The sequence below is a fragment of the Sebastes fasciatus genome, chromosome 4 (assembly GCF_043250625.1).
Source record: "Sebastes fasciatus isolate fSebFas1 chromosome 4, fSebFas1.pri, whole genome shotgun sequence".
NCBI classification, from domain to species: domain Eukaryota; kingdom Metazoa; phylum Chordata; class Actinopteri; order Perciformes; family Sebastidae; genus Sebastes; species Sebastes fasciatus.
In genome coordinates, this window is record NC_133798.1 from 16132961 (window position 1) to 16205049 (window position 72089).

At 40.6% G+C, this 72089-nt stretch overlaps 2 protein-coding genes across 4 annotated transcripts; both read right to left on the bottom strand.

The window, feature by feature from the left end:
- Window positions 1-864: 864 nt before the first annotated feature.
- pdhx (pyruvate dehydrogenase complex component X) lies at window positions 865-34509 on the bottom strand. The gene is made up of 11 exons (XM_074632272.1): window positions 34324-34509; window positions 29287-29370; window positions 26462-26562; window positions 20417-20613; window positions 19230-19328; window positions 12583-12748; window positions 12014-12161; window positions 10229-10287; window positions 7750-7908; window positions 2711-2775; window positions 865-1797 (listed from the first exon to the last, which is right to left on the bottom strand). Exons 1-11 carry the CDS (start codon window positions 34457-34459, stop codon window positions 1542-1544), a joined length of 1470 nt encoding a protein of 489 aa, XP_074488373.1. The 5' UTR covers window positions 34460-34509; the 3' UTR covers window positions 865-1541.
- A 6510-nt stretch (window positions 34510-41019) lies between these two features.
- On the bottom strand, window positions 41020-50192 carry ehf (ets homologous factor). Of its 3 annotated transcripts, none has more exons than XM_074632282.1 (9): window positions 50033-50192; window positions 46340-46478; window positions 45569-45826; window positions 44463-44507; window positions 44304-44345; window positions 44136-44201; window positions 43997-44035; window positions 43708-43903; window positions 41020-41784 (listed from the first exon to the last, which is right to left on the bottom strand). In XM_074632282.1, the coding sequence occupies exons 2-9, from the start codon at window positions 46413-46415 to the stop codon at window positions 41688-41690; spliced, it is 819 nt and encodes a 272-aa protein (XP_074488383.1). In that variant the 5' UTR covers window positions 46416-46478; window positions 50033-50192; the 3' UTR covers window positions 41020-41687. The 3 variants fall into 3 exon arrangements, with proteins under 3 accessions (XP_074488383.1, XP_074488381.1, XP_074488382.1); XM_074632280.1 differs by having other exon boundaries at window positions 44304-44348; window positions 50033-50187; XM_074632281.1 differs by having other exon boundaries at window positions 44304-44348; window positions 46340-46454; window positions 50033-50164.
- Between the last annotated feature and the right edge of the window lie 21897 nt (window positions 50193-72089).

Consider the following 72089-nt stretch of genomic DNA (forward strand, 5'->3'; position numbering starts at 1 on the left):
TGAGAAGGCCTTCAATGATGACAAGCCTTGTTTTGCCAGTGACATCATTGAGGGAACACACAACCACGCTGGCTGACCTGCAACGAATCCTGGTTGAGGAATGGAACGCCATCCCACAGCAACGTGTGACCAGGTTGGTGACCAGCATGAGGAGGAGGTGCCAGGCTGTTGTGGCTGCGTATGGATCTTCCACCCACTACTGAGGCTCCTGACGGTGTATTAAATGCATGATCCTTACAAGTTGGACATCATTGTGAAGGTAAATAAACAGGCTTTCCAACGATGTAAAATACAATGTCGAATAGCATTGTAACAACAGAGAAATAATCCAAAAAAACACAATTTCCAAACTTTTTTTTCCGAGTTCACATTGCTTTTCCCTTTACATGCTCCAATTCTACCTACTTCAGCTTTAAGAGCAAGGTCTTTGCCTTGTCAAACTACATCAACATCACTCATAATCTCATCGCTGCAGCTTGTAGCACTGTGTGGTGTGTAAAATTTTAATTTAAACTGGAAACATGAGAAACAACTTTCCCCATTTCACCAGCTTCAAAAAGAAACAACACCAAACACCCTGCTTACGCCTATCTAGGATAAGCTCTGCCCGGCCGGTGCTGATACATATGTAAACAGCTGTTCAGCCCACGCTTACAGCGAAGATAAACATCTGCCAGCAGAGACTGACCTGTATACTAAGCCCAGCAAATTATCCTAATTGGCTTCTATGAAATAATTGTGTAATCTCTTTAGATTCTAATTAAATAGAAGCAGAAACACACACACTCACACACATCTGTGGTTTCCCTGGTAGCTGTGTGCATGACGGTGGGGAGAAACGTGTTTTAATGAGGCTCACAGACATTTCAAGGTGGAACAGTGTGTTTTATTGGCATCTAAGGTAACCAAATTGTTGTATTTATTTTTTAAAGATAAGTTTACAGGGACGTCACAACTGTTTTTAAATAAGTTACAATGTATTAACATGAATGCTTGATTAAGTTCTTGAGTTCTGTAACAACAGGAAATGGCTCATGTGGGTTTGCCCTCATCGGATACCGCATTGCCACGGATGTTCAGTGATAAAAATCTTTTTTTTCTTAGTGTACCACTTGCACGAATATTAATAGTGACGCAGATTAGATGCACAGGAACTGAAAAATAGAACTTGAACTGGAATAACCACTTCATATTTATAAATATATACACATGTCTCACTGGTGTGACAGAACAACCACACCTATTCCATTATGTGGGATGCACCCCGCTATGCAACTTCTGTCTTATGTGTAATACTTGGTACCGCTGCTACAATCCTTTAGCACTCTAGCAGAAGCCCAGTTTAACTCCTCCATCACAAAGCCTGCTGATTACCTGGCAGAAGCAAAACCACAAACACAAGTTTACACAACCCTACTTTAAGCCTTAATCCAAGCACGAACAGGAGTCAACTTTTTAAGAGCTCTCTCCCGAGTCAGGCTTTGTCATGCAGGTGTATCTTGCTTTGTCCCTTTTTTTATACAGCTATCTCACTTTCACTTTCAGGCTAGCGCCATGCGTTGCGGTTGTTCTAGGTTGCTGCGGAATTTATCTAGAAACCGTGAGGCTAACTCGTCATCCACTAGTCGTCCGTCGCTGGACAGTGTAACCGTCATCAGCTGCTGGGTGCGCAGCGTCTGGTTGTCCTCGCACAGCCGTAGCTCGGACCTGGAGGTCCCGACGGCGAGGATGCACGCCTGGGGAGGGTTGATCACGGCGCTGAAGCCGGTGATGCCGAACATCCCCAGGTTAGATATACTGCCAGCGAGAGAAAAAGAGAAAACAGGGAGGGGAAGGGATGAGAGAAGAGACACATATTACATCATTAGTCTAGCTCAGCAGGGGAGAAAATGCATAAAAATCAACTAAGCGGGCGTAATGGAGACTCTAAAACCGGCTCCTTGATGCAAAAGAGAACATTACCTCGTAGAGTGAGTGAATAAAAATGAGAGGGCAAATTAAGTTTATCAATATAATTGGCTGTGAACATCTTATTTTACCAAATAGAACACCGATTGGTAAAGATTAACACAGCAGCACCGCCCTCCAAGTCTCTCCCTAAATGTTGTGAGCAAGACTGACCCGAGGGCAGTTTGCTGTTTGCCTTTAATGAGAATTGTAGCTCAGGGGGATGGGAAAAAAACGAACGGAGTAACGGCGTACACATATATCCTCAGGAGGACAATGAGGGCTGCATCTCCATAGGAATCCATCGCTCCTGCCTGACACAGAAACCCCATTTATGTCTAAATGACACCATTAATTCTAATGAGTTAAAAAGCCTTCCTTCCTCTTTTCTGCAATTGATGGCACCGTAACTGATGGTACTTGTCGCCCAAGACCACGTTCAGTTCAGGCCCCCGTATGAAATGTAGAATATGCATAATATATTGACTATCTGTCACACCAGATTTAAGTCATAATAGCGGAAATTTATGATGGCTATCTCACCGCTGAGCTACAGAGGAAATTGCGAAATAGAATGAGGTGTTAGAGATGAAAGGGCCAATGTTCCCACATATAAAAAGGTCAGTTTATTGAATTGAGAAAATTGACAGAGTTATACTAATGATTGAAGTGGAAAATAACATTAGGTTTTAATAATGTTATGACTCTTCCATACGCCTCTTCTTTACCCAATAGATGATGTGTGTCTTCCTGTAGGTTTTACCTGAATGAGCCTCCCATGTACTCCTCTGGTAGAAGTTTCCCATCTCGAGCCTTCTGGGCCAGCGCCTGTGGAAACATTACATGTCACTCCAAAAACTCTTAAGCTTAGTGTCAGAGAAGACAAAGATCCGAGCAGATTCTTGGACAGGATGCAGGATAAATACAGTGATGAAGAAAAGCACACATGATATGTGACATAGAAAACAAAGATAGTATCCAAATCATTAAAAAAATACACGTTAGATGTCACCAGAGCTCCTGATTTGTCCACGGGAATAAATACATGAGCACGCAGTATTGGCTAGTTAGTTTGTCGGGAAGGAGGCTAAATAATGCTCCAAACCTATAGGCTACATTTTAGAGAGGAAAAACTGGTATATCGATTTTCACAGGTGTCCCTTGATCTCCGACCTCAAGATATCAGAATGAAAATGGGTTGTATGGGTACCCAAGAGTCTCCCCTTTACAGACATGCCCACTTTATGATAATCTCATGCAGATTTGAGCTAAAACCCATGCAGTACCATTGCATGCAGTACTAATGTGTTATTTTCGCCTATTCTAAAAATGGTATATTTGAATATTTCTGCATACTGGGGCCCTAAACAGTCTTGGAAATGCATAAATTAGGTATCACTGGAAATGAACCCAATTGTATTCAGCAGGTGGGTTTAAGGGGTTAACTATATAAAAGCTAAAATAATATTCAACTAGGAGAACTGGGGATCCTAGTACCATTTTGCATCTTAGCAATACCGTTTACTTTTGGCCCGTGGCTTACCATTGAATTCCAGTTTTGGCCCTCCAAGGGAAAAGGTTTGGGCACCCCTGTCACCAAAGACAGCAGGATTCATCCTCTAAATACCATGAGTATCTGTACAATAATCTGCACCTGTCCATCAAGTACATGTTCAGATATTTCACAGGATAAGTGAAAACTTTGACCTGCTGGTGGCGCTACAAGAAAACTCAGGGAATCACCAAATTCATCATCTAGGGGACCATGGACATCTGTACAGTATTGCATGGCAATCCATCCAATAGTTGTTGAGATTAGAACTGCAACAAATAATCGATTAGTTGTCAACTATTAATTTATCGGCAACTATGTTGATAATCGAGTTTGAGTAATCTTTTAAGAAAAAAAAAAGTAAAAATGATCTGATTCCAGATTCTCAAATGTGAGTATTTTCTGGTTTCTTTCCTCTTCTATGACAGTAAACTGAATATCTTTGAGTTGTGGACAAAACAATACATTTGAGAACATCATTTTGGGCTCTGGGCAACACTGACTGACATGTTGTTTCTGACATTTTATAGACCAAACAACTAGAAAATAATCAACAGATTAATTGACAATGAAAATAATTGTCAGTTGCAGACCTAGTTGAGATTTTTCAATCTGCTCCAGAGTGGTGGGCCAACCAAGCCACAGACCATCCGACAACACCATCCATAGAGCCATGCCACTATCATAGTTAAACAACTACAAAAGACCAAATGGCCTATATACGAGTAAAGCTAGTGGACACCAATAAATATTCAAATGAATGCCATGTTCTGTTGTACTGAGAGTAGACTATGCCTTGTCTATCCAAACTAGTCAACAAGCCACAACAGACATTCTCCTAAAGTGTTGCAAGCCTCTTCGGTCACAGTTTGAAACCATTCAGACCTTTCAGGTGAAAGGCCACAGGGTACATCTTTCAAATATCATGTTCAAGAAAATGATTGAATGTCCAACAGCAAAGCACTGAGATAAATGGAAACTATCAGACTTGCTAAAAATGAAGAAAGGGAATTGATAACTCCCAGAAGGGAAGAAGACACATCTGGCGAAGAACACAGCAGCTAGTTCCCTCTGTGCAGTCTTGTTCTATCAGGGCATGAATGAGAGTGACAACCTTGGGGAAAACACAATGTATTTGTCAATGAAGAACGCTGATGGTATTGTCTCTGGTGTAGGAATGTGTGCATGAATGTGATCCACTACACGTGATTCTCTCAACAATACACAACTCTACAACAGATCAAGTATGAGCTTTTAAATCTGTTAAAAAGACAAGCTACATTATACCACAGACCTTGGTGAAATACCAAGGCTGAAAAGCTATCGTTGAACTTCTCTTTTTCCCAGGTCCTTCCTCTCAGTCGGGACTGCTGGATGGCCAACCGCATCTTTATTCAACATGAACTTTATTCAAATGGAAATGTACTTAAAGGTTAATGCGGGGACACAACCAACACAGAAAGTGGAGAATGACTCAGAGCTTCGTGAGACACAGTGGGACATGGTGGGCAAATTTTGAGATAAGAGCTCTCAGTGCAAAAAAAACACGCTGATGTTCCACTCCGTCACATCAATAGCCAGCGGCGACCTCTCGATGCTTCACTCAAAACCACATGTTGGTTTTAATTTGAGACCAATAAGAAGACAAATGTAGATCCAACTTAAGGCGGCAGCAGCAGCGTGACTAGACTGAGCAGCAGTGGGTGGCGAGGCTCATTTTGAAGCCTTAAGTGGACTGAAATGTCTGCAGTGTTAGTGCCCATGCTTTATAGCAGCTATTGTGTGTGTGTGTGTGTGCACTAATGATGTAATGCAGATATTTGATCGCCTAACAGACATTACAGTGTTTGACTTGAAGTCATCAAAATACTTTAATAAATCAACATAGATAACAAAAATGCAGCACACTATCTTTTGCTCTGGGACTCGCCACAGGGACAAACTAATGTTACTAAGGGTGCATTTCAAAAGTATGAATACAAAGATAAAGACCATATGCAGTTTTGGCTTCTCAAAGGCCATTAGACAGTTTGATTCAAAACTTGAATGCTATTCTGGAAGCAAAAAATAAACATAGACTCATTGGAAAAACATATAAAGAATGTTTTAAGCAACATTATTTTTCACAAATTAACATCACAGATTTACATAACTTGCTGCTTGGACTGTTGGAAAACAACAAAAGTGTAAACAGTAACTGACAAGTTATGCACTATCTATTATAAAACAATACTTCTTAATTTGAGGGACAATAAAAAATCATGTTAAAGAGCCAGGCTCTCAGTGATACTGTACATCAACACCAAAATGCATAATATGCGTAAACAGGCTGCTCCACCCAAAGTGTGTGAAGGAGCGCTATCGCAGGTCCTTCCTTCCTGCAGCTGTCAGACTCCACAACCAGCACTGTTCCCAGTAGACCACAACCAGCACTGCTCCCAGTAGACCACAACCAGCACTGCTCCCAGTAGACCACATACACACCAACTGACAATAATCAGATATTTTCAGGTGGAATTTCATTTCATTTTCACTGTGCAATATCATTTTTCACTAGTACAATTTTGTTAATAGTCTGTTTATTGTCAATACTGTATATACTGCTCCTATTTTTATACTTCCTTCTATTTAAATGGTTCATATATTGTTACACTTTATTTAGCTCTTTTTTACTGTTAGCTGATGCATCTTGTTTTTTACACTATCCCCTTTGCTGCTGTACACTGCAAGTTTCCCCACTGTGGGACTAATAAAGGAATATCTTATCTTATCTTATCTTAATATAGGACACTTTCAATCAAAATACCTATTAAACTGGATAGTACTACTATCATCTAACTTATTATCATGCAACCTGGGGGTCGCAAGATCATTTCTGGGGGTCGCCAGATGGTTGTGGACAAAAAAAATAAAGATATTAAAAATAAAATAACATTCTGTAGACTGGAGAATGTTTTTTTTTTTTTACATTACATTGCCTGTACCAGTGATACAATTTGCCTCAGAATAAATTTTACTGAGTGTGTTCGTGAGAGTCAAAGTGTGCCTGCACATGACTTTCTGACGGGGGATTTCCGGCGGGTTAGGGGGAGAAAAAAAAAGTCACGGAGCGCATCAATAATCCACAGTGCCTGGAGCACATTGGACAACGCCTAGCTGTTCAAACTGAGAACCACTGATCTAACTAATTACATTGAAAAACACCTGAACACATAAATGCTGGAATCTAATTAGAAGTATATCTAAAATCTAATTACACACCCACTCACTCCCTCCCTCCCTCAACAGCCCTCACTGACACTGAATTACTGTGTCTTTTCCCAAAAACTACCACACATATTCTCACCACTGCCAAGTTGAAATTGCTACTGTCACTACTACAAATATACTAATATATCTTCTGCCACGGCAACTACGGTTATTGCGTCATTAGGTAGAGAAGCAGTCTGCCAGTTCGACAACACTTTTTTTTTTTTTATGTTTTATGGAAACAGTCTTTCATGTTTTGTTGCCAACAGCTGTCGAATCAGACATCATATTTACACATCATAATGGCCGTAAATATGGGCCCTGATCATTTAGGAATATTACATCCGGTCACTGCTGGTGAGAGACATTATGATTATTACCCTCATCATGAGAATTTCATCTATTTCATCTGTGTGTGTGTTTTTAATGAGAAAGAGAGTGAGACGAAATAATCAAGTCTGTATCTGTACATGCATATCAGATTCTGAGAGCTGCGCATTTATGTGTTTGTGAATAAACGCCTGAACCCAGCTGCTGACTGTGAGCAGGAGAAAGAGCTGACCATTGTTGCTTTGCGCTCCATCTGTGGCCAGTGACAGCTGAGACTTGCAGCGTAACAACCCCAAAAATCTAACTCTCTAACTAAATCTAATCAGATATTTCCAGCTGATCTGAGATATATATATATAATAAGACAACTGTGTATACAAAAAAGCCAGAAGAGGAGCACAACTCTACAGATGCCCACAGTTTGTTTCCCCATACAGTTGGGCTGCACTCAAGTCTAAACTCCCTTATCTATTCCCACGAACAAACAGCAAAACTCCATGTCCTCAAGTCACCTCAAGCCACCTCAAGTGATGCACTGAACACCCCCGCCTCTTGAAGTTATGATTTCCCGACAGCAGAGAAAGTATGAGAAAAAATGCCCCTGGTAGAAGGCTCACTCTCACACTAAGGTCACCTTGTAACACATCATAACATAACGGTTTATCTTTTACCTTTATGTTAGCCGAGATCTCCTGGACTCCCTTGTCTGCAGCGTCCTTGATGATGGGGGTAATGAGGCCTCTGTCGGTCGCCACTGCGATTGAAATGTGGACTGAATCGAGTGCACAGGGTCCATCGCCAGACCAGGTCACATTCACTTCTGGCATTTCCTAAAATACAAAGTCAGAGGTCAGATATTGAATTATAACTAGACAAAAAGAGATAAAAAGCCTTCCTGCTTTGGTTACACTGTGCTACCGTGCAGTTAATGAGTGTGGAGAAACAAATCAAAGCCTGACACAACACCAAAAATATGTAATTTTCTTTAATATGTAGGTGGTATGCATATGATTCAATTATGATGACATACAGTAAATGTGGGAAAATCATTAATCAATTTGGTGGTGAGTGTATACACTTGCTACCAGGCCGGCAAATCTAATAACAGCTTCAGGTTATATATGCAGTATATGAAGCATATATAAACTGTAGATTATCTACAGTTTATATATGCTTCACTGCATATATAAACTGTAGATTATCTACAGTTTATATATGCTTCACTGCATATATAAAATGTCGATAATCTGATCAATCTGAATAATCTTGATCTTAATAAATCTGCTGTGGTGAAGCCTCAATAATGATATATCTATGTTGAATGCATGGGGAGTGAACACAGAAAGGTTACATCAGCTTACGAAACGTACAGCAGAACACATGCATTGCAAACCAGTTTGTTAAAGAGTAAAACATTGGCCTCAAATGCAGCTTCCTGATGTACTTAGGTCAACTCGGGGGAAAAGTACAGTCGCTTTTGGCAATTTTCTGATGTTACACAAGTGAATCCCATGTCTCAGTTTCATGCAGAAGCTGATCCAAAGAGGTGTTCTGACCGTGTGGGGGACATCGTGTGTCCGGACTATGAGAGAGCCATGTGGTGATTCGGTATTTTACATTAACATTACCTCGGAAATGTACGCATTCATGTTCCACATTCCTCATATTTTACTGTAACACATACACCAAACAGGTATGAAATGCTGCTGCATTAAGGTCAAGCAGCAGCTGAGAAACCTATCTTCCTACAGTGTGTGCATGGTACAATGTCCCGAACCCATGACATCTGGCACATGTTAATGCTTAAGGCCAACACGAATTCAGTAAAGCAGATACGATCTTCCATGATCGATAGGTGATAAGAATAAGCGGATGATATGCCGTTCTTATCGGATGCTGCCGGGACGTCTCTGGCTGGAATAACGAAATTACCACACTTTCCTCAAATCAAACAGCAGCATCTTTATTTACATCATTTATTTTGTGGTTTTTTTCGCTTAGGGAAATGGATGGTTTGAGAGTTTCCTAAGAATTTCCATCAACTGACAGAAAGGAGAACAAAACCGAACACATCTCTGAGTAAATATTTAGTCTTGTTTCATAATAGCAAGGCTACCAGTTGATTCACTGTCTAAATAAGCTAGCAACGAGGACAACATGGAGATCTTGTCGCAGAAGTGATACAGAATTTAGAGTTTAAATGATGAAACCTTGGAAAACTTCATCGCTGTGTGTGTTCAGCAGTGGTTCTCAAACTTTTTCCTTCACCTCTTTGGAGGAAGAAATACTTTTGTATATATATATATTTTTTTTTTTAATCACCCACTTTTTTTAATGACATGACTGGGATGTAATGTTTCTAAATGCTTTCTTAATTTGTTGTGTCTCAATTTATCAGCTGCCGGAGTTTTCAGACATAAAATACACACTGGTCTCTCCTCATCTCCCGTCACATTCAGTATTATTTACATTTTAATCGTGATAAATGTGATTTATGATGCTGTTCGATTAGTGCTAAACTGCCCCAAGAAAAACATTTTTAACCACAGTGAAAATGTTGTTTTTGAAAGGCTAAACAACAAAAAATATGAACTGAAGCAGAATATTTCATGAGATAAAAACACATAGAGAATTTGGGAAATATAATTTGAATGTCAACGTTATGAATGAAGCTTCAAACCACTCAGTGCAGTCCTACATCGTCATATTTTCTTTCGATTACCGTCAGATGAGCGCGTTGTCTTGTTCGTCTCTGAAGCATCGTGCTGTTTTTCTATTTGTCCCTGTCAAACATCTGTCCATTCTGTAAACATACTGACTACCTGTCTGAAAGAACACCATTGCTATAAGATAAAAAATGAGTTTACTGTTCGGCCGTGAAAAAAATTAACTGCGTACCACATTTCCCTCCGGTCACCCGCGCGTCATGTTCCCACTAGTGGGACGCGCCCCACAGTTTGAGAACCACTGGTGTGCAGGCTGTGTTAAGCACTGAAATACGTAAATGACCAAATACTTGTAGGCATAAAAGTTTAATAACCATGTGTATCATAAATATACACATGGTTAGGGGGTGAATACACAAAGATAAACAGGTTAAATTAACACATGACAACAAAAGAAAGAGAAGTGATTGTGAACAATACTTACTTTAAGTGTAACAGCAGCTGCCTTGATAATGAAATCATTAACCGACACTTTGATTTGTTCTGGAAAGACACAGAAGAAACAGTCTGTGAGCCGGATTCAAGCAACAAGTCGACATAATGGTCATGTATTCTGTACAGGAACTGTGAAGTGTGACACATTCCCTCAGTGGGGAGAAAAAACCTCCTATATCTTGCTGACCTATACCCCAACTGATCATTTGCTCCACTCCCCTCTCTCTCCCGTGTGTGTGACACCAGCGGGCCAGGCGGGCTTGGCTTGGCCTGGCATTGCTGCCAACGTGTACTCGTGTCCATTAGTGTGCTACCAGACGGTTATGAATGCTGCGAGCGGGATGATTAACGAGCTAACCGTGAAATCGCGCTGCTCCTGAACAATGAGAGTCCGCAAAAACAACCGGGGGTTGAGAATCCCTCAGTACACACACAACCTCGCTAATAGGTCTGGAATGGCCGCCCCCATTTCCTCCATCACAGAGAGACAGAGACCCAGAGAGATTTACTGTGGGGTTTGACAAGCTAGGCAAAGTTTAAGCTAAATAAAGCCAATTACGTGATAGCGTGTTGAGCTCAATGTTTAAAAATAGGAAATTGGCAAAGCACTCTTGCTATATCAACAAAAAGAATGTCCCAAAGTAAGCACGGGTTACATTTTAGGAATCTATGAAAAGCAGCCGTTAGGGATAAATATGTTCTTGGCTGAGTATAGCAAAAAAAATGCTGGAAAGTGACTGTTATGAGTGACGCATGGAACAAATGTTCCCTTTCTCTGGTTGTGGTGTAAACCTCCTTCCACCTTAAACACACATATCCTGAAGGCGGTTGCACAAGAAGCTGCGATTTGCTCAACGACAGTTGCTAGGGAAGTCCGTGAAGCTGAGAAAGTAAAAGAAACCGCTAGGTCCTGCTTGTATTCTATTTATTCTCCAAATAATCAAGCTCTCATCCATACAGTACCTACCTTACTGATACTATATGGATGGATCAAACTCTTTTCTACTACGTCACATCGACCTCACAGCCTCACAGAGGCCTTTAATGCTTTTCTTCATCTTGAATACTGACGTTACATAACACAGGATGCACCGAACACTCTGACGAATCGATTGGAAACACTCCTTCAAGCACAAAGGAACAACTATATGTATAAACATTCTCACCTAATGTTTTGTCACTGAGTTTGTTTGCTTATATAATTTGCTTTATGAACTAGTGTGAGCCACTTCAAGCTAGCAGAGGCAGCCAAGCAGTGAGTAAAAAAGTAGATTGGAAATTATAGATTGGAGCTATATGCGCTCTGTGTATGACTAACTGTGGGTGTCTTATCAGCCGTTCAATGTGATGTGTGGTAAGTGAAGGAAGAGCAGATCTGATCGGTGTCAAATATGGATGTTTTTAAGATCCCATAAACACACTATTTAAACCTCTGGAGGTGAAGCGCTTCGGGGTCTGATTCAGCCACTTACGCCCCGTTTGTACTCTCTTCATAACCCGTACAACATGTGAACTCTCACGCACTCACACCACGCCGGGTCAACGCAACCTGAGAGACAACATGTACAGAACGAGAGCTTCCTTCGATGCAAAAGACTGTCCTCTTTGTGAAAGATGCAGTCATGTGAAAAAGCCTGAAATCCACATCTTCATGGAAACGTTTCCTTCCAAATGTTACTGACAAGACATTCACAGAAGGACATGACACTAAACATGTGCATGTAAAGAGCTAATGTGTACACGCTTCCTCAAAGCAGCGTGTTTTTTTTTTTACCTTTGGCCAAGTCTTTGCGGAGGTGCATGACGGCGGCCATGTCGCAGTCGACCGAGGCGTACGCGTGGGGGATGGTGGTCTTCGATTGCGTTAGTCTCTGAGCGATCACACGGCGGACGTTTGAGGCTGGGATCTCTGTGAAAGTGCCCTGAGGGGGACAAGCGGAGGGAGGGTGGAGGTAAATAATTGAATGAGGGGAAAAGGGCATTTTGAGGTGGACAACAAGGAAAGACAGGGGAAAAGGAAAAAGAATGATAGTCGGACATATCTCAGCTGAACATCAATCACTCAAAAAAATGCATGGGGTTAACAATGTAAAGGTGCTATTGACAAGCTTGTTACAATGAGTTAATGATTGGTTAGGGGTGATTAAATGGCTGCATCTGGCTGTTCATAGACCCAGTCTTTGACATCAATAGGTCATATTTTACAGCATACACGACTAAAATTGGATACGGTGCAAAACAACAACAATAGAATTCAGAAATAAAGATACAAATCTGTTTGTCATTTTTCTAATAGAGGACTACAGGTCTGAACACCAACAACTATCAATGAGGAGTGCTCACCGGTGCTCCTGGTTTCCCTGGTACAGAGAGAGGAGGTATGTTGGGTCTGCTGCCTGGGGGCGGAGGGGGAGCTGCCGGGACGGGGACGGGACTCGGAGCAGCCGGGGCAGCCATGGCTGGGGTTGCTTTGGGCGCAGGAGATGTCTTCAACAGATTCAATGCATCTCTGTGAAAGTACAAAAAAAAAAAGATATATGCGGGCATCGTTTTATATAGTAATTTGAATATTTTTATACAAAGAAATGTATACGATCATTTTTCATCACTATAACATTACATATCATTATAAGGGCTGTCAATCGATTATATTTGGATTTATAGCACGATTGTCCATAGTTAATCACGATTATTCGCAAATTAATCACACATTTTTTTGTCTGTTCAAAATGAACCTTAAAGAAAGATTTTTCAAGTATTTAATACTCTTATCAACATGGGAGTGGACAAATATGCTTTCTTTGTGCAAATGTATGTATATATTTATTACTGGAAATCAATTAACAACACAAATCAATGACAAATATTGACCAGAAACCCTCACAGGTACTGCATTTAGCATAAAAAATATGCTCAAATTAGAACATGGCAAACTCAAGCCCAACAGGAAACAACAGCTGTCAGTGTGCTGACTTGACTCTGACTTGCCCCAAACTGCATGTGGTTATCATAAAGTGGGTCATCACTCGTGGGTACCCATAGAACCCATTTTCATTCACATATCTTGAGGTCAGAGGTCAAGGGACCCCTTTGAAAATGACCATAACCGTATTTCCTCGCCTAAATTTAGCATCAGTTTGGAGCTTTATTTAGCTTCTTTCGCGACAAGCTAGTATGAGATGGCTGGTACCAATGGATTCCTTAGGTTTTTTAGTTTCACATGTATCTTCACAAGCTTTAAAACTGAGCCTGCTACAACCTCCAAAAGATTGACAGCGGCCCGTCGGCTTTTTAAGAGGTTAATTAAAATTCGCAAGTAATTAATGCATCAAAGCTGTTAGTGGCGTTAAAATGAATTTGCGTATAAGTGTTATTATCGTCTTAACTTTAACAGCCCTACATATTATTATTCTCTGACAAGACTGACCAGAAAACCCACATATAACTGCCCACATTGGTGATAATCACAGAAATAGGAATTCCTGTGTATAGTCTTCACTTTTTGTTGGTATTAATGTACATCTAGGTTCACACTTTATACACTGTTTTATCACGTAGTAAACAGGAGTAACTCTGGAGTGAGTGGGCCACTTGCTATTTTCCATTAAGGAGATAGAGGAGTGGTGAGGGTGGAAATAAAGAGGCAACAATCTGTAAATCTACCTAAACCACTCTGGCAGTCAACACAAACTGGAGCATTGGCTCAGAAAAAAAACATGATGTCTGGATGAGATTAAATATTCAGGAGATGTTAACACATGTTCATTCACAAACATTTACATGAGAACAAATAACTTCCCAGCCTCTGCTGAAATATTTTGCAGACTGCAGTAATACCTTTGTGTCAATGTTATTTGGGTCCATCTTTGTTGAAGCACGCATGTGAACTGGCTGATTCCCACCCAGTATGCCCCTGTTAAACTGATGAACTATGCTATTTCAAGCCTCCGGCAAACTTTTGCCTTCTCATCCTGTTTGTCTTCATTTCTGCAATTTATTAATGATGGCCTAATTTCTACTGTGGAAAACTAAAAAACAAAAAATCCATTCTGCTTGAAGAGTGCTAAGTTTTATTTTACTTTGCTTTGACCAAACGGAATTACAATTGTATAAAAAACATCGGCATAACTTATGATAGTACAATAATACATTATTCACCCATATGCTCCCACTTGCCAGGCTTATAAAGTAGCACGCTAGTTTTATCTGGTTCGTATTTGTGTCTGGCTTGTTGGGAGAGGTAACTTTCGGTTATCCTCCGGTGGATGTTCGTCATGAGAATAATATGCTAGTCACAAACAAACGCCGTGAGGGCAGGGTAAGGCCAGGCAGGATCAGGTGTCAGCTGCTGCGAGGGATAAAGTTATTCAAAACCGTGGCTTCGTTATCCTTGCCACTGGCATAGTGAGCCGTGGACATCCCTACATATGAAGCAGCATCTTTTTCCTAAGGCACTACAATAAAAATAGCACGGACTCTTTGGTACAGACACCTAGTGTTATGCTGCATAGTTTAAAAACACTCTTTATATCTCAGAGGAGTGTGAATTTTCCACTAACAGATGATCCCACAGTTTACCTGGGGGATTATTTCTACCTGAAGCTTAGAAAAAAAAAAGCCAGAAACATTACTCTTGGAATTAAATCAATTATATCACATTGGCCTGTTAGATATAATAGGGAACGTTTCACAGAAAAGGATGTCTTCTACTGCTACATTTTACACATACAGTTCTTTATTTCACTGCAGTTTCATAAAGGTAGTAGAGGAAGTGATGATTTGAGTTGGGTCAGGATCGTGCAGACCGCTACACTACAGGGAAAAGAGAAAGGTAAAGAAGGAGGAAACCACGATGTACTGAAAGATCTGCCCTGGATTTTTTTTTTTTCATTCATTTCGGTCTTAGCAGCGAATGAGGTGGGAGTGGTCGGTATCAGGTGCGCCTGCTTGAAGCTCTCTGGTTCCAGTTCAGTGCACTGGGGTTCACCTACCCTACACGCATCCAGCCTTTTGTCCGGACCACCTGCCTCTGACCTCAACACGTAGCCGTGAACAGTGTGGGCCCCACAGCTATTTCCTCCATGTCCCTCTCCGAGCCGCATCTTTCTATTTCCTCCAGCACACTAACTCCTCCTTCTCTCTCTCACTGATAGGAGCATTTGTTTTGTGGAGCAACTGAGGCTACTTGGAAATCCCCCAGCTAACCTGAGTGGACCACATCTGCTGTTTAAATGATTATAGACCACCATATAAAAAAACAAAACGGTTTATGTGTATAATTTGAATGCTTGTAAAAAGAGGACAGAGCGAGCAAATGAAAAAAAAAAAAAGGATCCAAAATATTTCATATTCTTCAGTGACAGTGTATTAGTAATATTCCTATATAAATTCAAGAGGAAGTCCAGTCAACAGCAGCCTACGCTGGACACTTGACGATGACGCCATAGATACCGTTTGTGTAGCCGGTTGGCATGTACTTTTCACACTCACCATTTACACCCCTACTGACAGCCGAGCTAAAGGAGCCTCTGAAAGACTCGGAGAGGGTGAGGAGAATATTAAAAAGGGGAACGAGGCAGCACACACACACACACACACACACACAAGCACCAAATGTGCACACATGAATAAACTTTGCCTTCTACTGCCACCTAGGACAGGCTAAAATGGGAGAAAGGCTGGTGTAGTCATGGGAGCTGCTCCACTGGACTGGTGTGTGTGGTCTGCCTTTTTTTCATTCACATCAAAAAACAAATTGAGTCCAGTGTACAACAGGACTACATATGCTGTGGTCTGACTGGTCATTTTCTAATAACATTAAGAGAAGATGGTAACTCTAGTGAAAACACCAGAGAAGCATCACACGTACACAGTAAGCCCACCTACAACCACATTTGCATTGCAAAAAAAAGAGAAAAATTGGTCCAAATCATCACTTTACCCTCAAGGAAGTTGTCAGTCAAAGTGTTGCAGCAAGGAGATGTGCTTTGGAAACAATGCAAGGCTTTACAAAATATAGCAACAACATTGTAGGGAGACAATATGACAATAAGGCTGACTTTGACATGCCACTACAAGACAGTAACATTCTTTTCTAACAGTCATTTTATTTAAATGTCATTAGGTATACGTTATTGTGTTTTACCTATAAAATACTGTATGTAGTTTTTTTGTGTATTCTGATTAAGTGACTAATTTGAAGTTTTAACTTTAGCTAAAGTGCAGCTCTGGTGCTGTACATGCCAGAGAGGTCAGGCATCAAGAAAGCCTCTCTTTGTTGATGAATATCTGTGCTGGTCAAGGTCAAACAAAACTACTCCTTTGGGCCAGCCCCGATTGCTATTTAACCCATTTTTGTAAGAGTTGCCATTCACAGTATTAAACGTCTATGCGGTTGGATGCACACAGTGAAACAAACAGTTCGTCCAGCACTAAAGAACATATATTTATTTTAGATATGTTGCCTAGAAAGCATCAATTTGATATGTAATTACTGAATATTTACATTTAAGCTAGACTTTGTTTTTTCAAACTAACAACAAGCACAACCAAAGCAGCTGCTTATATCCTGGCTCCTTACAGTTAATGGGCTGTCGTCTTGTTGAAGTCTCAAGATGTGTATCTTGCTTTAACTAATGTAATACTTCATGCTTAATATGTGAAATCATGAATTTCTCAAGTGTCATCCTCTCTACGTAAATGGCAGCGTTCCACCTGCATTTACACAGTCATACAGTCATTCTGTCTGTAGGATAATATAGACAAACACCCTTGCCTCTTGGCTAACGTCGCTATTTATGACAATGATGAAAGATAAGGGGAGAAAAAAGTAGTCACATAAATGTGTTTCTTTGTACCCAATCTGTATTTAAACCTTGCTTGTGGATTATGTAACATGCTATGATCTCATCGCTGGGTTGCGTGACCTCTTGTTATTCATGCCCACTATAGAGGGGCCTCACTGAAGCGGAGGGTGGAGGGACGAGGGTGGAGGGAGGGGTAGCTTTTCCCTGGTTTCAGTCTTATCTGATGTACCGAAGGACAAAGGAAGGGGAAATCTATTCGGCCCGCTCTTGAAGGAGCTAAGCCTATGTGAAACTATTCTCACCAAGGAGATTTGGTTTCAGCATACAAGCTACAGCCTATAGGTGCAGCTATTCTGGGACATCAAAGTGAACACATCTAAATATCCAATAGACATTAGCTAAAAGGAAAAAGGTTAAATCACACCAATTTAAACATGTTGGCATCAATCGGCTACTCAATACGTCCCAAATATGAACATTTTACCCTTAAACAATGCTAAACAAAGAAAACTCATGCCATCCTCCAGTATGTTCGTTGGCCAATGTCTTGCTTTACCATAGTTGCCACTGGCTACCCTATGATACGCTATGAAGCCAAACTTTGGCCAATGAATTTCTAATCCAATTGATTTTTTGAGTAAGCAGCCATCACACCAGATCACAACTTACTAATTACTTACTGTATGTCTATGGTTGGATTTTAGGGGAAATTTTAAAGGATGTTTCCTTTCTTTTTGTAATTATATTGCATACTCTACATATAGCTGATTTATTAGCAGGTTTTCCAAACTAATAAACATTTGTATTCATCAGTATCCATTCCTGAAGTTATGTATTCAACACCCTCAAATGCACTGTTTTTTCCAAATGAAAAATAATACACCTTTCATTCCCAAACTAGGTAGTGCCTTAAAAGTGAAGCTCTGTATACTCTCTTTGTGTCTGTGGCTTGGCCAGCAAACTGTTTGGAACAGCACATCATTCAATCCAGAAAGGTCTCTTAGCAAAGATACGCATTGGTTTTTGTTAAACTTCTTGGAGTCTTTCATGTCTTACAGGAACCTTCCTCTGCTTTCTTTCACCAGCAACCTTTCTGAAGACTTTCTGGGCCAATTAGCTAGCCTAGGTGTCAGTAAAGTGCATTGGTGAGCCACTCATGCAAATCCTGAGTCCAACAAATGGTTTAGAGAGAGGTAACTGAGCAAGCATTCCAAATCAAATCATTGGGATATAAATAATACTGCATTACGTATACGAACGAAAGACAACAAAAATCTATACTGCCTTTTCCCAACAGTGTTCCTTTCTTGCTATTTAAGAAACTTTTTATCTTCTGATTTGTCATCAGACCTCAGAGAATAAAAAAAAAAAATACTATTCTAAATTGGATGAATAAGGGTGCATATGAGACGCTCTCTCAGCTGTAAACACACTTGTTATTGGGATTGATAAAACAGGCGTTTGTAAACGTATAAATCATAGTGGTATTACTATAAATCCAGCTTTAAATTAGCCTTTTTTTTTTGCTACATTTACTACGAGGTATGCATTTAGAGAAAAAAGGCTTCGCTGAATTTCAATCTTTAGTTATCATTCTTTACTGTGTTTGGTTTATGAAGCTTCATATATATTTCTTTCACACACACACATCCCAGAAACCATATGGTCTGCGTTTCTATGGTCACCAGTGGGTCCTGGAGACTGGGTTGCTATGGCGACCGAAGTTGCTTAATGAGATTCCCCAGCAGGGTGTCAGGTGGGTAACGAGAGTATTCAATCAGGTCCCTACTGACAGCAGGTAACCATTAGAGTTGTGAGTGTGTGTGTGTGTGTGTGTGTGTGTGTGTGTGTGTGTATGTGTGTGTGTTCACAGCTTTCTATGTGTGAATTCACCACATAACGGGATTAATGTACCTGAAATCTTAACCACCATAGTCACATTTTTTCACTTATGTAGTCTCTCCCACATCTCCATTGTCATTCACACCGCTACAGTGTGGCTATAACCTTTCGTGCTCTGACTGACATGTCTTTCCCTCAGAGATACTCCAGCGTTACAGTGGCCACAAGGGGACCCCTCCAATCTGTGCCCTCGGGCCCATTACGATGCTAAACAAGCACGTACAGCTGATACATCACTTTCCTTTTTAAACAAATAAAGCCGACCCATTCGCCCATACTCACTCCTTGGTGACAAGTCCTCTTCGTCCAGTGGGTGTGGCCAGTTTTGGGTCTACACCGTGGGTGTCCAGGATATGTCTCGCTGCTGGACTCAGACGTAACCTGGACGAGGAAGAGAGACAGCAAGGCACCATTTTATAATACAGTTTTAAACATTAATCCTGATGGTTTATATTATAGAAAAAAATGTATTAGAGAGAAGAGTAGGTAACCAAGTCCTGGTCCAGAAAAAGGATGATTAAAGCATTTCAGTCTAGCTTTAAGATATCACTGACCGTGGGTTCAGAAAACACGGTAAGGACCTATAGCTCAGATACCATCTAGTTGACCTAACTTTCCTTAATATAGCCCATCTATCGCTTGATATTCATTCTTGCTGCACAACACATCCACCTTTCATCTTTCACCCCTGTCAAGCCGGTGCAGCCAGGGTGCAAATCTAAAAATGTGGACGGGCTTCAGCGTAAAGTGTTTGCATAACAAATAAGGCCTGTTTTCTCTGTGGCAGCTCTTTTGCTTTCGGAATGTGAACAGAGAAAGACGATCTTATTCAGCCAGCATGTTAGACGGCGGTAGATATTGTGAGATCTAAAATCAGCATCATGGCTGTGTGCTGAACAAAAAGGGAGAAGCTTTAGTTCATCCTTCATGTATCATATGCCAGTCCTTTTTTTTGGCTTTGCATTTTTCATCATACAACTCAATGACACACAGCCTGTGATATCATGGTGGTCAACAGGACAACTGGTTATCCAATGATACTATCTACACGACAACCAAGACAAAACAAACATGATAATACATCAGAATAGAGTGTTGGAAATGCCTTCAGCTTTTGTCACTTATTTTAATTAGCATGGCCTGTTAAACTAAACATTGCACTAGTCACTAGTATTAGCTAATTTGCAAATCAGATGACTCAGAGCTGACTCATACTGTGGGTACTTTAACAAGCTTGACAAAATTCAAGCTCATTTAGGGGTAAAATGATCAGTTTGGGGGCTGGAAAGGGGCAGCATATGAATCAAAATCCTATCAAGATGGCAAAATTGAAAGTTTAAATGTCCACAACCACTGCTGCCTAGAAGATGTGACCCTCCATTATGGCCACAATAGGTAGTTATTTGATTAATCGACACAGTACACAGGTATAATTTTAGCAGTTAAAAAGGAGGAAGGGTGACACTCACGGTCCTGACGTGGCTGGTTTTGGTGGGGTAGCTGGAGAGGGAGCAGCAGGGGGCACAACTGGGGCGGCGGCTGCATCTGTAGCAGGCGGAGCTGCAACATCTGGAGGGGGCATATCAACCTGCTTCCAGTCCTGCCCTTCCTCCACCATGAGGGCGATGAGAGTGCCCAGGCGCACATTGCGACTTCCCTCCTCCATCTGTAAAGCGGGTGAGTGAAGGGGAGAACATTAGTGACACTGGTTCAGTCACTTCAAACTGCGTAGAATAAAGGGGAAGGTCTCTTGTTTTATGGTTTTGAAGCAAAGATAATCAATTAACCAGTGGTCATTGAACAGATAAACATTTTTGACAGCCATTATTGGGGGACCCTCTTGACAAATGCCTTCTCATTCGCATCAATTTCCATCGTTTCATTTTCTCCCCCTGTTAACCTGACAAATCATACAAAAACCCCAGCTGTGCTGCAATAGGTTCTTGGGGTGCAATGGTTGTGTTTTCATGCTGTTCAAAGCTTGACAACTATTGATTCACTATCTTGTTGCAGAGTAATCCACTGCAAGCCTTGCGCTACTCTCCCCAAGCTGTGCATGGTGTTGTTCCTCCGTCAATATTGATCAGTTTAAATGAAAGGCCAGGCACAATGCACGGGGCTGGGCTGCTGCACTTTATCTTCTTTTTTCAAAAAGGTATCTGCTTAGTGAGCTGCCTCCCTAAAGATGTAGCTCGATATCAGGAGAGAAGAAGATGAAGAAATAACAGAAGGGACGACTAAAAATGGCAAACATATATATGAGACCCTGGCTGTGCTGCTGTATTGAATCATCCAACACCATCACTGAGCCAAAAGGTAACCTGCAATTTCTAACGATTGAAAAGAAAAGAAAAGAAAATGAAAAGAAAATGAATCATTTCACAATAAAACGGTGCAAACTGAAAGCTCTATTAGTAAATTCACAGTTATCAACATACTCCACCCCAACCCCCCTCCCTCTAGCAGGCTTGTAAAATCAAAAGCAGCACTCCAATAATCATACCCAGCTAACTGGAAAGAACAGCAGAATATATAAACACCTGCGCTCACTGGTAGAAACTAGAGCTGCTTATTCTGTGCTACTTTGGTTCAATGTAGACCTGCAGGTTGAGCCAGTAAGTGTAAGTACTGTTGTATTGGGGCACTTAGAGTTAACATTTACCTGGTAATAAAATAGAAATACTTTTAAAAAGGCATCTGGGACTCATGCACTTCCCCGCCCCATTGACTCCGCCCTAGGTTGCAAAAACATTTTAATGACACAACTTTCCGATGAGTTATAAACCTGAAACAATAGGTCTGATGTGGGATTAACACATAACTGCTATGGGAGGGGATGGATGGGTGTGAAGCGTAGTAAGGCCTTCCAGGGAAATCCGGACTCCTGTAAATTTCCACACAGATTTCTCTCTCCTCAGTCCCAAAGGGATTTTTTCCCATATGGTAGAGAGACTAATGTACCTCCCACAATAGCCGAGGTATCAAGCAACGCTGCAATATGTGATACGTTGTTTCGACAGCCATCAATATATCTGTGTGTAACTGAAGAGGAAAACATGACCCTAAGGAGACCAAAAGACGGGATCCATAATATGCTACATTTATTCATTGCAGAATGAAGTGCTGACATAAATACATACACACCCTATATGACAACAATAACACAACACATTATGAGGAATACTGAATGTATTTGGACAACCCACCCAAATAGATCAGCACCTATCCAAAAATGAAGTCAAGTGGCAGCCTAATAGATTGGTACACTATACAATTACTAGTAAGCTTGTGAATTGAATGTTGTTTTGCTGCTGACTCTCTATCCTTAGTTCCACCCCCCCATCTCTCAGGTTGAGAATTTATTTGTGGCGGTTGACCCTGAGGGAAATGTTGTCAAATATTTATCTTACCCTACTCTAGATCAGTGTTAATTTAGATTGTCTGATTGGATGTATACCTATCATAAAAAACACAGAACTGCGATTTGTAAGGCAGATCATGTTGAAGACCATTCAGCATTACAGTTGGCTTAACAGACCGAATGTGTGGTTGAGCAATATCAGAAAACAGTTCCCAAGAAGCCTGCAAGCCAAGTGTATTTCTCACAAAATGGGAAGTTTTGAAAACCATGACAACATGGAGTAATACGCCACAAATGAATCACAAACTGCATCAGAGACACCAAAAGTGGTTTCATTTTAAGGCCCATCCCTTTAGAGGTAGTCACACAAACACACACACATACACACCTCACTGCTACCATAGTTCATGGGTGGATTCTCACAGTAAAATCAGATGCGGTGTAAACAGAATGCCTGCTGGGTAGTTGCATAAACAGATGCTTAGGACACTGAAGTGGCGTGGGGCTCAACACTGCCATCAAATGGTTATAGAACACACTGAAACCTATGGGAAGTAGAAATGATGCTCGCACCGACCTCAGCTTTTGCAACGGTTCAAATATCCGCTGTGTGGCAAAGCTGGTTTATGCTCAAAGAGCTGCTGCTGAAAAAAAAGCTAGTAGTAAAAATCCCATCTACACTGTCTGTGAGCATGAAGAAAGATTCAATCTTCACAACCTAGGAGCATGAAACACCTCTAAAACAGTTTCTACGATCACAGGGAGCATGGTATACAATAAACCACACACTTTTGGACCAGATACAATTTTTTTTGTCGATGTCAAATTGTCTGTAGCATTTTTTTTGTGCAAGTATAATGTTTATTATGTAATTAAATGAACTCTTTTTTTCTCCACATAAACGAGTGACCACATTAGGTAATGTGTGATCTCTGATCTTAATGCCGTGTTCTGTTCTCCCAGCCATTCTTTCTCTGATGCTTAATGAAAATTGGCCAATAGCTGTGAAGAAAGACAGCGTGCTATGGCCTGATCCAGTCTTTTTAGCCTTTTCTTATGGCATCATTCTCACTGTGAATAGCCTAACAGATCTCAAACAGGGCTCTTTAAGGAGCTCTCCAGAGCCCATCAGCTGGGCTAATGATATTACAAAGTGAGACTGGACCATTTATGCGGTTTAACCTACTTATCTCTCCAAACTGTTATCATACAGCCATACAAGCCCCCTGATAATCTAAACAGCTCAGTTGCAATAAACTTGGCCTCGACAATTATCAACAGTCCTTTTAACATTGATTACGCTTGTTGGCTGATGTAGCTGTAAAGCTTGTGATGTAGATTCCCTGATAAAAACGTGATTATTCCTGGTTAGTTAGTCAGATGTCACAGGGGCATCAGATCATGGTCAAACAGTGTACAAACAGGGCTAGTAAGCACAGATTAACCCCTGATTTTATAGTGTTTGAGTAGTTGTTTTGCAAAAAAGGAAGATGGATTTAGCCTTGAAATGCATATACACAGAGAAAGAGAGAGAGAGAGAGCGACAAGGTCTGTCTGATCAATAGAGCATGACAGATATCGCACAAAGAGGATTGCAGCCTTTGTCTGAGAAACAGCAGTCTGCTATTCCAATGTAATCTCACACATGAAAAACACAATTCAAGCTGCAGCTTACAAGTCAACTCATTCCTTCCGAGCATCATGTAGCTTTCTAAACATATAACCACAACATTTCTGGGTTTTAACCGTCGAGGAACCTTTATCTATTCCATACTTTCTATCTATTTCTATCTATAATGTGTCACCTCAATCCCAACCACTTCCCCCAATGCACTGCTGGAACCTTCTTTAAGAAGAATATGGACTGTAAACTAATTCAGCCCTTTTGCCAACAGCCTAGAGGCTATTTACTCTCATTTTTTAAATTATGGATCAGACAAAAGACACACTTTTCACCCAGTTTTTTTGACCCAAGGATGCTGCACGGTTAGAAAGTGATTTATACCAACAATTGATTTAGAGGACACATAGCTGCTGCTGTTGGTGTTTAAATTGATCCTTTATATGACAGTGTGTGGAGATGAAGAGAGGAGGGAGGGGGAGAGAGAGAGAATGATAAATGGGGAACAGAAAGGTTAGCACTGCAGAATGTGTTGGATACCTTCATCAATTTATCCTTCTATTCAAACATCTATCTATCAGTCCCCTTCTGCCGTGTAATTCATTATATCAATCACCAACTCATCCACAGTCAACTAACCTTCTGATGCACCTATCAATACATTTCTGGAGCATTTAAAGCTCAGTAGCATTCCTCTTTCTATACATCGAAAGCTATGAGCATCTATGTGCTAACACATTTCCCACAGGCTATATGATTGATTGTACCCGGGGCGGATTTTCAGATTGAAGCCCTCGGGTCAGGGTAGAGCAACGCAGTAAGAGTATGATGAGATACAGTAATCTGTGTTCAGTGCTCCTACCCCCAACATCCACACCCCGATATGAGCGGAATCCATCCCCTGTTCTCTCACCCCCCCAAGAGCAATGGTTGGAAATTGGTAGAGGGGCCGTAGCAGTAGTTGACCGTCATAAATTACCCCTGCAGAGCACAGGAAGCTCCACGTCTTACTGCAGCCCGTCCAGGCGTTTGGCCAGAGGCAGGTCATTATGGTAGTCTCTAAATTAGAAACTGACTGGGTGCTTGGCGAGCCCCAATTACACTACTAACACCTAATATGCCCTGACCCAGACTAAGTGGATGCCACATTGCCCCTGCCTTGTAAGGATGCACACAAATCTCTGAAATATGGCCACTAGCTGTTGTTTTTCTTATTAACTATACACATGACGGAGAGACGGAGAGAGAGAGAGAGAGAGAGAGAGAGAGAGAGAGAGAGAGAGAGAGAGAGAGAGAGAGAGAGAGAGAGAGAGAGAGAGAGAGAGAGAGAGAGAGAGAGAGAGAGAGAGAGAGAGAGAGAGAGAGAGAGAGAGAGAGAGAGAGAGAGAGAGAGAGAGAGAGAGAGAGAGGAGAGAGAGCTAGGGGGCTTATCTAATGCAGACCATCTTTCTCTGCCAGCTTCAGCTCTAAAGCCCCTACCCCCAATTCTTGGGTGGTTGCTATGGAAACTACCTCATCCCCACCAAAGACAAGGATGGAGTAAGGGAATGTGAACGACTGGAAGCAAGTGAAGTGAAAGGCAGAGGGGAGAAGAAAAGCTATGTAATCCCATAGTTTATAATTGACACTCATCCCGGTAATTAATTGATTCATTTAGCCATTTCTATGTTCCGTGCCTGCATCTGTGTGCTCATTTGTGATGTGCATTTGCTGGTGCAGACTGGCTGTGTATTTGGTGTTTGTTAAGGTTGCACAAACAAACACAAACATCGGCTAATTAAACCCTGCTCCGCTCGGGCGTCACCACCAGAATGCGAGCATGTCCGAAATTACACGGCTAGGGAATGCATTATCAGATAAGGCGCTCTCTGTGACATGAAGCAAAGGGGTTGTGCCTCTGAAGCAATACCTCACTGCCATCCCTATGTTTTTTTAAAATAGGGAAGCTAAAAAAGTGAACTTAAATCTCGCTTAGACCATTAGGAAATCCTCCCACTTCTTCACATACTGTATTCAGATCGCTCACAGATCAGTCAAGAAACAAGAGACGATAAAGCATCTTCGCCTTTCTGTTCAAGGGGATGAACATGTGGCGGAGTACTGATGAAAGAAAACCGATCGCTCTGTCTTTGGCAGCCTATTAAAAATGCAACCGACAAACAGCACAATGGGGGGGGGTTGGGTGGAAGGAGAGAAATATTTGTCACTGAAGACACCTCGTCAAAGCTTTGCTGTCACTGTATAGGAGAGCAGATTTAACAAGCGTAGCCAATTAGCATAGGCAACGAGAGGGAACCCTGAAACATTCACACATGAATATTAACAAGACTATGTGAATAGAAACTCATATCAAATACATAGCCGTAACTACTGCAAATTGCTGACTTTACATAGCTTGAAGGTGTATTAACAGAAAAAAACTGAAGGACACTTTTTGTCAAAAAGCACAATTTTAAAATCCTGGTGCTAACACACACTTAAATACACAGTATTTTAATAGTCCCTCATGTGTGTTGTTGCTCACTCACTCACCAATATCTTTGCCATGACCCCATCTTCATTAGATTCCAAGGTAACAACAGCCTTGTCAGTCTCAATCTCACAAAGGGCATCGCCGGCTGCCACCGCCTCACCTGCGAAAAGTAAAAGAAACAATGGAATAAACATTTATTTGTCATTTTAAGCACTTAATTCCCCAGAACAATCTCTTCACTATGACGGGGTTTCTGACCTTAGTTAAAGTGCAAATGACTCATTTGAGCTGTGATTGTAAATGCATGAATCACGATCAGCAGGCAGCAGCATGTTCAAAAACAACTGCTTTTTCACTGGGGCTTTTGCAGAGAACAAATTAGTTGCCATGAAAATGAAAGCATTCCATTGAAAGGGACAAAGAAGGTTACGCGAGAAAATATCTGCTCGGGCTTTGGCCCACATATCAAATGAAGGGCCTAATCAATGTTTCATGGGAAAGAATGTGAGATACGGAAACGTGGTGTGCCTGGAAAAAAAGGCGAGATCTTTGCCTATCCTTAGAAATCCCAGTAGGTTCCCACTGGTCCACCCCATGAGAGAGCTAGAGAATACATTAGCATCTGCTTAGCAATGAAAGAGGATGGCAATTAGGAGCCACTGGTTCAATTCTTCCACGCACATATTTCCATTTTGTGCTACACCTGTTTTGTGTAACAACTCAAATGGGGCGTCCAAATGGAATAACACACCAGACAAATGGACCTTATTATCTCCTTGGACAAAAAGGAGAGTAGAGGAAAACACTGCTGTTGTCAGTCGTACAGGAAACGCTTGTTAGAAATCAATAAGCTTAATGTTGGAGATAATGTTTTGGTTATATTGTAGCCCCCAGTAATTTCAAGCCTTTAGCACTTGCAGTCAATCTATGTCATGTAGAGAAGTCAAGAGCAGGCACGGTATGATTGAATCGTCTTTTTTGACATGTATCCATGTGTTAAGAAGCGAGGAGGAGGTAAGGTATACGAGATGAAGGTCAAAGGTTATCCAGATTTGACATCTGGTCACATTTCCATCTTCTGGCGGAAATAATCTGTAAGAGGGTGCATCATGGGCAGGTAGCACAGAATAGGAAAATCAAGGACAGTAAACTAAAGACTTGTAAAACCTCCAATTTAATGTCTCAATTGAAAAAGAGAGTTTGTAGGTTATGTTAAAGGTAGAGAGATGCGTGGGAAGGAAAGAGGAGGAAGATGGTGGGTCAAGGGAAGAGTGGGATGGGGATGGGCATGGGTGAGGGGAAGGTTGAAAGAGCAGAGGGAGTATTGACGTTAAGGAAGCCCATGAGAGCGAGCAGTAGTGGAGTCAAAATTGGATTTGTATGAGGCTTTAACACCGTATGACCCCAGGGGTTAGGTGTGATGTGCAACATTAAAGATTAAACAGGCGACCTCAAGCCTTTTCACCTCTGCTCTACTAGAAAGGCAATGGGCATAACAACAAAAAAGGATTATTATTAGACTACATAGGTATGCAGGCGAGGGCTACGTTAAAACATACATTACCTGCTCATAGAAATCTAGTCAAATAAGATGTTTTGAAGAAAATTGGGCAACTATGTTGAAAAACTGTTTATTTTATCATTCCAGCTAGATGGTTTTATTTTATGTTAAAGGGTAACTTTGGTATTTTTTCAACCTGGACTCTATTTTCCCATGTTTTTGTATCTAAAGGGACTAATGGGGACAACAATTTTTGAATTTTTTTGGTCTAAAAGTGCTTGTCTTTGCCACTGATAGGCTGAGACTGTTATTGTAAGTGTCTAACAACCTTATGGAAAGGACTCAAGGACTTGTTGCCGGAAGACAATGGTGGAAACTCGAGTGACAGCTTAGTGTTGTATAGAAGATTTTCAATGTCATGGCTGGATATTTAGCTCATTTCGACAATGTGGATGCGATGCAAAGGTGTCGGAATGAGACTTCCCTGAGCGAGTCTCACAATAACAAACCGGATCAAGCGGAAGGTAAAAAAAACAGAAACGTTTTATTAACCTCTGTAGGGTCCTCTCCATAATGCTGTCAGACACTTCTAATATAAATCTGAGCCTGTCAGAGGCAAAAACAAGCACTTTTAGTGGACGTAAAGTGACAGTGTAGAATTGGAAGGTATGATATTAGACACAAAAACATGGGAAAATAGGGTCCAGGTTGAAAAAAAACAAAGTTACCCTTTGAATTATAAGTGAGGAAGCTATAAAACAGGTGTTCTACACAACGAAAACACCTCTTCAAACAACGTTCCATTGTAGAACAATTAATCTGAATTAATTGTAAGCTCTCTTAAAACCCATGTGATGAATTTAGTGGTATAGGAGAGTGGCATCCCGGATGTGTTTTTCTTGTCACTGGGAATGTATCTTTCCCTTTCTCACTTCCACACACATGTACATATCTCACCCCGAGTCACAGAAACACATGGCAACACGGCAGAGCAGCCAATCACAATTCAGTATGCTGCCCTCCTGATAAATGAGAGTGTGGCTGAGGCGCCTGGCTGAGCAGAGTTGCTAAGCAGTGATGAATAGTGACTGCTGTGTTTCCTTGAGCCAATTAGCCACCATAGGCCCCTCAGGTGCTTCCCGGGCTCAGCCTCCTCCTCTGCCTTACACAGAGCAATGTGATGTCATCAAGTAAATGATTAGTGCTACAGTTGGTCCATCATTGTGGGGGAAAAAAGAAATGCTGAGTTTTTTGTTGATCTGATGAGCACGCAGAGACACAGAGGGTGTTACTGTGAAAAATGCAATAGATTTAGCAGGTTAGTTGGAATACATCACAGCAGAAAATGATAGCTGGGAAATGATGTATTGCATTGCTTTTTACCTTCCTTCTTCAGCCATTTAACTATGCTTCCCTCCTCCATGGTGGGGGAGAGCGCCGGCATTTCGACTTTGACTGGGCTGACACCTATAGGAGAGAAAGAGAACGACACAATTTACATCAGGGGGTCATCAGGCTTTAAAACTACATCAGAAATACTCCCATAAAAGTCATATTCAGAAACATCCTACAGCCAGGTCTTTCAGCATCAGCTAGGCTATATGTGAATGTCAAAATAAATCAACTAACACGCCCAGAAGTAGCAGTGCTTGGCTGAGGCCTCAGGGGGGTTTCAACATGGCACAACAAGAAGAGACAGCGGCACTGTGACAGAGGAACTTTGGCATGGCACTTATGTAATTGTGATCCTCGCTGACACAACACCAGAGGCTGCAGAGGCACTCGTACTCTTGCGGGCCTTTGAGCGGCTATCAGAGTCTCCCACTGTCACCAGCTGCAGCCAGTCAGGAGGGTCAGGGTTCAACGGGCTCACAGCGCTGTGGTGGACACACTGGGTCTCCAGGCTGCCTGAGGCATCACTGCTTTACTACAACTATAGCCTCCAGTGCTAAAGATTAAAGAACAGTCAAGCGTATTTCTACATGCTCAGTGAACTGCTCCCATAATGCAGACATTCATGATGTATAGAAAGATAATGTGGGATATAGATCCAATGGGTATAAGAGACAGAAAAAAAAATGTTTTTAACCCAAACAGTTCAAATAGAACCCTTCATGAGATATGATGCAGCTTGTACATGCAGAGGTTTTTTAAATATTGACCATTAGAACTAAATGAAATCCCTGGAATGAACATCAAATTAAAAAGCAATGTTAAGCTATCTTTATAGGGCTTACAATTTCACAGTGCATGTTATTATCAATCTAATACAATAAATGAAGAATCAAAAATCCTGAAATGTGGTCCTCTCAACCCAGCAGATCCCCCCATGATTAGATGTATCGGAACATAAGACTTTTTATCCAAGCTATTTGAAATCAAAGAAAGTAAAATTAAATTAAATTTAAAAAAAAAAAAATTGAATGAATCTGGCGTTAAAGTAAAGAATGTAATGAGGCAATGATTAAGACTTTTTTTTTCTTCTTAAATTAGGCATTTTAGAGGCCATGTAGGATTTGCTGCCTTTCATGGCAGTAAACCATCTTTCCATAGAAATGTCTAAATCCTGTGTGCTCTCTGGTCATGTTGTGAGCTGCTGCCATCTGCTGGATATTTGGCGATGTCACAAAACTTGCATGTGTGTGCGTGTATAAGGCAGTGGTAACCAAACCTTTTCACATCAAGGACCCCTAAACTGACACAAATTAGACCATGGCCCCCTATTTGATAAGATTTTGTCCCAGTGTCCCCCATCTGATAGGATTTTTGCTTTTAGATGCGTCATTACAGAGTAAGCGTATGAAACCCATGACAGAAATAGTCATACATTCTGACATTGTGTTACTTATGGATGGAGTTATAGTGAAAATAAATGATTCCCCTTTTTGTTGGGGACCCCTGGGACCCCCTCATATACCCCTTTACTCTGGGAGCCACTTGTTTAAGGATTGGTTTACTCCAATATAATCAGTATTTGTTACTTCACTATTATCTAGTATCTGAAAATTAAGACTACAAGTAACTGTTAAACATATTTATCTGCTGGTTTATTTGTCACTTTGTCACAGTAGTGTACTGCTTTCATAAGTAATAGATTTTAATAGCATTAATTCCCGGCAGACATTTGCCATGTCATAGTAAGAAAACCCCAGCCAGTAATAAACAGTAATAAACATGAATAATGGCTGCGTTCCATTTAGGCGTGCCAGTTCCCATAACCTGCTACTGTGCAAGCTCGCTTACTGGCACAGTTTGGAATGGAGCCATTATTAAGGTGAAAGTTACACCAGTGCTTTTCCTGTCAATCAGTCACATGTCAAACAGTCTGCAGTAAAAATCTACTGCAATTATGGGCAGAATATTATCAGTCCAAAACTACACATAAATGCCACATTTTAAAGAAAAACAATACTAAACATTCACATTGCTCTTTGTTCTCAACATCCCCTTTCTATTATCCTTTAGTTTCTTCCAACAACCAATTATTTCTGAACTTTCTCCCTGTGCCTATTACTGCTGGTGAATACTGGCTAAACCTGCCAAGCAGTAGGTTGTCATCACCTTTTCCAATGTAATATTTTCCAGTATTTTCTTAAGACAGATAAAAAAAAACATTAAACATTCTAAATATCTTTTCTACAATACATAATATATGTGAGCTTTTAAAGACATGGCCAAAGTATTAATATTAAAAACAGATTTTTTTTTATTATTCTATATTACCCAAAGCTAAATAAATTAATTCCAAATGAATCAGTAATATCTATCCTTCTAACCAATTCCTTACATTAAGATTCAGTTTTGAAAGTAGTGTTTGTTCCTTTTGCTGTACAGAGATTGAAACCACCACATTTTCTTTTCCGGTTGTCACTTTTGCCAAATCTATGAAAACCCCACCCATTTTCGTGCTTTTCGAAATGCATTTTGGTTATATAGTAAATCCCTGAAATATGAGTTTAAAATCTACAATAGAACTGCTAAGAGGTGTAAGATTGTACAAATAACAATAACCTAAACTGAAGAGCATTTATTTATATTATATTTTTATCATACAATTTATGTACTACTTTGTATAGTTTAATATAGCTTATGGTTTTATTTTAGATATTTTATTTTCATTACTCAGAAACATAAGGATTTAAATACTATGTTCAACCTGCTTGTTGTTTGTAAATGTGTTGTTCAATAAGAAGGGAGAGGTAAAGTAAAAAAATAAATAAAAAAAGAAAGCAGTGATTTGTTCCTGACTGCTCCTCTCCTAAAAACAGAAGAAAATAAACTGCTAAATGGAATTAAACACAAGATTATTTCTGGATCTATGAATGCTGACAATTATTACTTCCCAAACCTGATTGTGGCCATTTACCTACATCATTCACACACTTTATTTAATACAGTAGTTAAACACAGCCTGGTGTAACAACAGGTGTGGTGACTAAATGATCTGTCTTGAACCACATCAACATCATTTATCCCAATTATGTTGCACATTATTAACGATGACCATATTCTAGATAATATCATAGTGGTCTGACCATACGATTCAGTAGGCCTTTTTGAAATGTCACAGTAGGAAAAGCACAGGTATGAAGAATAATTGAATTGAATGAATTCTATTTAGCTGCTTTGGTTTCACAGTGCTGGTATTGTGCATGTCGGCTCACTGTCATGGCTGACTGGGACACTTGAATGGAATGGAGCCATCGTTAATGTCATTAGTAACACCTGTGATTTCCTACTAACACAACTCAAAATGTGTCTGCTGTGAAAAGGGCTTTTTCGGTTTGGGACATTCAATGTATCTCATTGATCATACATTTTCCAAATACACTGCATTTGACTTTGCAGTAAAGGAACTAAACAAAACAAAGAAGAAGAAGAAAAAGAAGAAGACGAAGAACAAGTAGTAGTAGTAGTAGAAGTAGTAGAAGTAATAATAGTACTAGAAGTAGTAGTAGCAGTAGTAGAAGTAGTAGAACAAGAAGAGGAGGAACTGGGCCCACTCTTGCAAGAGTGAGAAACCACAGGTGGGATCAAATCATAGAAGAAGAAGAAAAAGAAGAACAAGTAGTAATAGTAGTAGTAGTAGTAGAAGTAGTATTAGTAGTAGTAATAGAAGTAGTAGTAGTAATAGTAGTAGTAGTAGTAGTAATAGTACTGGTAGTAGTAGTAATAGTAGTAGTAGTAGAAGTAGTATTAGTAGTAGTAATAGAAGTAGTAGTAATAGTACTGGTAGTAGTAGTAGTAGTAGTAGAAGTAGTATTAGTAGTAGTAGTAGAAGTAGTATTAGTAGTAGTAATAGAAGTAGTAGTAGTAGTAGTAGTAGTAGTAATAGTAGTAGTAATAGAAGTAGTAGTAGTAGAAGTAGTATTAGTAGTAGTAGTAGAAGTAGTATTAGTAGTAGTAATAGAAGTAGTAGTAGTAGTAGTAGTAGTAGTAATAGTAGTAGTAATAGAAGTAGTAGTAGTAGTAGTAGTAATAGTAGTAGTAATAGTAGTAGTAGTAGTAGTAATAGTAGTATTAGTAGAAGTAGTATTAGTAGTAGTAATAGAAGTAGTAGTAGTAGTAGTAGTAGTAGTAGTAGTAGTAGTAGTAATAGAAGTAGTAGTAGTAGTAGTAGTAGTAGTAGTAGTAGTAGTAATAGTAGTAGTAGTAGAAGTAGTATTAGTAGTAGTAATAGAAGTAGTAGTAGTAGTAGTAATAGTAGTAGTATTAGTAGTAGTAATAGTAGTAGTAATAGAAGTAGTAGTAGTAGTAGTAATAGTAGTAGTAGTATTAGTAGTAGTAATAGAAGTAGTAGTAGTACTGGTAGTAGTAGTAGTAGTTGTAGTAGAAGTAGAAGTAGTAGAAGAAGAAGAGGAACTGGGCCCACTCTTGCAAGAGAGAGAAACCACGGTCAGGTGGGATCAGATCATCTCGGGCCATCAGACTGACAGCTGCAGTGCATGAAGGGAGACCCTCTGCATTGGTCAGTACCACTGCTGCTGCAGCCTGGACTAACCCCAAACAAACACCGTCATGTTGCTGTTCGGTGACAGCTCACAGGTCTACTGCAATTTGACTCAGAGGAGGTTTTATTACGTCTCCTAACACCCCAAACTCTTCAAAACCGCAGGTTTGTAACACTGTTATGGACATTGACTTAACCAAAATGAGTCCTTGTAAATGTAAATGTCCCCATCATTTATCTGGACTCCCCGCCCTCCCAAAGGTCAAATCAAACCCTCATGTCTCAGTCAGTAATACTCCACACTAGTCCTCCTATTCAACAACACTGTTATTAGTCCTCATGTTATGAAAGACGACAACAAAGTAACCCAATAACAGGATTAATAGTATTTAACGATGACAGTAGATGTCAGATGCTGCCAGCAGAGAAAAGGACAACATCTATCTTTATATGACACCGTCAACACTCACCGAGGATCCATGGGGACCGAGAGAAGTGTCTGACATGCTCCCGCCGTGGCTGTGTGGCACATAAACATTTATTAAAGTGAGATAATCTAAATCCAAATAAAACCCCCTGACGACCCAGACGCAGGGAAGCTGCCATGTTTTCGTCCTCTGGTCGGTGAGAGGTGTTTATACAGATGCCTGATGATAAAACAGCAGGGAGGAGGGAGGATAGAAGAATATAAACGTTTTGATTCATCTTGTGAGAAATATAAACTCTAGGAAATTTAAAAAAAATATCTGATGATGTGTCACCTGGTTATTTTGCACAGAAATAGAGTATTGATTTCTTTATAGGTAAATGAGCAGGCTAAATATAAATCCTTCGAGGTCCTTTGCTGTGTTGCGTTCATGACCGGCCGGAATCCCCAGTACTCCATGATTTACTGCCCTCTGCTGGTGAGAGTTTGAACTGCTCCTGTACAAAGTAGTTCTGTGCTTAAAACTTGTAAATTAACATATATTACTGTATAAGGAAAGGGGGCTAATGCTCATAATTAAATTACTATTAACTCATATCTTACTTAATTGTTATTCTATTAGGCACTGGTGCTAGAAATAGTACTTTTTTTTATTTTATACACTTGAACTTGTTGTTATTTTGTTGTATTTTTTAGCAATCTCTGGCACAAGAATTTCCTTCAGGATTTATAAAGTTCTATCTTATCTTATCTTATTTTATCTTAATATTTTTAGTGAACATATTTGGTGTGCATTGTGGTTCATGGATATTGCTGAATGTCAAAGAGGTAATTCACACACACACATATATGATTCCATTGTCAGGACTCAGTGATCCCTATGTACATGACAAAAAGTGTAATTCAGTATAGACATTAAACTCTGTAATGTGTATAATCCACATATAAATGTCATATTATGCATATATATAAGATCAAATAAGAGGAAAGGAGTGTAATGCTCATAATTAAATTACAATTAACTCAATTTCTCACTCCTTAATATTTTTTACTGAACATATTTGGTGTGCATTATGGTTATGGATATTTTCTTTTCTTTTTATTGAAGATAATTAATTTACAAACATTAAGGCATTGTAATCTAAACTCAATACTTCTAACATACAAGGCACAATTGGATAGAAAAGATAACTTAAATTATAAAAAAATAGTATAATAACAAAAATAAAAGAGGGTAGAAAATAATTAAAGGAACAAAAAAGTTTTCAAAAGGGACCTTGTGGACAATCATCTCAGTGCTTTAAGACTAATGAATGGACAACATGCAGGGTCTCTCCTCAGAGTTTATGAATAACTGAACATATATGATGATGACCCCTAGAGCTACTATGGAAGAGTGCAGTCTTATTATTATTTATTTATTTATTTATTTATGGTTTATGGATATTGCTGAATGTCAAAGAGGTAGTTCACACACACATATATATGATTCCATTGTCAGGACTCAGTGATCCCTATGTAGATGACAAAAAAATGTAATTCAGTATAGACATTAAACTCTGTAATGTCTATAATCCACATATAAATGTCATATTATGCATATATATATCTATAAGATGAAATAAGATAAGCCTTTATGGATCTCAGAGGGGAACTTTTGGGGTTACAGCAGCACAAAGACAGACATAAGTAGAAATAAATAGAGAATAAAAATAAGAGTAGAAACTATACCAGAACTGCACAAGAATAAACTATACAAGAGCAACTAAAGGCAAAGTTACATGATGTTATGAGGTAAAGTGACATGGTATGATATGTATATGATAGCAGCAAGTCTAGTATATATGTAAACAGTGTACACCAGAATATGTTATATTTTAATTTAGTAATGATACTTAGTGTATATATTTGTGTATATATTCCTAAGTATAAGGCACTGATATCCTTTTGCTGATTAAGAGCAAGCAAGCTCTTTTTTGTTGTTGTTGTTGTTGTTGTTGTCGTGTCATTGCTGGAATAAGATTAAGATTCAGATGTGAGATTTCTTCAAATGTGAGAATTTGTGACAACATGAGTCTTCATGTGAATTTTCCGTGACGGCGTCAAGGTAAACAAGGAAATAAGTGCGTGGGGAAAAAAGCATTAATGGAAAATCCAACGACTGAGAAGGAAATTGTCTTCATAATAAGACGTCTCTGCATCATCATGAACACTTCCTTGTATTTTTGACTCATCAAAAATTCAGAAAAGACAGGTAGTGGCTAGAAGGGAGCCCGCAAACTGGGGAAACTCGCGAATTGTTAAGGTTAGACATTGATCTCCAATAGTTAAAGTGAGGCATTGACCTCTAATAGTTAAGGTTAGGCATTGACCTCTAATGGTTAAGGTTAGGCATTGACCTCTAATGGTTAAGGTTAGGCATTGACCTCTAATGGTTAAGGTTAGGCATTGACCTCTAATGGTTAAGGTTAGGCATTGACCTCTAATGGTTAAGGTTAGGCATTGACCTCTAATGGTTAAGGTAAGGCATTGACCTCTAATGGTTAAGGTTAGGCATTGACCTCTGATGGTTAAGGTTAGGATTGGTCGACGGACAGCGAGTCTTGTAAAGAGTTTTTGCACGTTTTTGCAGATCTCAGATCAGATTTCGCAATTTGCGGGCTCCCTTCTAGACACGACCAAAAAGGTGTGACTGTAAAGTACACTTCGTTAGGGCTGGTTTTTGTTTCCTGTAAATGCAGAAGGAGTAGTTTGATTCTTAACTTTTGTTAATTTTATAAAGCGCTGTGTTATTTCTAACTGATGAACACAGTTCTCCCCACCAAAAAAAAGTAAAGTTGCATCAGTGACACAGTCTAATCTGCCCAACTCACACAGTTTGGGCTGGATGCCTCACAGGTCCATTTGAGTGTGAAGAGAAAATGATAAGGGGGCCTGATAAGCTGGCGCTGTGTATCTGCTGAGCGAACACAATAGCCCCACTGAGCAGACATGGGACACAGACACAAAATCCCAGCTGGCTGTCTTTATGCTCATGCTCAGCCTATCTGTCATCACTTCCCTGTTCTTCCTCCAGCATCTATCTGATTGAATTAATGCACTCCCTTTTAAATAATGAAATAGGCCTCGCGTGGCTCATTCAAATCTGAAAATAATTTTCTGACAATAAGAGATAAAGGCACTTGTGGGCAGATATTGCATATTGTTTTTGGCCGAAACAAAGGCAGCCATTGTTTCATCTGTGCAGCCTCGTGTGACACACAACGCGGGAGGCGAATAGATTTTTACCTGTACATCCATTTTTGTTGTCATCTTCCTAGACAGTTGCACTATTATTATCATAATAGTTGAAAGTGAGTCACACGTATTAAATAACTCTTCTCGGCCGCATGAGTGTGTTTTTGTTCCTTCCCAGATCTATTACAACCGGTTTGGGTGCATGGTTGCCTAAGTACCATCAGTGCCTGCCATGAGCGCCCGACAACCAATGCTGTAAATACTTGTTACGCTGGTTTAACGGTGTTTTCCCAAACGACACATTATCTTCTTTCACGTAGCTGATTCTCAAGAACCATTGAGTCATAGACCTCAGTGAACCACACACAGAACTCTGGGCGCCGATATCTGTTTTGAATCAGATGTCGGCTGTCATGGATCTTCACACACTGAGGGTATATGTAAAGCTTGGGTTTGCATTCACAGGGCAGCGGTCTGTTAGGAAAATCAAGCTCTGGTCTGTTTGTGCTGCAGAGGATAGATTACTCTGGACTATTTGCCTAACTGTTTACTTACAGTATCTTCCCCCACTCACATCAAACATGTCCCCATAACTTACTCTGTCTGTCTGTGCCTCGGATGATTAGATGTTCTCCTCTTTGTGCTGCATTAATGTTCACTGCGTGAAGTCTTATGGATATGACGCATTTGAGGTACAGGGTAAATAATACACAATAATAAAGCTGCAGTTGGTAACTTTGAGCAAAAAATGGTAAAAAGTTATTTTTACAAAACGGTCACTATATCCTGAGAGTATAGATGAGACAGATAATCTGAAAAAAGTCATGTGCCTCTGTGTCCTCAGGTGTCCTCATAGTGCTCCTAATGGCATCTGCGAGATTTCACCGCACCCGAAGGAAAACAACCTATCCGAGCCAAGCAGTCACTAAAACAGCTTTCAATCATTGCTCACGAAACTCGCAATCTCCGATCCAACGGTCAAACTAGGCAGCGCTGATCAAATATGAATCAATATTCTGTTACTGTAATGCCTATTTCTCCCCTCAAATGTTTTCAGAAACATATTTTAGTGTACTGTTTAGCTGTAAAATGAGAAAGTTTGCTCTTGCCGGTGGGCGGTGCTTGGTATTGGTTTGATTTGTTTTCAACATGGCGGCTGGGTCACAAACACAGAGAACAGAACAATTCCAATCCGGCAGTTTTATACAAATACGTTTTTATCATATTTGCTCAAAGTTGAGCAAATATGATTAAAAATGGTTATTTTTTTATAAAACAGTCACTATATCCTGACAGTAGTGCATGAGAAAGGTAATCTAAAAAAAACTCTGTGTCCTCCGGTGTCCTCCGTTGTCCTCCGATGCTCCTAATGCCATCTGCAAGATTTCACAGACCGGAGGAAAACAACCAACCAATCAGAGCAGAGCTGGAGCCTGCCGTCCTTGAGCAGCTGTCAATCACTCACAAACTAGGCAGCGCTGATCAAATTAATCAATATTATGTTACTGTAATGCGTATTTCTCGCCTCAAATGTTTTCAGAAAAATGTAGTGTTTCTTGTAGTGTACTGTTTAGCTGTAAAATGAGAACGTTTGTGACCCGGCAGCCATGTTGAGATCAGTTGAGGAAATACCAAGAAATACCATCCAACAGCCGGAGCATTTTCTCTGAAATGACCTGTGATTGGCCCAAGTCTCTCGTCACGGCTAGATTTTTTAAAGCCTGTAAACAGAGCCATGATGAGGTGCAGAAGTCTAGTTTTCTCTCAGAACACTTGAATTACAATATGCTGAAAGGTTATTATGGAATTTTTGCCCAATGATGCCAAAAATATTCTGCCCAGTGAAGCTTTAAGGGTTTAAAATGTACGCAACTTCTAATCATAACTTTTATTTTAGTGAATCGTCAAAAACACAGCTACGTTTAATTTGTGTACATGTTTGTGTCGGCTCATGATGAGTGCTTCTGCAGAGAAAACCACAAAGTGTGATTTTATGTAACAACAGAATCTAAACAATGAGATGTGATGGATATGCACTTCAATTTGAATGGCATTGCTTGCTGGTTTCATGTACAGCAATATAACAATATGGCAATCAGTAGCTATTATCTGAATCCAATCAGGAGCAGTGAGTGCTTATATCGTCTCTCTGTTCACAATTTTCTTTATTTCATCCTTGGGAAACTAAATTATAGCAAAGTCCTCTAATCGGGGATGGTTTCCTGCTGTCAGTCCTTCAGATATTGCATCAGGCGTGACACTAGATTAGATTGATGTCTGCTCCTCGATAAAGACATGTGCTGGTGGAATTTCCTCCAGCTCGCACATCATGACAGTGTCGGTTAGTGACACTGATGTGTGTGAGAGCAGAGTGACAAAACTGGAAAAGGGATGCAGCGGTGGTGCAAATGTTGAAGCCGTCAGGAAAGATAATAACCGAACATGGTGTCAATCAATGCCACGCTATGTAAAGAAAGGGTTAAAACGGCAGATAAATCAGAGGGAAGATTAGACCAAATTTGCTTGTGAACACATGCCAAAGAATGGAGCCCTGTATTGACACTGCTCTTTTATCTTGTTGGCCATCAAGGCCCAGCCGTTCGTCTGCCTGCCTGCAGGAACCAGCGTGGGAGCTGTGGCACGTGATGGCGAACAATTAGCTGTGTGGCGTTTCACACTGTCACAATAAAACAGAAATGACCTGTACTATCTCTGAGTTAACAGATTCAGTGGGACAAGGCTTGAACTCAAAATGCTGATATGCTGAATATTTCTTTGACTTAAACCTGCAGTAGGCAGAATGTTTTTGGCATCATTGGGCAAAAATTCCATAATAACCTTTCAGCATACTGAAATTCAAGTGCTCTGAGAGAAAACTAGACATCTGCCCCTCCTCATGGCTCTGTTTTCAGGCTTTAGAAAATCTAGAGAGACTTTGACCAATCACAGGACATTTCAGAGAGAGCGTTTCTATTGAACATTCCTATTGGCTGTGCTCTGGCTGGCGGCCGGTGTTTGGTATTTCCTCAACAGATCTAAACATGGCTCCCGGGTCACAAACTTTCTCATTTTACAGCTAAACAGTACACTACAAGATGTTTCTGAAAACATTTGAGGTGAGAAATAGTCATCACAGTAACAGAATATCAATTTATATTTGATCCGCGCTGCCTAGTTTGACCGTTTGATCGGAATTCACGAGTGATTGACAGCTGCTCAGAGACGGCAGCTGGACGGCAGACTCCAGCTCGGCTCTGAATGGTTGTTTTAGCCCAGTCTGTGATATCTTATAGATGCCATTAGGTGAGATGAGATCACCTGTCTCATGCACTACTGTCAGGATATAGTGACCGTTTTAATAAAAATAATATTTTGTAATCATATTTGCTCCATTTCTACCCACTGCTGCTTTAATTAAAAGTCACAGGAATCACCCTCTTCTTGATGTAAACCACACACAACTTGTACACATGCAATCCTGAAAAATGACTTTCATAAAATAAAAACAACAAAGAGCTTTATTTATATCAAACATCAACAAACATGTACACACTTTCTTTACAGCTCAATGAATGTAACGTATGAAATTAACCAAATAAGACATTGTGCTACGTTGTTGTAAATATTCATCACTTGGTTATGGATTCTTGTACTTCATTGCGCTTATAGGATATTGTTTTATTATTATTCAATTGTGTTTGTTTTTCTCTGCAGTGATCAAGCATCCTTCCCAATGGACATTTCACAGTATCCACAGTGTCAAAACATACATCTGTTTGCCACGTGTGTTTTGAAGGCTATCAACATGTACTCCTTTGGGACTTGTAATGTCTGAAAAAATGTAAGAAAATAGAATATAAAATGTTTTATATAGCAGTTTTTGATATCTTATCCTTCAGTAAGATCTCATGTTAACACACACACGTGTGGTTTGACTGCTGTCATGCTGGCACAATAAGCACATTTTATTTAATAAGGCACAGTAATGAGCATCTCAGTGCAGTGTCACAACAAAGGGAAGGCTTTAAAGAAAAAACAACACAAGATTATCAACATAGTGTAAACAGTTCAAACATATTTTTTTATCAAACACAGCTAATGAAAAAACTACAGTAAAAACATCACATTTGCATACAACATCAAGGAACACATAAATTAATGAAATTGGCACTAGTCCGACTCCCTCCATCCTCTTGCGTTCCTTCCAAACTTGTAAACCAGTCGGCGTCCATCTACTCGCTCCAGGATTTCTCTTTTATAGTAATATCTGTAACAGAGGACAGACGAACACTATCAGACAGATTTTCTCTAATAGAGCTTTTATGTCTAATAAATCAGAATCAGATGAATAACAACTATTTATTGTGCAATATGAACAGACGTGTTTTTATCTTTAAAGCTGCAGTCGGTAACTTTGAGCAAATATGATGAAAAGTTATTTTTATAAAACCAGGCCACTATATCCTGACAGAAGTGCATGAGACAGATAATCTGTGAAAAAAAACATGTTCCTCTGTGTCCTCCTGTGCTCATAATGGCATTTGCAAGATTTCACAGCCCTGAAGGAAAACAACCAATCAGAGCCGAGCTGTCTCGACAGCAGCGGTCAATCACTGCTCACGAAACTTGTGAACTCCAATCGAACTGTCAAACTAGGCAGCGCTGATCAAATATGAATCAATATTGTGTTACTGTAATGCCTATTTCTCACCTCAAATATTTTCAGAAACATATTTTAGTGTACTCTTTAGCTGTAAAATGAGAAAGTTTGCTCTGGCTGGTGGGCGCTGCTTGGTTTTGGCTTGACTGTTTTCAACATGGTGGCAGGGTCACAAAATTTCTCCCAAAATCTTGTTAAAAATAGTCCCCAACAAATACACAATTTTCCCAGGTTTGAGTAATGTTTGCTAAAAACCACAGCTGTTTTAGTCAGTTTCTAGCCTTTTTTACAAATTAAAGTATGTATATAACTTTAAAGTATGTATGTATATATATAAATATATATATATATATATATATATACTGTATATATTACTTTTTTTAAAGGTTTTAGATTTTATTTTTTTTAGTTTCTCTGTTGTTTGGCAAATGTCTTTTCTATTTTTGTTTTAAATTTCCTCGAAGTTCAATCACGTGAATTCAAACAAAGTCAGTTTGGCTGTTGTTCCTTTGTTTTTGTTATTCATACCAGAGAGCACCGATCTGTCTGGTGATGCCATCAAGCTGCAAATCCTTCTGCTGCACCGCACAGTAAACAGAAAATCAGCTTTGTGGTCACAGTGACAGTACCTGCGGGCACATTTCGTAGTTCCCAGTGGTTTGCGCTATAATGAAATTAAGCTCATTAGCTCATTTGAATGTAAAGCTGTGACTATTGCAGGAGCCAGGAAGCTTGTCTGAAGAGAAGGCCATTTCAGTTCATTTGAGAGAAATGTGTAGCGCTTCAACAATGAGTCCATCCTACTGTAGCTAATCAGCAATGGGAAATATGTGTTTTAAAGGGTTGAGTTCACTTTAGATGTGTAACTCTTAATGATGTCACCTATAAGCATCTGAAGTTGTTTCAAAGTTGTTACTGTTTCAGTAGCAAGTGCATTGTAAGTGTGTTTAAGTAAATTGGATCAGGAACAATGCAGTGTGAAATTTCTTCCTCATCACAGATTTTACAAGCTATTGCCACAGTAAAGAACCATCCTGTGTATATGTAGGAGGTTGATTGTATTGAACGAGCAGGAACTTTATTTCTGAAGTTTCACTTAGGGGAGAAAGGTAAGTGAAGTTGTATGAAGAAAAAGCATTAAAATCAAATGATGATCTGATGTTTATTTAATTTATTATTATTACTCTCTTATTTTTGTATTATTATTGTTTTTTGTGTGTTTTTTAATTTTTTTAAATTCTATTCTTTATTTTATTATTATTATTATTATTTATTTTCTTAATTATATTTCAATTTTGAATGTTGAAGTTGTTTTCTCTAGTGTACTTAATGGGTTTGTCTATAAGCTCAACTAATTAAAAAATCGGTTTATAAACTACTGTAATTACGAACTGTAAATTGCATATATGACAACAACCTCGAAAAAATAAAGTATAAAAAAAATAAATAAAATGAGAGCTAAATCTTTCCTCCAGTGATTGACTTATTGTCTGGTTTTGTGTTTGTGTGATAGCTGCATGCGTGCTGTACCTCATTGCCCGGCTCAGCTTCTCGTAGGTCATGCTGCTGTTATTCTTCTTCTTGCCCCATAGCTGTGCCACCGCCTCCGACTTGAGGAAACGGAAAACCCCCTCTGTCCGATCCTCCCACTTGATGAGCCCCGGGTTTCGCTCTGGGTTCAGCAGAATGTCCCTGATGAATTCCCACAAGTGGGTCCCCCTTGGGTCTGTGGGGAAAGAAAGTAGTTTTAAATGGTAGGAATAAACATAACATAGCATATGTTCTGAAAAAAATGTAAAGATGTGTTGATTTTACTTACTGTGTTTTTTGACCTGACGACTGAAAGACCTTTTGATATCTGAGAAAAATGAAACCAAGTTATTGTTGAATCCTTTTATTTACTTTCTTCTTTTCTCTAAAAAAAACATGTTGTGTTGTATGTCTTGTGAATTCCTCACCAGGGCTGGAGCTTGGGGTTGGGGAGGCAACCGGGGCGAGCGGGTGAATCAAGGGATCGTAGATTTCTGAGTTAACAGAGGAAACAAGAATCAAAGTCAACATTTCATTTATTAGTTACATGATACGTTTGTGTGAAGCATTAGTAAAAACAATGCAGATATATTTACCTCCAGGTGGATAGCTGACGTCTGGAAATGGACAGGAGAAGTCTACTATAAAGGAGACATAATGATTTATTAGTCTTATCTGATCAACTGTGGACACGTCTATCTGTGTCGACGTTTTTCTTTCTTGACTAACAAGTAACAATCTGTTAACTAACTTACATTCTGGTTTGAGATCAAGTTGCCCTATGTCGACATGGTACGGCCCTGTGAAGGGATGAGAAGGAATAAGGAAATTAATTATTAGCACAAATCAGGAGATTCAATGTGTCAGTGTTGTGTGAATATGTGAAGATTGACCACAAATCCTTGCTTAAAAAGTCTTGAAAGCCTCTTTAGGGCACTATATTGCTTGTTACACTGTGAGGCAGTCTTAGATACCACATTTAGTACAAAATCTACTGCGTTGCTTTATTGCATATGCAGATACTTTTACTTTTAGAGCCTGAAAGCAGGAGGGTTCTGTATTTTCAGCACAAACAGAGCCAAAAACATTTAATACTTTCCTAATAGCAGACGGTAAAAGGAGTGAAAAACTACCTGTTCTTCAGAATAAAAACAGGTGAAACAGAGAAGTAGCAACAAACATTGTTTTTACTATACTGCCTCAAATTTTCATGGCAATCATACCCAGGTATCACAGACGGTTTGACAATCATATTTGATGTGTAAAAATGAAACTCGTTCCAAAAGAAACTGAGCTGGTTTCTTTCAGCTTGCAGCAACAATAGCAGCATTGTGCTCCCGTCGGGTTCACCTTGAATGTCTCTGGAGGTTAAACCTGTTGTGCCTGGTCTTCTGCCACTATTGTTGTTTTGAAATGCCATTAACTTTAGACGTCAGATAAACTATAATGTGCGGATATCATTTAGCACATATTGTTGCACAATAATCATTTTATTTGCTTCAGTTTCCTGTAAGCCACATTTCAAAAATGCCCAGAGGTGAAGCCTCAGGCCTATGAACCCCAGTTTCTTTACAATAAGCCTCAAACTCTGATTAAAAAACAGTGGATGAGCCAGCTTGTTCCTCAGTTTCACACCCCCTCTGTGCTTTGTTAGGAGACCCACTCGAGCAAGAGCAAACAACAAATCCATCATCTCCCTCGCTTTAAGCAGTCTACAGCACCATGCAGTGCGACCCCTGACCGGATCTGTGATCTCTCCCCAGCAAGACCCAACTCCAATCACCAAGCTTCTCTTTTATTGGGACTAATCATCTTCCTTTTTTCCCCCATTCAGCCCCCCTTTATAGACTATCAGACGCACCGCTCCACTTGAGCTCTGCGATGCTGTGGAAGAGAATGGGTCCCACGCTGCCGGCAGCATGGATGAAGTCCTGGTAGCTCAGGCTGCAGAGCTGATGGCCGTCAATGTCAAAGTTTTGGAAGGGGATGCTGGAGGCGTCGATCTGGTGCATGTCCATGACCTGCTGCAGCCACTCCCACACCTGGTACTTATTCCAGTACTGAGGCTGGGAGTCACGAGGCCACAGGCGACCCGTGTAACCAGACACCACCATCGGAACTGGAGACAGAAATCAATAGTAATGTATGAAAACACACACAAAAAAAAACGCATTTGTCTACATCAGTGAATTTTGTTTAAATGTAAATATGCATCTGATGAGGGAAACATGAATTCCTCCACTGAAAGTATTTTGTCAATAATTAATCTACAGAGCAGTTTACCGAAAGAGCCGTTGAGCTACTTCTCAGTCGGGAATCTCTTAATTCGTGCCTTGTGTTTCAGAGCTCTGGGCTCACCAGGTGAGCAATACATCAGTCGCTAATTGTTGAATGATTTTTCATTTTGCAATGCGGGTTTCATAACCAGCGAGAGAACTGGATTGTAGAACAGAGAGCAATCAGAATCCTTCCGCAGAACTAATTAGCATGTTTTCTCGAGGCATTTTACGATTTTGTTCAGACAATTTAATGAATTGATTTAAGTCAGCGAGGAGTGCATACATTATGCCAGGGAAGGCACACAATAGTCTTCATTAAGATATGCGTGTCAGTGTGCGTCACAAAGCCTCACCATCAGGGTAGGAGTTGGAAGGGCCCCAGGTAGAAGTCAGCTGGCTGTCCAGGGTGGTGGATGGAGTTACGCTCATATTGTAGCTGCTACGCTGTGATGTACCATGGCCCAGGGGCTGAGGCAGGAGAGGAAGAATTTACTGTAGGGGTCAATTAAAAATGAGACTGCTTTAGGGCATCCAACACAAAACAACCATGCTTGGAATATTCTAATTATTATATTGTGTCAAATATTCACAAAATATTAGTATAATAATGCACAGTTTGTTTAATTCAACTGAACATTTTTGTACATACTCCTTAGGATTTTCATGAAACCAAACCCTATTTTTGATACTATTAATGTAATTACATTCAGTAATTGTCTCGATATAGTATAGTAGTTTTCATCAATGGTAATTCCCACGCTGGATTCATATTGCCTACCTAAGAAGGACGGATTCACAGGGAAACGATGCGTGCATGTACTCCAGTGCAATCTTATCTCATTGAGATCCGCATCCTTGTTTACTATTCGCTCTTTTCACACCGTATCGGATCTGTAGTAAGGTTCTGCTACTGAAAACGGAAATCCTGCAGCTGCTGGTTCACATTAAAACCATTAAAACTTCACATCAAAAGACAAAACATGGATATTGGGTGCCCAGGTAGCTCGTCTGGTAAAGCGGGAGCCCCATGTATCAAAGGTTGCGTCCTTGCTGCAGCGGCCCGGGGTTTAAGTCTGACCCATGGCCCTTTGCTGCATGTCATCCCCTCTCTCTCCCCCTTTCACAACTATCACTATCTCTATCAAAATAAAGGCAAAAAGCCAACAAAAATAATAATAAAAAAAAAAAAAAAAGCAAAACACGGGTCGGCTTATATTGTGACACAGCCATCCGAAATGCAATGTGTTTGTAGCAGTAAGCACAAACCACGATCAAATCAACCAGGCCTGAAATCTTAAGGATTACAAAATTTAAAAATGTAAATAAGTTTATTCATTAAATTGAACATATTTATGTAGCCATGTGTAATAAGATATTTAAGGGAACTAAAAAGTAGTAACACAAAGGAATTCCATGTCAGCACAGTTTATGGGTTGTGTAAGCTGTCCATTAGACATACAAAAATTACGAAACTGTCCTCCCCCAAAAAACGACCCCATAGGTCGTTTATACAAGCATCGTATTGCAACCCATGTTTACGTTTATTGTTAGACCTCTAGCGGGCGTAGTAATTACAATGGGAGCAAAGGAGGAAGTCAGGGCTTTCACCCGCTGTTCGTGTCCCGAAGTCAGCGCTGAGGTATTTTAACTCAACGTTGACTTATGTAACATACTTAACTTATGTCATGTAGTTAACGTAGGTTAACAATGTTACTGTATGTACGTACGTCAGTTAAGTTACGTAACAAACATACTTGTTGTAAACCCAAACCATGATCTTTGCCTAAACCTAACCAAGTTTTTGCCGTGTTTAAAACTGCCTGTTACGTTTAGGTAGGACGTGATGATCTCCTGCCACCGGTAGGGGCGCTGATGTAGGAAACGCTCCTGTGGGTCATATTAGAGGTAACAAAACAATCTATGTGGTCGTATGGGTTGGAGGACTTGTAGAAAATTACAGAAGAATGGGTCAGTTAGGTTTTATGTTTTTGTGGAGGCTTATTTTCTGGTTACACAGTGTACAACTTCCATTTAATATTTGCTTGTTAGTTCTTTGTTTTAGGCTGTTTGGTGTCTTTAGGCTGCTGCTGTTTGACGTAACACTGATTTTACATATTAGCTATACAGCTGCTTATTCCATTGTCAGTTGATGTAGTGTTTAGTGTGGACTGCACTCCCTTTCGCGCTTCACATTTGCAGTTAGTGCTGTATACATATAGAGGTAAATAAAAGGCTTGTTTTAACCACAAGTATATTTGCATCCCATGTAAATAAAGCTTGCAGAATTTCAACAGCTCCACTGTTTTGCCCAGCAGGCGGTAGAGAGAGTGGTTTTGCACATGCACAATAGCTGAGTCATGATGACTGACACTGTTCACTACCAATATTCGGTTACTCTCACATGGTTATTGATTCTGAATGTTTGGGACATGAGTCATACAATTCCAGTTAAACTTATTAGTTTAATTATCAATACTGATGCTAAAATAGATGATTACTCATCTCTACTTTCCAGTCTACATTGTGTTTTTTTTTTTCCATACGTCACTATTATGAAGTTGTTTACACAATCCACGAGCCTTTTGAGCGGTAACATTTTCGAACATTTAACCAAAGCTTCATGGCTTTGGGAAGTAATTGTTTTAAAATGTGCTTTAGACGTGGCATGAATTCTCTGTCTAAGATGAGCAATGTGAAAACATTTTGTTGTAAACGTTATTGCGATATGTATTGTAATCAAGCTGTCAACGTGATGGTTAACACCTGTTTCAGATGGCTACACAATTAACTTGCTTCTTTACACAGTGACCCAAGCTTAACCTGTTCCATGGAAGATCTTGGTCACACCTTTATGGCAGGTAATAAACAAAACTATGCCAAGCCCTGTCGCACATTTCAACAGCAGATACTGTGCTGCCAGCCTGACACAAATGTGACACACAGACAGGCGGCCGAGGCTAAAGATCTGGCAAATCAGTTTTATAACAACCTAAAGTCGAGAACCCTGAATGAGATTTCCCCAGGAGGTAGGTGACACACGCCGTCATGCCGAGGTAGATCAGCTCCTCGGCTGACAATCTGCCAAGTCTGCTCAAACACCTCATGCTGCGTTAACCCTGTATGTACTGCCGAGCAGGTGTCTTATCAACAAGGCAGCGAGTATGTAATGTACTGTAGCAGCGCTTAAGAACAGAGACAAAGACATAGTCACAGTTATGGATCAATATCCCGTTAGCTGAGCCATAGTGAAAGCGGTGATGAAGACAATCTTATCTGAGGAAGTTTACACAACCCCCATATCAGTCAGAAGACTGTTGGTTTCATTTCATGTCATTGTGGCCTAATGATAGCGTTGGACCTAACTAAGATGGGTCAATTTTCTGTTTAAGTTCACTCCATTTTTGCTTTACCTATCTACTGTAAATACGGCTTTTGAAACCGACCTTTAATTAAAACAGAGGTTGCTGCCGTGGCATTAAATATGCAACCTTTCTGCGACACCGACAGCTGAAACAAGAGTGAGGAGGTGCAGTGTTGACAGCGTGAAAGTGTGCTGAAAAAGTACAGGGGAATATATTAAAGTTAATGTATTATTTTGCATAGCGTTACACAAAACTTTATTTCATATTCAGCTCAGTAAATATTCAAGTGAGGGTATACGGGCCATTTTGTTTGTACTATTCTACATTATTTACCGTCTCTAATTTTGTTTTGAAATTGCAGATGCTGTTCAGTGCAATCGCACAGATAATCAAACTGTTGCAACAACACAAGATGCATGTGAGATAGCTGGAGGTTAAAACCCACTGGAAAAAAAAACAACAAATATTTTAGTGCAGTTATCCACACCTGCACACCCTAAATAGAACAGGTTAAAAGGCCAATGAAAGCATATAGTTATAATAGTTATAATTAGCAATCATTTTAGAATTAAATGGCATTACAACACACATCCTATTAGACCTATCAGCCCTCAGTTTGATCATACTGTGTTCAGTCATTTTGAAAAGCACTACAGGTTGCCCAGCACCAGTATGTCAGCTTACCAGAGCAGTAGAACGGGGTTGCACCAGGCCTGACGTAGATCCAAGATCTCAACACGGCTGAATAGAGATCAGTGTTAATTTCTGGAGATTCCAATACTCTGTCACTTGTGAGACGAGGTGAGTCCTTTCACTTCCCAATTCTTAGGATTAACAAATGAAAGCATGCAGACACACTAGGTGCTGCCACTACCACAATGTTTTTTTTTGTATCCTCCTAACTTCCTTATCCTGCACCAATTGGCTACCTGTCCAGGGTCATACCAGGCAGGTATTTGCATAATGCACACCCACACACACACACACACCTCACATAACTTTTATATTCCCTATTGGCACTGTTCCCTCTCAAACACATGTTCACTGAAGCGGAAAGGCAAACACTTATACACAGGCAAGGATCCAAACACACTCCTCAGCCCATAGAGGGAACGTTAAATTGCTTAAAGTCATTGTTCACACAGTTGCTTAAAATAGCGTTTAACCTTCAGAGAAAATTTCCCCTGTGTTATTATGTTGCACAACATTTGTTTTCCTTATTTCATCATGATGAACGAGGTGCTGACAGTTTAGGTAAAGAGGGCCTGAGAGAATTTGTTCCTTTTCCTTTTTGAAAGTGGAAAAAACATTAGTGTCTGTGTGCCTGAAAAGACTGTAAGAGAAATGCCTTCATCAGGGTTACACATTTACAAATGCCTCAGTAGCCTCTTTTAGCTTTGAATTTGCAAATTAAATTTGCACTTTGAGGAACGATCACTACTTAGGACGAGCTTATTTTAGCCTCATTCAGAGCTATGGATGACCTCACCTCATCACAATCACCTCAGCCCTTTGATTGACTCTTAAAATAGCTTCCAACGACATGCGGTGATCCACAGGTGCCTGAGCGGAGACTGAAAGATGATAAATGGAGAGGGAGAATCAAAAGCAGCTTTATTATGTGCAAAGTCTTACCCATATAGTTCATATATGCTTAAGTATTTTCCTTTCGTGTCTGTCACACCCACATGTGCTGTCTTTGAAGAGGACATCAAATAACACTCTGGACATGTTTTTTGGAGCTAAGTCAATGCCAATATCAAAAAGATAAACTCATGTTTCTATTCAGATTAGCCGGTGTGCACAGCACGGCTGTACTAATAGAGAAAGATAACTTTTTTTTTCTCCTTCAAATTCCTCAAAACATGTTTGTCCTGTTTTTTTTTTTTTTTTCCCAGGTCTCATCAGTCAAACGCAGAGCACGTCTTTCTAAATCAAAACCGAGTAGATTAAATAAACAGTATCCACGCAGATGTAAATGTGTCAGAGAAGCATTTTTACTGAACTTTGTCACCCTTCGTATCCGCTAGTTGCCCTATACTGACAGCGATCAGAGGGAGTTCAAACAGTCTATTTCTGCTTGACGCCAATTAGGGTTTGGTGCAAATTGTAGCATCTTTGATCTGGGATCTAAATCTGATCTGTAGCCTTGTACCACTACAATACCTCTTGGGACCAGAGGCACTAACAGTATCATGCTCGTAATTGAAGTGACTTTGCGCAGCGGTTGAACTGTATAATAGGAGAAGTCTGTGAGAAAGTATGTCAGGTTTCTCTCAGAGCTTTGAGTCGTGTGGAGGGGGAAACAAGAGGTGAAGCTGAACAAATAAACCCAATTAAGTTGCTCTTCTTATATAATGTGGACGGTAATCATATGAAATCCACGTCCACGTCTTAATATTTAATCATCTCAAGAGGCTGACATTAATGGTCTTTTCTCGTTCCATAGATCCTTGTGATCAACATTCTGGCTCAGTTCACACTAAGCTCACTATGGAAGCTCTCTCTCTCTCTCTCTCTCTCTCTCTCTGTGTTTGTGTGTGTGTGTGTGACTTGGACTCCTGCCCACAGCTCAGCACCAGAGGTAATGAGGGAATTCAGTGTTAGCATGATTATCTCTGAGAGTTCCCCTCATCTCCCCCGTGCAATGCCAAGATCGCTGCAGTCCTAATGGTAAAACCCACCACTCCTGATCTCCCTGCGACTCCCTGACACCGTCCATACCTGCACGGGTTACGGATAAGTCGCCTCAAGCCCTACCCGCAGCCCGTTTGTATTTTCTGGATTTTTTTTTTTTTTTCTTGCAGCAGCAGCAGCAGCTTCCCATCCGCTTTTTAAAGGGTAAAGTGCCTCCAGGGTGTAATTTGGGACCTGTAAGCCGCGTTTGGTGCCTTCCCACTGTGAATGCCTGACCAGATTTTATTGCAGTAAGATTAATACGCCCATCAGCGGTGAACTGAAGTCACACACTTCTCATTATGGCCAATGCTTTTTGGCTTCTCAACTTTCTTTCTTTTTTTTTGTTCTTTCTCTATCACACTTTTTTTTCACAAGGAGAGCCGAGTATTTGGCATCTCATTTCATGGATCTTCGTTCTGCTTTTTCAGGGTGGATGTGGGTCGACATATGCAGGAGTCCACTGGGGGGGATAGCAAAAGGGAGAGAGAGAGTGGGAGAGATCAAAGTCTGTCATATCAGCTGTGTGAGTCAGCCTACCGACATCGTGAAGACATCCTCCCAGACGCGAGAAAATGTCATCAAAAACGCTGGCATTATAGACAGTGTCATCTATTTTTAAATAGGGAGTCAAGTAGAGGCTTATGTCACCCTCCAATAATAGTACACCACTGATCCATCTATAAAGAAGCTTATAACTTGCTTAGTGGTACTGTGAAATATTAATGCTTTATTTGAGGATGCGGTCAAAAGTTTCCCTTTGACAGGGAAAGGCTGTCAGAGCTGTCAGTCAGAGGAAACAGACAAGACAGGAGGAGGGTACAGTTTGCATGCTCTAATGAACAGGAACTTATTAGCGGCAGTATGTCTATTACTGTCCCGCTTGCCTCCCCTGTTTCATTAGCTGCTTATCACGCCCGTTAGTGTCTTCTTTAATACTTCACATTTTGATTAGCATATGATCCAAGGGGAAAGACGGAAAAAAATCATTTTATTAGTGTCAATTACTGCTACAAATGACAATTTCACTGCCTAAATTGTAATTTCACGTTTCCTCCCTGTCAAAGAACAATGGCTGTGTAATTACGGTAATGAGAAGTGCAACAGAAAAAAAATTAATTATTCACAATCCTCTTCCTTCCTTGTTCTTTTTTAACTTTGCCACGTCTGTTTGCTTGTCATCTGGCTGTGGCTGTGTTAATCATCCTGCATGGGGAACATGGGGTTCTGCGTGTCTCACAAGTGATGTGTTTGGGTGCAGGAGTCCTAGAGCATGGCATGCATGAATGATGTAAAAAAAACAAAAACAAAAAACCTTTTCACCTGCACAATGTCCAAGAGCTTGAGTGTGGATCTCTCCTCCGCCCGTAGGTGACACTGTTGTCTCATATACTGCTGAGGATCTTCTGAAAGCAAGGTTATGTGATGACTGAACAACACAGATGTGATATGAGAATATGTAGGCGATGAAACATGCTTCCTGACAGCTACTGACTGCGGTGCCAATGGATGGCACTACCCATATAGGTTACAGTAACCTACATACACTATCTCGCAACTCCCTGAGGGGAATATCACAGAGGTGTAATGAGAGAGGAAGAGAGATGAGAGACGAGAAGGAGGTTCAGTGCAGGACCAGTTTGTTGTGACACACAGCCTATAATGCACTATGGCGTTGCCACAGCCAGTGGCCTTCCTTTAGCGTTTCATCTATGTACATACCACCGACACAGACTGCAGGTACAATACATCAATGAAACATCCTAGTCTTTCAAAACAAGACACTGAAACCTACAATCATTTATTTGCTGAGAACGTATTGTTGTTATGAGGAAATAACGTGGTTGTGTGGTTTGCACTTTGTCCCTCTAAGTCATTAATAATTAAAGGTGCTATGATGAATATTTTTATATTAACAATGGATCAAACTAATTGAAAAGGGCTCATGCGTGTGACAAACCCACAGATAATTATCACTTGACTTTGCAGTTCCTCTTGGCTCTATAGAGCGGAGCTATCAACAATGCGACTGATTGTTTTTGGTTCCCCAACTTGACTGTTTTGGTTCCCTCTCACCGCTCTCATCATCAGTCAAATATGCATGCAGCTGTTTTCAGCTAAAACAAAAAGCTCTAAAACTCACTGTATGCTACCAAACAGCAGAGGTTGGAGCTAGATGTTGAACACAGTGGAGCTTTTAGCAGCTAAAGATCCAGATATTTCACTTAGTAGTTGGTTAGAGAGTATAACAGAGCAAAAAGAAGAGTGAATATTAGAAAGTTTAATCCAAATTAATGCTAATGTTCAACCATTGGGTCTGAAAAGTGAAGCCAATGCTGAAATGCCTTAAACTTGCATTCTCTCTAATAGCCAGCAGGGGGCGACTCCTCTGGTAGAAAAAAGAAATCTGATTGTAAAGAAGTATATGAGAAAATGACCCTACTTCTCACTTGATTTATTACCTCAGTAAACTTTATAAACATGAGTTTATGGTCTCAATCGCTAGTTTCAAGTCTTCTTCAGTACAGCATGATGTTCATTTAGTAAATTATGGTCCCATTTAGAGTCAAATAGACCATAAAGCAGGGTATGCTTTATGGCGTGGCTACCTTGTGATTGACAGGTCGCTACCACGACGTTGTCCGGTCTGGGAGTTGTCTTACAACTTTAACCCTTTCTCACAGTGTGTTTTCAGTTCATCAAAGTTAATTGTAACATTTTGGTCGCCTAAAAATGTCTTATTCAGCATTCAGTTGTATTTAGCTTCACCCTCTTGTGTCACGTCTGGTTGCAAAGAACCAAGATGGCGACGGCCAAAACTCCGAACTCGAGGCTTCAAAACCGTAGTCCACAAACCAATAGGTGTCGTCACGGTGACTATGTCAACTTCTTATATACAGTCTGTGTTGGACTGCTGGATGCAAATAATTAACAAACAAGTTCACCATATTAACATTAAAAATATTGTTATTCACACTCTTGCTTATATTTTCACTCTTTATATTACGTGAAATTATTCTGTAGTTGGACAAATTGGCATATTATTCACATTGACATAAGTGAAAGAGGTATTCTGTCCCTGAAAATCACTGGGTATTCATTGTTAATACAAACCATCAATCATTTAACCTTAAAAAAGATTTACAGATTTATCATTGAATGTTGCCTTTATCTGAATTACTAAAACTACATACTGTATCAGTTAATATGTATGTAATGGTATGTAGCCTATCCACTTTTTTAATTTTTTTTTCAAATAGGTCACTTAAAGTGCTTTTAAATAATCAGCATTAAAGACTACAGAAAAATTCATTTGTTATAGGGCTTTATTTGTTCCTCCCAAGATTTAAAATACTTCCTACTGTATGATTTCACTCTTATGGAGACTTCATGAAGATAATAAAACAGGATTTGTATTTTGAAATTTGTATAAGATCAGCAGAATTTAAGGGTACAACAAGGCTGAGATGCCAGTCAGTACATACACTTCTAGATCTTGATAGACGATCTGCTAGGAAACAATTTAGATGTTTATCTTGCATAAATACCAGTATCTGACAAGATAAGAGCGAGAGCAATGCAAGTGTACTGGCCACCGTTTGGGTGAAATGAAAAGAGAGTGGCAGTGAAACGGACATTAAAGTACACGAGCTGTCTGATTGTGTAATTAGCCGGGCGTTGGCAAGGCTTATGGGTATAGCAGTTGCCATGGAAACATACAGTATGCATGGCATCTTTGTCCACCCCTCACAAAATATCACCCATGTTTGGTTCAGGTTGTCGGCAATCAAGAGCTGAATGAAATGTGACGAGCGGCTAAATTTGGAAACATCAGTTGTTGAACCAGAATATCACGTGAGCAGCAGCTCTGAAGGTTGAGCCATACTGTCAGCTAACCACCTGGGCTCATATTCTGGTCTCAGTGAATTAACTGCTGTGCCTTCAGAGCTGTCAACCTTTTCCTGAAATTACTAAATACCCCTCGCTGTGTGCATATGACTCTGGTAGTATGATAATTCAGGGAAACCACATGTTTGAGGGCAGATTAATCAATTTTGACCCTCTCCTGCTGAGTCAAAGCTGCTGATATACTGTAGGATAATTTTACAGTTTCACACTCGTTACAGGTGGATATGAACACGGGCAAATAACAGAAATATGAAAGCAGCAGGTTCCCATGATAATGAGGTGTAATATTTGTCATATTTGATTGGGGGAAAGAAAGTGGGGAGCATGGTTTTGCGTTTCTGTGTGAGTTGTAGGCTAGTAACGGCCATATTGTAGGAAAATCTGTTCACACAGTTGCATTGTGGGCACTCTACTCCCATCTGGGGGACCTGAACAGCTCAACATGATTGAATGCCCAAGACAAATTTATCCTAAGGGAAATAAAGGTTTATCTAATCTAATCTAATCTAATCTAAAGGATAGGTTCGGATTTGTTTTCTAAGTCTACATACTCACATGCCCATATCTATTGTAAGAGTTATTGATCGCTGTTATCATTCCACCTGCCCATACTGTCAAGTATGAACTGGTTCCTATAGTGTGACTCTAATGTGACAGGTCCACAGTCTTTGTTGTTAAGGCATTCTGAAGTTCAGCTGTTGTCCCTTTATGTTACACACCCTTAAATTTCACGTCACCTCGCCTCTCAAACAGCTGTCACAGCTGGCCTATTATTAACAGACCTGTACGGCCTGTTATTAATAGGCTCTAGCCTATTTTATGTTTCCTGCATGCTGTTACATGCATGTCATGTCCCACTCTCCCCTTAGGTTATGTTTTCCTTGTTTCCAGTGTTCAGTCATCATTTACTGTTATATTTTGCTATACTCACCTTTGTCTCTTGTTTCAGATACTTCCCTTTCTGCCCTTGTGTGTTTCCAACCTGTGTGAGCCCCGCCCTGATTGTTTTCACTTGTCCTTCATTAGCCCTGCTGTCACCTGTCCCCCATTATCACCCTCCTTTCATTGGCTATTTAGTCTGTGTCCTCCCCTGTGCCAGTTTGTCTCATCAGTGAGCGGTCCAGCTGTAAGTTCCTTGTGTTTTTCCTTGTTTTTTCCTGTTGTTTTTCGGATCAGTCTTCAGTTACCTTTACTCAGATCTTGCCTAGTGTTTTTGAATTCCTAGATGCTAATTCTAGCTACAACATAGTAGCTAAAGGAGGATGGCACACATCCAGTGTAATAATGTTACAAACAGAATAGTCAGGCTTACTTACTGTTGACGTTTCAGTAGAAATTTGGCAATCTTGCTCCTATGTTAGGCTGCTACTTCAGTAGCATTGCTGTCGTTGGACAGGTGGACAGTTGTAAAAATGTAGGCAAACTCTGCTTATTTATGAAACAGTTATGCTGCTTTCACATGGAATCAGGCAGATGGTACACTACAAACCACATATCATGTTATTGGACAGAAGAGCAGGACGGTAAAAGTAGGTGAGGCCGGGCAGAGAGAACCAGCATCGGTAATGTTAGACAACATTGCCGTCCAAAGTTACAATATTTTTGCTTTTTGCCGCGACGTTCCTACAACCAGATGTTACGTAGCTCCCTCACACCGGAGAAAACTGTTTAGGTTTTTATAGCTACATGCTATAAATACTAGATATTACCAGAATAATTACACAAAATGGTCGACACAAAATTATGTTATTTAATATAATTTATTCCATCACCATAGCAATATATTGTCATATGTATTTTGTTTTGCCATCCTGCCATTCCATCAAAGTGTTTATTTGTTTTTCCAGTGCTGTCCAGAAGGTGTTGTCCTTCTGCTGTCTACCGTCTGCCTGATTCCATGTAAGTGCAGCATTACATACAGTGACATTTGTGGCTTTACGGGATCATGCCATTATTGTTTTTGTGGTCAGTATTTTTTTTTTTTAACAGTTAAGACTTTAAAAGAAATGCATTGGCTGTGTAAAGATATAGAGGAGTAATGTATACCTGAGCAGAGAATGAAGTCGCTCCCCCTCTATGTGTGTTGTAATCCCATCTTCTCTGTTGTTTGTCTACATAGCCGGGCCGGCCACGCGTGCCTTTTTAGTGCATTTGAGCGTGCCCCACTGGCTAGCTCTCGGCCGCCGCTCTGCACTGCTCTCTTACGGCGGTTACAGCTAATAACGCCATCCCGACCGATGGTGTCATCGTGGAAGCGTGGCACCCACCCTCCAGTTCCCCCTCAGGTAAACATTTATTTCTGTCAGAACTGTTGCCGTGTTTGCACTGTTAGCACCGTTAGCTCTGAGCCGCCGGCTAAGCCTTCGCCATGTTGAGAGCCGTGTGGATATGATATAGATATGCTCTGAATAGAGAACCTTTAATGATACAAAATAAACAAAAGAGAAAAGATAATATTCATACAGGACTGGACTTAGTATCCATCAATAACTGCAAATGCTCAAGACTGAGCTGTGCAGTTACAGTGACCCCTCCTGCTGACCATCATTACCTCATCAGTGCACACTTTTCGCTGACCTATTCCGCTACACAAGCAGCCAGCGACGGATGATGGAGTGAGAGGCAGACAGAAAGTGATGAGGGGAGGGATAAAACGGAGTGGTGTTCCAGGACATGTGAATAACACATTGGATTTTTAAAAGTGAGCAATGTCTCAGCCCTCCAGCCTGCCATCCTATGCCTTTCCCTTTCTTTTTGGCTCACTCTCCGTCTCTCTCTCTCTCTCTCTATCTCCATTATGAAGTTAATAGGTTCTCAGCGGGGAAATTTAAACTGTAATTTGAAAGCTTTTCTGAACAACTTTGACAGTCTAAAAGTGGCACACTATGCCACCTGCAGAGCGAACAAACGAGGGGAAAGAAGGAGGATGTGTGAAACGGTATAGAAAGAAATGAGCGAGTGAGGGGAGGAGAGCAACAATTAGCATTCCTGAGGCTGCATGTGTAACTAATTACGTGTGAGCATTGTGACAGGGAGGCTGTTGAGTGCAGTAATGGGATCCCTGCTGCTTAATGAACATGTCACAAGCTTTTGTCTGAGCTGAAGGAAAGAGACAATGCTTGATGACCAGTAGGTATCCTGCAGAGGTTGTGCAGGTTGCATGTGTTTTTGTGCGTTGCGTCCCTTTTGTGTGTCTGCATGCCTTCGAGACTGTTGGCTAAGGTGAGTGGTACGCGATTGCACAATCTCCTGGAGAGAACAGACATTCTCTCTTGCATTAACATTATTACATTCCGCATATTGTTTTCTAGTGTTCGGTAGTTACAGTATCAACTGTTGCATTAGGGCTTTTTAGATTCATGTAGCTCTGTATAAAAAAGTTATTCTGGACAATCACTGAAACACTAAGAAAATATCGATGAAAACTTTTTTTAATGGTGCACATTGCTCAGGCATCTATACAGAAAAAGGAGAAGGTAATGAGTTGTGTATAGATCTAAATCTTGAAGTCTACAGAGAAATTCAGACTTCTAATCTTTGCCTATATGAATAATGATTGTTAATCATTGTTCTTCCAAAAGCCCCCCCTCGCTGGCTCTGTTTTAATCGATAATGGTTGCAGTGTTTGCGTGCACAATATTAGTGTCTAGTAGTCAGCAGTTATTTGGTATGTGGGATCTCCTACATGGCATTACGTGGTTGAAACAAATAAAACATAACAGAATTGTTAATTTGGTCAATTTTAGCCACGCTAACCGCATGGCTTTAGGCATGGAAACGTTGGTCTGTTGGTCAGTTGGTTAGTCCAGCACTTTGGTCTAGAGCAGTGGGCAACCTCCGGGTCTGAAAAGTGAAGCCAATTCAGAAGTGCCTTAAACTTGTATTCTATTTAGTAGCCAGCAGGGGGCGTCAAAGCTGCTCTCTACCGACTGAAAGACCCAAGACATGATGGGAAACGCTGGCTGTCGCCTGATCAAAGAGCTGATTGGCTCTTAGTTTTGACAACAAACACCAAGTGTTGTTGTCATGCCTAATTTTGTGAATAATTGTAATATTTAACACTAGATTGTAGGCTATTAGGCTCATGTTGTGCAATGAAGGTACAAACATCTTGTGTGGTTGATAATAATAATAATAATAAAGGTTATTTATAAGCACCTGCAGAAAATGAGCAATTACAAAGTGCATTACAAGGCAGACTAGAGGCAGGAGAGAATACAATGCCAGATACACACACTTTTCCACATATATTTACTAACAAATATAAATAAATTTGACCGTGGTCTTCAAACTAAGTATCCTATATATCGGATCTAATAGGATGTAACTATTTCTGTGACTTCCAGTAAATTCTTGAAGGCCGCTGGAAACTGTCCGACTTGACAGCAGCTCTTTGTCACCGCCTCCTGCTGCTGCCGCCTGATCTCGTCTTCTTTCCAGGCGAGACGCAGTTCATCTCGAACGAGCCAAAAGGATGACGTCACAGTGACTACGTCCACTTGTTATTTACAGTCTACAGGCTAGACAGAAATATCTCAGCAACTACTGGAATGCCATGAATTTTTCTGACAGACATGAAAGCATGTCACGGTTCTCACTTATCTGGTGGAATATCTCGACATTTATGAGATGGACTGGCAAAGGATTTGTACACTCATTGTTTCCAGTGGGGGACATTTGTGTTTTTGAACTATTGGTTAGATTGCCACGACAGACGTTCGAAGTCTGACTCATAACGTGATATGTCCCTTAATCATCATCAGGTCAAATCTTAATTAATGTCAGCTACAGCTATATTAGTGTTTAGTGTTAATTAGCAAGTTAGCAAGCTAAAAGTAAACATAACTGCCAAACATCTGCATGTTAGCATTTTATCGTTCGTAGTGATGAACCTACAAAAAAATATCACCCAAAACTGCAGTTCCCCCAGGCCAGTGCCTTGCTTGGAATGAAAAAATAATAAAAAACAAGCCTTAATGTTTTAATGTGAAATGATAAAAACTGAAAACATCAGACACATTTATCAAACATTTGAAAGCAAATCAGTTACATATTTTATTGAATCAGTGCGGTTACCAAATCTAGCCGTTTAAAAGAACATCATCCCTGAGGAGAAATGCTGCTAATCTACATTTCCAAAGTATGACAAGTCCTCTTATAAGGTAAATATACAATGTGGAGAAGCTCCTCAAATACAATTAAGTCGCCATAATCACTTTCTTGAGACGACAGCGAGAAGAGAAAGATTAATGGTGTGGAAGAGGGAGGGGACGTATTCTTCGCCATCTTGCCCCCTCTCGCTCACTTCCTTTCAGCCCCTCGTCCTTTTGAACAGCTGAAAAGTCTGAGATATTATTGGAGCTAATCAGAGTCGAATGAGGAAAGCGCTGAGGTGAGACAGCAGAAATTACCTCCCTCCTCGGCCTGCCTGTTCTCCGTGCCCTCTCTCGCTGAGCCTCTGTCCACATGTTCTCTGATAGAGGCGGTGGAGATAAAGGTGGAGGGAGTAGGTGGCGGTGGGGGTGCGGCTGAGGTGTATAGGTGCAGTCAAGAGGGCTGAAATGACTCTCTAATACAATGAAGCGAGAATGAAAAGAAACAAAGGTTATGATAGAGGGTGATTAAGACTTAATATAATTGAATTTTGTTTTCTTTGTTGTCCAGATGGTGGCAGTTATTGTGGCAAAGCCCCTTCTAACCAACATACCACAAAATGTACGATAACCAGTAATCATGTACGACATCCCCTCACATAATGACGAGACATGGCATGTGGTTTCAATCCTCAATTAGGCTTGGTTATGGAGGTATCGTTTCTGTCTACGCATAGCTGAAAATGGATCACAGCCTCCACTGGGTTGGGGGTGGATGTCCAGAGGAAGAGGATGACAGGTGGGAAATAATTGAGCCTGTGCACCCTGGCAGATCTCCCAGTGCCAGGTAGAGTCAGCAACCTCCCACATGCCTGTAAGTAAAAACACCGCAAGATTTCCCCCCTTTATCGCATCCATCACATCAGCAGTTACAGCAAATCTTAACTTCCTCATTCCTTCCTCGAAGATGTTGTTTCCTCATTCCCTCGAGTTGTGTGCTTCCGCCGCCGTCCTCCCTCTCAGCAGAGGCTCTCTGATGCTCGGGGAATAATAAGCGGAGTGAGACCGGAGCAGTAAAACTGGATAAAGGGGGCTGCATTTTTAGGTCTGAAAGCTGATCACAGAGGGGTTACATGAAAGAAGTTTGTGGAAGTTCGCTAATTGGAAGTTGCTGACAGGAGGAGTCCGAACCCAAGAAAAATGAAGCGACTTCAGACGGCTGTTTGTGGTGTTTATTTTGTCGTTTATTGACCGGCTGTTGCATAACAGCAAGGGGTGTTTGCTTGACATAAGTTTGAGAGTAGACAGAGAAGATGACACACCAATCCCACACAAACAATCACGTGTACCAGTAAACTATCGCCTCTTCAGTGTCTGTCACCTCAGAGGATGATCACCAGCTTTAAACAAAGCAGTGACAGCCCCTCTGCCCGTTCTCATTGTCCCTGCCGGCAGCCCACTTCTCCCGCTGTCCCCTTGCATTATCTCTTTACACATGGCACTCCTAGCCTACGGACGGACAAGAGGGCTTAAAAGGTTCATTAGGGTTTATTTTTGTTCTTTTCGTGGTCCGCCTATGGAGTGTTGTGGTGCCTCGCGCAGCAGGGCTGACCCCCGCGGTTCAAACGCTCTAACAGCCCATAAACAGACGAGGCCTGCACATGACAACCCGCTACCGCCCGGGCTCCGTCACATGCAACTCACCAAAAAAGCCCTTTAAATAGGTGTCTGGGGTGTCATCGTCTCTGAGGGCTGCCTTATGGGGAGGTGTATAATAAAACCAAGACTATAAACCTGAATGTAAGTGGCACAGCCTTGCCTGTGGCGCATGCTGCAACTTTTGAGCAGCAGCAGCAGAATGCGGGCTGTGTTAGTTGTAAGAGAGAGGGTTGGGGGGGGGGTTAGAGAGAGAGGAGGGATGAGAGTAATGAAAGAGAGGCTTTATGACATTAAGAGATGAAGGCAGTAAATCAGCATTAATGCCAGACTGATGCATTCTTCATGCATGCTAATGTTTTTCTCATTATTGTAAGGTTGTCCACCTGTGGCTGATGTGCTGTATGGTAGATTATTACTGTACTGTATGATATGTGCATTTAAATATACTTTTGAAAATGTGTATGAACATTGAAAGGGACTGTATGTAAGTTTTTACACATATAAAACATTTTTTATGTTTTTTTTCAATCCAACAGATGTGACGTCATGTGTGTCGCAAAGGCCTTTTTGTTTCAGCTCCGCCACAGGGCTAACATCTGGTAAGAAATGGAGTCCGCTAACGCCAACAAACGACTAGCCCCCCACCACAACTTAGACTCCAACACAAACTCCACAGAAGCACAAAAAATCCAAAGTTATATCTAGTGAAGCCCGTCTTGCAAAATGTGACCGATGTTGGGGGGGAACTCAACCCGGTCTCACTCCCAACTCGTCAAACACCGCCGATTAGGCTTTTATGTAACTCTATGTAAACCCACCCGTGGCGTTATTCGACGGTCAGAGCAAGCGACGTATTATTAATGTGAAAGTCCACTAAGGGCGGGACAGAGGGGTCAAACAAACACAAGACTTTCAACCATGAGACCGGTGTTCATGTCCCGTGTGAAACTAAAAGTAACAATGACTTATTTTGTCACGTCATTAGTCACGTGACTCCTTTGTTTTGTCATTTCCTTGAGTCACGTCAGTCTTTAGTCACGTAAGTCGAGTCAGTGACGTTAACGTAAACCCTGACTGTTTCCTAACCCTAACTCAGTGGTTGTGTTGCCTAAACCTAACTTCCTGTGAAAACAAAAGTTTATTTTGAAGGGACATTAAGCATGTAACAAGCGTATCTTGACACGCTGTCCCCGGTCCATCCAAAAGTAACGCAAGAGGGGCACCACGTGCGTCGGTCTCTGATGCCGAGGGGGTACTGACCAATGGCCGGTATTTGACAAGTTGGGAGTGAGAGAGGTGTTGGAAATCTAGGATCAACATCGGCCCAGACTTCGATTCATGGAGGAACCTTTGTTTCGTTTTAGGTATCAGAACAGACCGGTAAGCTCACATTACTGCCAAGCAGGTGAAATATTCAGTGATACAGTGGTTTTAGCTGGCTAATGTTGTGAACATTAATCAACATGATCATCACGGTCAGTCTCGCGTGCGTCGCCTCACTGTTTTGACCGATGCTCGCTCGCGTCTACGCAGTGCGAACACGAGCTTGAGCAACAGGACGCTGACTGTTGTTCAGTCAACGGCCAGAGGTGTCACTGTTAACAAGCTATTTCTGATTCTTACATCCAGCCCCTTTTATTTGAACACACCACTGATTGATCCTGTCTACCTGAACCTCAGAAGTCTTGATCGTTAGTCTCGAACCGCTGAGTTATTTTCTCTCTCTCTCTGAGGTTTACTTAGTTTAAGGTTGTGTTCCACCGCAGTCGGAGTACTTGGCAGTTCTCGCAGTCTGGCCAATAATGATGTTTGCTGTGTTCACAGTGTTGAGGGAAAAGATAGCCTGCCTGACTTTGTATTTTTATTTTTTTTAAAAGACTTGTTTTCCATCAGCTATAAGTGTGTACAGCAGTTTGATCCAGGGAGAAGAATGGCCAAGAGCCATCTGCCAAAACCAGAACATCACAAGCAGCTGTTGTGCTTTTATGCATATGTTGACTTTTTTTTTTTCAACATAATGTTGTTGATGTCTTGACCCTCGCATCCAGATGGAAGCATTCAAGTAGCTGGGAAAATAATAAATAAGGGAATGGAGGCTATTCAAAGTCCTCCCGCTGATTTATGAATGCAAATGCTGTAAAAAAAAAGGGCTGGTGTAGGGATTTAACGAGCTTCGTGTTCCGTGTATCTGCGGAGGACGAATGACTGATGCGGTTATTTTTCCCTTCATATCTCCTTTCTCCATGATGTGTAATGGTGATGGCGAGGGGGGAGAAAGGGGTGAGGGAATGATGCACTGCGTTGCACAACTGGTGGCAGATCTTGTTCTCTTTCAACTGCCGCCTCGTAGCGTATTGTTAACCATCACATAGCTGTATTTGTGGTTCTTTCACCATATCTACGTAATGACCACTTTCCTGCAAAGGGTCCCTGTGAGAGTCATTATCCCTGATCCGATCGTCGATGACAGGGAAAGGGGATGGAGAGAGGACGGATGTAAGATGACAGGCGCCGTGCTTTCTGATGTCCCCCCTCATGTCTCCAGGGGGAAGACTCACAGCCCCCGCTCCATACAAAGAATCCACAGAGCAACAAAAGTAATCAGGCCTCTTCAGCGTCAAACTCAAGGATTATGTTTTCTTTTTCTGGGAAGACACATATTTACTCATTGATGTGCATGCTCCTTGAAGAGCATGCAGCCTACCAGTTGTGTACAAGATAACATCCAGGTCACTAGGGTTTAGAGGAAAAGCCTCCTCCACACGCCACATGCTCCATGACATTTGGATGTGATTTTTTCTATTGTGGAGCCATTACTTGACCCAAGGGCTGCGTGCATGACGCAAGGCTTTGTTTTGGCTTTTGTATGAATCCGCATGCAGCAGTTCCTTTTTCTTTGTAGGTATCAAAGAGCACACATACGTGCTTAATTCAGATGTTGTATGATGGCCGTGACAGAACACAATATGATATTTGCAATGCAGTTTGTATAAAAGACCATACTTTTTCATGTATATGTATTTTTTATGGTAAGTTAATAATGACACATCCTCACATTTAACTCACAAAATGTAACCTTGTATCCTATTAATTATGTACATAGTTCACTAATCTGCATTAGGGAGTTAAATTCACTGAAACATGTAATGCCAGGAATACATTTAAAGGAACAACGTGGGAATCTATTAGCAGAAATGGAATATAATATTCATAACTATCGCTGTGTCTCAATTTCCGTATTTACGCTTGCTATTTTGAGTGCATAAGTGCGTTCACACTGAGAAGTATGGCAAAATGCAGTACACTCTATGTACCCGGATTTTGTACTCAAAACGGTCAAAACGCTGAATGTGGAACGCTGGATGCTTCTCACCCTCAACGGTCGCTTATCTTTGCTTTGTTGCAGAAAGGGAGGGTCCACCAACCTATCTCAAACTTGTGAAAATGGCGGGCGATGAAGCTGCAGCAGTTGCGATTGAAACGGCGAACACTGAACTATACAAATTGAAGTGTTTTCATGTGGATTTCTTTTCACAAGTACCACTATACTGTAGTCGGGTAGAAATCATTATTGGGTTAATTTATCCATCTGAATTGAATTACTGACGATACGACGGATTGTCCGTGGTTGATGGATCTATCGCGCTTCCGGCATGTGCACAACAGCCCTGTGCGATTTGAGACAACACTACCCTGTCTAAATTCACACACTACACAAGTAAGTACATAGTGTGCACAGTGTACTACATGGGAGTGTACTAACGGAAGTATCCGATTTGAGACACAGCTTATGTTTTCATTGGTGTATAATCACCTGAAACTAAGAATCATTGTGTTTTCGTTAGCTTAGAATCAGCCCTTCATATCTACATAGGGAACAGGTCCTCTTCACGGAATCCGCCATGTTGCTCTACCATGTTTCTACAGGAGCCCAAATGGGCAGACCAAACACTGGCTTTAGAGAGAGCCTTTCGCATTTTTACGTCACCTGAAGGCCACCGTAGTTCTCTGACAAAGTAGTGTTGGTTTTGTACTTGGCGGCTCACGGTACCGCAGTTTCGAAAGGGACGAGTGAGCAGAGGGGTATTCAGTTAGTGACAATCTGTAACCACGCCGCTAGATGCCACCAAATCCTACACACTGTACCTTTAAAGGCAGGAAGTAAGGTGATGGTCATACAGTGTAGTGCAGTAGGTAAGTGCGGGGAGTTAGATGAAGGAACAGTGTTAAACTGATAAGACAGGTTTGTATCCATACTAGAAGTACTACGGTATTTCCCTAATCTTGACCAAGTGGTTTAAGTTGCATTAAATGAACCATACCCTAATCATGTTTTATTAGACATGTGCAGACTTTATAGCAATAAATGTCAGCGGGGAAGATTTAGCAGGCTATATGCTCAGTAAGACCATTCTGTTTGATAAATTGATAAAAAATGTCATCTGAAAGGCATCGTCTCACCCAAAATGTATTCTGCTGATGCAAACTAGTTGCATATGAATGTAAATTCATCGGAGATAAGACTGGAGGAATTATGCCACACTTGAGTGTACAGCTGGATATGTTTGCGTATGAATTAGCTAAAATACTTTTGCCTTGTTTTCTTTTTACAGCTGGCTGAGTGGCTCTGCTGTAGGGAGCCATGTTGTCTTATATCAGGCTGCACAGCCAGGCTGTGCCTGCTGACTCTGTGCTTTGTCAAAGTGGCTCTGTATTTAATGCCATTCTCTATAGTCAGGTAATCTGCCACTCTTTTCTGTTTCTTTAAGGGCCACATAGCTCTGCATTCTGCTCTGTGCTTTTTCCTCAAATGAGTGTTGGGGTTTTGTTAAACTGTGGTAATTTGGTTCAGTCTCATTGGTTTGAGGGTCCTACCGAAGCACAAAAAGTGAACTGGTGTCAGGAACAGGAGGCTTTTTATTTCCCTACTCCTCTCTTGGCTTTGTAAAGTTTTGTAGTGACAGGAATGAGGGTTTCTGGGTTTGACATGTAGCCATTTTTGCCCATATTTGTTTGAGTAAATAATGGATATGTGCTCAATACATCTCTATTAGTCTGGATTATTTCTATGCATATGCAGAATTCCTTTGCAGAACTCTACAAAAAGAAAATATAGATAATTTATTAAAAAAAAGTAGCACGACAATACAAAGACATTTTGCGTGTCATGAGGACACATTTTAGGCTTATTGTGTGTCGCTTCTACATCAAGCAACAAAACCGCATAGTTAGATTTAGAAAAATGTCATGGTTGTGCTTAAAATAAGTAAAAAACATAAGGAAACTACATAACATAAGTACGAAAAACATCACTAAATCACATTTGTCACCAAAAAACATGTGACAAATGTTACTAATGTAACTTAAAAAACAAAACACCGGTCTCCTGGTTAAAAGTTGTGTGTTTGTTGGGCCCACCGCCTGCCATAAGAAGTCTTTCTCATTTTTTATCCTACATCACTAGCTCTGATCATAGTATATTTACGCAGATGTGTTTACATTGCAGTCAGTACAGACAACATGGCGTAGAAATGACATGCCAAACGCAAGAAAAAGGCGTTCTTATTAAACGCTAAATACCTTGCGCATTATCATGTCATTCATTCGCCTTTTCGTGCGAACGGGCTGGACATAAAGATTAATAAGTCTCAGAAAGAAACTGAAGCACTTTTTCTTTAACTGAACGTTTCAACACTTTGTGCATCTTTTGTGTCTTCTCAGGACATTTCAGCGCTGTGGGTCTGTATCATTTACTGCCTTCATGTGGTGATGATGATGCACATAGCATTGAAAATCAAAATGTGATCCTTTCACCCAATAAATTAGTTATAGAAAAAGTCACATGCTCCTTTCTCATTTCTACTTTTCTTTCTCTGAGGGCACAGAGAAGGAAAAGGATAGTAGACAGTCCACCGGCTTAAGCACTATAGTTACATTGATTGGTGAGTACGGCACGTTCATTCAGGATTGGTTCGATTTCATGTTACCACCGATTCAAACTTGAATTTGAATATAAATTGCACAGAATGACCTGCATGACTTCTCTGTTCCTTCAATGCTGGATGCAGCTCTCATTGCATCAGAGCTCCATTCAATAACATGCAGATGGTTGGAGTTTCAACAGCAATCCAATTTGAGTGTTAAAAGTATGGAATGTTTCCCTGAGATATGGTTCTTTTTAGGATGTCATTATTTTTGTAGTTTCTTTCTGTTTACTGCCACTAAACTTTTGCTTTCACATCTCTCTGCACCAATGCCAGACCTCATGCAATTTTTGTATTGATTCGTGTTGTGTGCTTGTGTGTGTGTGTGCGTGTGTGGACTGGGTAGATATAGCTCTCTATATCAGCCTTGTCATGTTTTAACTCTTATTTAAGTCCACGCCTGTCTGACTAGAGGAGAAAAAGCACAAGTTAGTGAAAGGTTACCTCATTCGGGAAAATGATGAAAATATACTGTAGTTAGAAGATATACATTATGAATACTCTGAGATTCGCCAGTGACAGGGCAATAACTCACAGCCTCAGAGAGATGGTGTTCAGGAGCTAAGCATCACGGGGCACTGTTTGCACACTGACCTGAAAATGTTTAATTACACGCTCGTTTTTGTCTCCTTGCTTGATAGCGAGCCATTATCTCGGACTGCGTTAAGAATCTGGAAATAACAACAATTCATTTGAATCACAACAAAACAAACATAATTAGCGGAGGAGGTAAGGTGGCGACAAGGATCTCCAACCCCGATTCTTTCTGTGTGGCCTGTTTCTGCATTCAGCGTGATGGTCATTAGCCAGAAGAGTGCAGGTTGTTGACGACTGGCTGAGTTTGGCTCTGCTGACTATACAGCAACACTTGTCTCGTCTGATTGCCAAAGAGATGGCTCTATCAAAGGCAGCAATCGGGGAGCTTTCCCCTGCAGAAATCAAATCAGATATGTGTGCTGAGTAGCATCTCTGCAGAATAAAGAGAGAAGTATGAGGGAGATAGGAACAGGTGTGAGATAGAACGGCACCCTGGAGGAACATCTCCTGCAGGCTTTGACAACTCGGCTCATACATACGTTCATGCGCATGCATGCACAAACCACTCTACACATATATGCACACACAGTATATGCATTCTACACTATTCTACGAAACACACCTACACGCACACACACACACACACACACACACACACACACACACACACACACACACACACACACACACACACAATCACTCACAAAATAAAGTGACAGCCATATGGTTGGATAGTATAAGATGTTGGAGATGACAGAAGTGGGGGAGGGGAGCAAGATGGAAAATGGCCCGCGATAAAAATATGCATCTGAAGCTTTGTTTATGACCTTGACCCTGACATTGACCCTCAGGCACGCAAGCGTACACTACTGTAAAATCTCAATCCATCAAGCCACATTCAACAGACATCTTGTAAACCATTCCAAGGATACATTTATATGAAACATTAAACACTGCTTGGCTAGCTTTTGGTCCCTATTTACCTGCACTTTAGCGAGACCCCAATTACATTAGGTAAACTGCTGATTCAAACAACCGACTTTTAACAGACTATTAACAATAGTGGTGTGTTATAACCCAGATTGAGCTGAGAGTAGTAAACGATAAGATTTTTACGTGTGATATGCTCCTGTGATACAGCAGCGTGATTAAATCATGCCACATGTCTGTATCTGTTGTCCCAGTAATGATGATCATCGACTGTCTGAGCGATTCATTTGCATTTAATAAATATGAATGTTGGTAAGTGTGTTTCATGTCTGCTGCATGTAATAATCAGTCATCTGAGATGAACACACTAGACTGGTAATTTATTTTATCCCGTAGCGCATGACACATTATATGTCAGCTATGAAAGTTCAAGTTGTCCCTGTAAAATCAATTATTAAAGTCCCAGTGAAGCGGAAGTTACAGCGTCTTTAGCCCCTGTACTGTCACGTATTTCACGGTGAAGCAGAATATGTGAGCGGTGTACAGTTACAAGAGGGATTTAAATGCCCTGACACACCAAGCCGACGGTTGGCCATCGGACAGTTTGGTGCCGTTGGTGAGCACCTGTGTCTGAGTTTTTTCGGACGATTCAGAATGTTGAATCGGCGGCAGAGCCCGTCAGTGAGAGAAATCACTCTGATTTGCTGTTCAGCTTAAACAAACCAGTGCACGAGAAGAGAAACGGAAGTGAGGAAAGTAAGCCAACGAGTAAAGTGAAGAGGGCACACACAGGAGGCTTTTCTCATTTTTCATCTTTATCTCATCTGATCATTCAAATACACGATTGTTTTCACAACGACATGGCCATCTGGAATGAAGCTAAGTGGTGAGTGAGAGTGGTGTGAAAATGGTGCAAGTTGTCGGTCAAGACAAAGGCAACGTGAGGCGACGCAACAGTTGGCCTTTGTCGCCTCTAGTTATCTGATGTCGGCTTGGCGTGTCTGGGCCTTAAGTCAAATCATTCACATTTGATTAGACCGATAAAAAGTGGACGGGTTTAGAATGTAGCGCGATACGGAGCTACAGAGGACTTCGGCTCCACACCAGTGGGCCTCTGTTCATTAAGTAAATTATGGTCTCATTTAGAGTTAAATAGACAATAAAGCAGGGTATGCTTTAGGGCGTGGCTACCTTGTGATTGACAGGTCGCTACCGCGGCGTTGTCCAATCTGGGAGTTGTCTGTGTTTTCTTCTTACAACTTTAACCCTTTCACTGTTTTTTTCAGTTCATGACAGTTAATTATAACATTTTAGTTGCCTAAAAATGTCTTATTCATCGTTCTGTTGTACTTAGTTCCACCCTCTCGTGTCACTTCAGGTTGCAAAAAATCAAGATGGTGACTGCTGAAATGCCGAACTGGAGGCTTCAAAACGGCAGTCCACAAACCAATGGGTGACGTCACGGTGACTATGTCCACTTCTTATATACAGTTTATGCTCCACACACACTTCCCTTGTTGCTAAAAATTGCAGATTGTCAATGGATGGATGTCATGATATTATTGGTTGAAATTGGTTGGTGCTAGCATACGTAAGCACAGGTCATATTTTGTTTTACAAGAAGAAAAGATGATTGGATTTTGATATAAAAATACGAAGACATTTTTTTTTTTTTTTGCATATTGTCAAATACATGCACAATATGACCGGGGATGTGATCTAAAAGGGTTAAAAGGCATTTTTCTTTGAGCTAACATTTATTCCATTTCTGACTGCTGGCTTCCTCCACAGGTAAAAAATGTTGGGGCCAACTTAGAGTTGCAGTAGTGGCGTGCATTGACAAACTTAAAAAAGGATTATGTAAAAACGGTCACACAAGTCACGAATGATTTATTACCTTTTGTCTCTGTCTCATTGTGGCATTGAAGATGGTGTGATGTATTGCATTTTACT

What these genes read in the sequence shown, in the direction of transcription:
- pdhx (XM_074632272.1), bottom strand. Translation starts at nt 34,459, where the DNA reads ATGGCAGCTTCCCTGCGTCTGGGTCGTCAGGGGGTTTTATTTGGATTT. An exon ending in TAAATGGCTGAAGAAGGAAG is followed by an intron (nt 26,563 to 29,286) that starts GTAAAAAGCAAT and finishes TACTTTTCGCAG; the next exon opens with GTGAGGCGGTGGCAGCCGGC. An exon ending in GGGTCATGGCAAAGATATTG is followed by an intron (nt 20,614 to 26,461) that starts GTGAGTGAGTGA and finishes CCCGCTTTACAG; the next exon opens with ATGGAGGAGGGAAGTCGCAA.
- ehf (XM_074632280.1), bottom strand. Translation starts at nt 46,415, where the DNA reads ATGAGCGTAACTCCATCCACCACCCTGGACAGCCAGCTGACTTCTACC. An exon ending in TCGTCAGGTCAAAAAACACA is followed by an intron (nt 43,904 to 43,996) that starts GTAAGTAAAATC and finishes CTTTCCCCACAG; the next exon opens with ACCCAAGGGGGACCCACTTG. An exon ending in AAGCTGAGCCGGGCAATGAG is followed by an intron (nt 41,785 to 43,707) that starts GTACAGCACGCA and finishes CCTCTGTTACAG; the next exon opens with ATATTACTATAAAAGAGAAA.